The sequence below is a fragment of the Telopea speciosissima genome, chromosome 3 (assembly GCF_018873765.1).
Source record: "Telopea speciosissima isolate NSW1024214 ecotype Mountain lineage chromosome 3, Tspe_v1, whole genome shotgun sequence".
Classification (NCBI taxonomy): domain Eukaryota; kingdom Viridiplantae; phylum Streptophyta; class Magnoliopsida; order Proteales; family Proteaceae; genus Telopea; species Telopea speciosissima.
The window spans coordinates 58,131,808-58,203,896 of record NC_057918.1 but is presented as its reverse complement, the minus strand read 5'-3'; the positions used below and the strand labels follow the sequence as shown (position 1 = coordinate 58,203,896).

General features: G+C 40.3%; 1 protein-coding gene and 2 long non-coding RNA genes across 3 annotated transcripts; 2 read left to right on the top strand and 1 right to left on the bottom strand.

The window, feature by feature from the left end:
* Positions 1–15,478: 15,478 nt before the first annotated feature.
* LOC122656329 lies at positions 15,479–23,754 on the bottom strand. Its single transcript, XR_006332086.1, has 3 exons — positions 23,637–23,754; positions 16,596–16,600; positions 15,479–15,491 (listed from the first exon to the last, which is right to left on the bottom strand). It is a non-coding gene; the product is annotated as an uncharacterized LOC122656329 (long non-coding RNA).
* Positions 21,357–39,262, top strand: LOC122656330. The gene is made up of 3 exons (XR_006332087.1): positions 21,357–22,353; positions 29,717–29,719; positions 39,250–39,262. It is a non-coding gene; the product is annotated as an uncharacterized LOC122656330 (long non-coding RNA).
* A 6,966-nt stretch (positions 39,263–46,228) lies between these two features.
* On the top strand, positions 46,229–49,536 carry LOC122656197 (beta-amylase). Its single transcript, XM_043850667.1, has 8 exons — positions 46,229–46,456; positions 47,325–47,393; positions 47,495–47,893; positions 48,000–48,164; positions 48,246–48,509; positions 48,596–48,805; positions 48,909–49,148; positions 49,291–49,536. Exons 1-8 carry the CDS (start codon positions 46,241–46,243, stop codon positions 49,495–49,497), a joined length of 1,770 nt encoding a protein of 589 aa, XP_043706602.1. The 5' UTR covers positions 46,229–46,240; the 3' UTR covers positions 49,498–49,536.
* The last annotated feature ends 22,553 nt before the right edge of the window (positions 49,537–72,089 follow it).

Here is a 72,089-nt window from a genome sequence, read left to right as displayed (position 1 = left end):
CTTCTTCCTGATGGGCGATCGCCCTTCTCCTGTCGATGCTCGGTCCTTGACCTCTTATTATCTTTACAGTCCTCTGGTGCTGATCTCTTATTGTCCTGTGGCTTGGCTTCGATTGCCTTCTTCTGAGCTTATACTATCTCGGCCATGTTGGCGAACTCGTTGCATCGCTTCAGGAGCTCCTTCATAGTCTTGGTCTTATGACGCGCCTGATCCTTGATCAACTCCATGTCTCAGATGCCCCCAGCCAAGGCCGCATGCTAGGTCTGGTCATCTAGGTCTTTGACTTCTAAGGACTCCTTGGTGAACCTGCCGACATACTCCCTGAGGGACTCCCCAAGATTTTGTATCACGTTCAGTAGATTGACCGTGGTCTTCTTTTGCTTGACGATGCTCTGGAAGTGGGTCACGAACTGTTCGCATAGCTCTACAAATGACCCAATTGACCGTGGTCACAGTTTGGAAAACCATGAGGTCACCGCACCCTAGAGGGATGCAGGGAATGCTCAACAGGATACCACATCTGACCCTCCATATAGGGTCATCATCCCGTTGAAATAATTGATATGGTCATTAGGGTCAATGGTACCACTGTAGAGTTCAAAGGTGGGTAGCCTGAACCTGGATGGGAGTGAGGTTGACATGATCTCTTCTGAGAAGGGGTGTGTTGGGGTAAAATTCACATATCACCCATTATAGTTTTGATGATAACAAATAAGTTAGTTGTACTAACTCTTGTCTAAAAGATGCATAGATAAGAGCAAAGCATCAAGTGAGGGGAAGCACTCAATTCAAGAGATTGATGCTCAAAGCAAATTGAACTTGTCCAATCTTTTAAGACATCAAAGAATCATGAAGAATGGAAAACAAGTTTTGAAGTCAAAGATCAAGACAAGTGAGAGGAACTCTCTTTAAAGATACTTATGTAAAGAAGTAAAGTTCAAGACTTGAAGAAGTTTGAAGACTTAGAATTGTACTAAGTTGTAAATTCATTTGTTAAAGTCACAATTGATGTAATGCACACACACACGCATACATTCATTTAGAATGTCCTTAGGTGGCTATTTGACCCCTAAACACGTGACCATCCATGTACGGAACCCCCCCCCAAACAAAATCCTTTTGGAATCTCCCAAGTAAGTCCAATAAAGGACTTAAATTTGTAGCAGAAATTTGATGAATCTGCATGCCGGTTCAAAATCCAGCATACCGGATCAGTGTTGGTCTCAGGAAAATGGCCATAGTAGCCCTCTGGAGTATGCTGGATTATAATCCAGCATACCGGATCATGAACCGGCATATCGGATCACTTTATGACTGTTGTAATATGACCGTTGCATCTTGTTTCAATAAAGAAATTAGGTGATCCGACATACCAGATTGGGAAACGGTATACCGGATAATTGGTGTCTAAATCTATCCGATCTTAAGACAATTTCCATATTGATTAGAGCTACCTAACCTATAAATACACACTTATTTTAGGCTCTAACGACTACTAATAATTATCATTAAGAGACTTCATCACAAGCTCTAATTGCAAAAGCCAAAGTGAACCATTCATTGATCATAAGCATCAAAGCATCACAAACTCACACACTCAAGACTACTCTACCTCAATTAGCTCCAACCTTCAAAGTGAAAGGTAGCATACATATTTAAGGTTGAGGTAATCCTAATCTTAGTACTATTTTATTTTATATGGTTGTTTGAGTCCTCTTGCTCAGAAACAAGAGCAGTTTGAGTCCTCTTGCTCAGAATCAAGATTGGTTGAGTCCTCTTACTCGGAATCAAGAGTGGTAGTGAGTCATCTTGCTCTTAATCAAGATTTGTACGAGTTCTCTTGCTCATACTCAAGATTTATTTTTAGTAAAATTCTCTCTAAGGTGAGAGGAGTGGACGTAGGTAAGTTTTATCGAATCACTATAAATCTTGTGTGTTATCTTTATTGCTTATTTGCTTTACTTGCTTTACTTAGATAATTTTTTAATTCTGCATTATTTAGCATATTCCGCTATCTTCACCTATTCACCCCCCTCTAGTTGAATTCACATTTGGTATCAGAGCAGGAGCTCAAGACCTTGATTGTTTCAATCTAATTAAGAGTTAAAGACCATGGGATCCTTTATCAATCGTAAGATTGAAGGATATAATATTACCGGACCCCCTTTCTTTGAAGATGAAGGATTTTCCTATTAGAAGAATCGCTTTAAGAACTTCGTTTGTGCCAATAACATTGACGTATGGGATGTCATTGAGAATGGACCAAATAATATAGACAAACCCAGAGGACAATGGACTTCAGCTGACAAAGCAAAAGTCTAACTTAATTATGTAGCTATAAGTTACATTCAGTGTACTCTAGGAGAAAAGGAGTACAATAAAACTTGTATGTGTGACTCCGCCAAGGAGATGTTTGATAAGCTTGCTGTTACTTATGAAGGAACTTCAGAAGTTAAGCAATCTAAGATTGATATGCTAGTAAATGAATATGAATTATTTAAAATGAAAAATGATGAAGACATATATGCTATGTTCACTCGTTTTACTAACATTGTGAACAAGTTGAAAGGTTTAGGGAAGATCTACTCTAATGGTGAAAACGTTCGAAAAATTTTGAGATCCCTCTCAAAGGAATAGAGACCTAAGACTACAGCAATCAAAGAATCTAAGGACACCGACAAGCTAAGTTTAGATGAATTGTTGGGATCACTCCAAACCTATGAAATGGAACTCAAACTGGACATCAAAGAGGTTGAACCAAAAGAACCGAAGAAGAAGATTGTAGCGTTCAAATCATATGAAATCAGTGATGATAAAGAAGAACTATCCGATGACGAGATTGAATATCTCTCAAAGAAGTTCTCAAAGTTCCTGAAGAACAAAGGAAAAGCTACATTCAACAAGAAGACATTTTCAAGAGACCAAAAAGGCAAAAACACTATTTAAGAAAATAATGACTCTTCTTTAAAAGATATTGTGTGCTATGAATGTAGGAAACTAGGACACTACAGAGGAGATTGTCCGAAGAGAAAGAAATACAAGAAGGCCTACAAAGCTGAACATTCCTTTGACTCAAGTGATGAAGAAGAAGATGATGAATCATTTCAAGAAGAAGAAGAACAAATCAACCTTATTTTTGTGGCTATTGAATATGAAGAAAGTGAAAGTGAGGTAACCCCTACTTCTCCATCTTATATAGATAAGGATTTTCTAGAATTAGAAGAAACCTTTAAAGACCTATGCCAAAGTAGCATGAAATTATGTTACTACTAAAAAGAATCTCTTAAAAGAGATAAATACCCTCAAAGACCAAAACACAACTCTAACTTCTCAAGTTAACAACTTGGTAGAAGAAAAAGAGAAATTGTGTAAAGACTTAGAATCTTTTACCAATGGCAAAAAGACCCTCGACATCTTACTTGGAAATGCATCTAAAACACTTCTTAATAAAGAAGGATTAGGCTATGGTTTGGATAACAATTCAAAACAAAAGCCAAGTTCAAGTAAGATAGCAAGCAAAGGAGCAAAGAAAAATAAATTTTGTGATTACTGTAGGAAGAAAGGACACTCTCTTGAGGAATGTTATTCCAAGAAGAAAAGTCCTCAAGTTCATAAACACAATTCCAAAGGGAAGACTTCTTATACCCCTCAAACTAATGAATGCTATAATTGCAACAAGAAGGGACATACTATCTGGGAATGTTATCACATAAAGCAACCTTTCCACCATCCTAAAAGACCTTTCAATGGTCAAAATAGGAGAAGTCATCCCAAGGTGCAAAGACCACCCCAAAACCAAAGATCTTGGAACAAATAAGTTAGTTGTACTAACTCTTGTCTAAAAGATGCATAGATAAGAACAGAGCATCAAGTGAGGGGGAGCATTCAATTCAAAAGATTGATGCTCAAAGCAAATTGAACTTGTCCAATCTTTCAAGACATCAAAGAATCATGAAGAATGGAGAACAAGTTTTGAAGTCAAAGATCAAGACAAGTGAGAGGAACTCTCTTTGAAGATATTCGTATAAAGAAGTAAAGTGCAAGACTTGAAGAAGTTTGAAGACTTAGAATTGTAATAAGTTGTAAGTTCATTTATCAAAGTCACAATTGATGTAATGCACACACACACACGTATACATTCATTTAGAATGTCCTTAGGTGGTGACCCCTAAACATGTGACCATCCAAGTATGGAACCCCCCCCCCCCAACCCAAACCCTTTTGAAATCTCCCAAGTAAGTCCAATAAAGGACTTAAATTTGTAGCAGAAATTAGATGAACCAGCATGCAGGATCAAAATCCAACATGCCGGATCAGTGTTGGTCTCAGGGAAATGGCCATAGTAGCCCTCTGGAGTACGCTGGATTATAATCCAGCATACCGGATCATGAACCGGCATACCGGATCATAATCCAGCATACTGGATCACTTTATGACTGTTGTAATGTGACCATTGCAACTTGTTTCAATAAGAAAATTAGGTGATCCGGCATACCGAATTGGGAAACGGTATACCAGATTAGTGCTGTCTAAATCTATCCAATCTTAAGACAATTTCCATATTGATTAGAGCTACCTAACCTATAAATACACACTTGTTTAAGGCTCTAATGACTACTAATAATCATCATTAAGAGACTTTATCACAAGCTCTAATTGCAAAAGCCAAAGTGAGCCATTCATTGATCATAAGCATTAAAGCATCACAAGCTCACACACTCAAGACTACCTCAATTAGCTTCAAGCTTCAAAGTTAAAGGTAGCATACACATCTAAGGTTGAGGTAATCGTAATCTTAGTACCATTTTATTTTATATGGTTGTTTGAGTCCTCTTGCTCGGAATCAAGAGTGGTGGTGAGTCCTCTTGCTCTTAATCAAGATTTGTACGAGTTCTCTTGCTCATACTCAAGATTTGTTTTTAGTGGAATTCTCTCTAAGGTGAGAGGAGTGGACGTAGACAAGTTTAACCAAACCACTATAAATCTTGTGTGTTATCTTTGTTGCTTGTTTGCTTTATTTTATTTACTTAGATAATTTTTTAATTTCGCATTATTTAGCATATTCCGCTATCTTCACCTATTCACCCCCCTCTAGGTGAATTCACAGGGTGTTGTCCAGGGATTGAGTGTGTCTCACCCTTGGTCTGCTTCTTCAATCCTTCCAGCTTCTCGTCCAACTCTTGGAGTCTCTAGTCTAGCTCTTCATCCCATGTTTATCCTTCACGTCTGGCTGGTTGTTCATTACGAGCTCGTTAGTGTCCTCTCCTAGAAGTCCCCTCTCGTCTCGACTATTGGCAAGATGGTAAAGGGTCACGTCATGATGAATCTTGTCTTGACCACGAGGGGCTTGCTTCACGGTAAGTCCCACTTTGCTCTGGTACATAACTTCCTCCTAGTCGACCATCAAACACCAACCTTTGGATGGACCCTTCAGGGTTAGGTACTACGGATTAGTGTGATGGTGTTCTCCCCTAATTCGATCGTGCTGGAGGATCCACCGATCTCCCCCTAGGTTGGGAAGATTCTCCTCGCTTCCTAGTGTGCCTCTCTGATCTGTCACCCCTGGGAGGGGACCTCCTGGGGCTCTGTTCCCATCGAGGGTCCGTCCTACGATGGTGTGATGTTGCACGCTGCCTAAGGTAGTCGCGGAAGAGCCATTGATCCTCGAGGATCTGTCGCTATAGGTCATTGATCTGACCTATAGTTGCTGGGGCATTGGGGTCAGGTACCACCTCCACCACCACTTCGTTGTTGGGTTCGACTACCGCAACTTGATCATCGTCTGGGATCTCCCTCTCTAGAGAGACATGGTCATGGTCATTGGCTCTGCGGCGTGAGCTCTCTGGAGGAGGTGATCCATTCCCCTCCCTCGGGGTATTGTTGGTGGAGGGAGCAGTCTTCTTGCCTCGTGGTGCCATGGTTGAATAGATATGGAAACTGGCTAGTAAAGGTGATGGCTAGCGTCGTTCGCACAGACGACGCCAATCTGTTGTGTCAAGAAATTGCTTAGTGGTCCTTCGAGTGCTGTAACCTATAAAAGACCCTGGGTGACAAAGGAGAACCGGTGTGGTTCTGGCCTAGGACTCTCCGATGCCTAAGTTAGATCTCTCTGAGCAAACAGATGAGTGAATAGAATTCAAGATGGGTTGATGGGTAGATTACCTTCCCTTTTATAGTAGAGCATGGCGGTGTGGAGAGTCCCAGTTGATGTAGAGTGTCCTTCGTAGGTGATAGAGTCCCTGAGTAGCAGGGCTCATCCTTGACTGATTGTCTTCCCGTGAAACGTGGTGTCACGCTAGACTTGGTAGTCGTCTTCCTGTGAGACGTAGTGTTATGATAGACTTGGTATCCTTGGTGGATTGACCTATCTACATGGTAGATGAGGTTCCTGGTACATGAGTCCTTTCTGACTATGTGACTTGATAGGCGGTGGCCTAAAGTCCTTAGTGATGCGGTCTGTGTCTTGTTGATGGCGGTGGTTGCTGCCGTGTTCGAGGGAGACTGTGCCAGGGGATGATGTGTTCGGGGAATCCATGCCCGGGGTCTTCATCCATGTCTAATCCGTGCCCAGGGCAGTCCGCACCCAACGCTGATCCGCGCTCGGGGTGGTCGGCGCCCAGTGCTGATCCGTGCTCGGGGTCATACGGTCCGCGGCTGGGTCCGATTTGGGTCGGTTCTCTCCTGGGTTGGCTTGCTTGGTTCTGGTCCTGAGCTGACCCTCTTTCTTGGGTTAGGACACGTGGCAGTCCCTGATTGGTTAGGGTGATTTTGGGTTCATCAGGTGCAATGACCTCCTTACCCCTGCCCGACGCCTTGCCCAAGTGGGAGTAAGGCGGTCATTGCACCGCGCCTCATTAGTGCGTTGCTATGGCCACTACAGGCAGCAGACGATAGAGGATCAGGGTCCAGCATATATATATATATGTTGGGCTTTTCTCTCTCTCTCTCTCTCTCTCTCTCTCTCTCTCTCTCTCTCTCTCTCTCTCTCTCTCTCTCTCTCTAATATATATATATATATATATGTTATATGAAAACCCCAGCCTTCTACATTATAATTGTAGAGTTTAATGTTTGCAGGAAGAGTATAGAAAAAGAGTAGAGGAAAATGATGACAATGAAGAAGAAGAAGAGGACGAGGAAAAAAGATGACAATGATGAAGAAGAAAGAAGAAGAAAAACTTCATCTTGAGTGCTAGGACTAGGTATTACTCTTCATATCGTCCAATGATTGATATATATACACACACACCACACATACAATATATCTTTTTTTCCTTCAAATTTTTTGGTCAAAAGTTTCTCACACAGCCATGCAATCATGTATAGTCGCACACAAAATGTTGGATCAGGACAAATGCGGGGTGGGTCGATATTTTGATGAATATATGGTTCAGTTACGAACATGAACCTCTTCGATCCCCTAATATTTTATTGAAGGTTTCTTAATTTACTCATGAATACCCAATAATATAGGGGTCTGCATTTCTATACAGCCATTGAAGCTCTAATTTGAAGCATGAAGTAACAAGGTTTGTTTTGGGTAGAGGTGGCATCAGGTGGCCCAGCCTGCCTAAGCCCTTCTAGCACAGACCATGTGTTTGGGTGGGCCTGGGCTTTGGAACTTCGGTGTAGGCCAGAGCCCCAGAGTCTGACTTCGTATTTGATATATTTAGTATTATTTTCCTATATACCATATTATTAGTATGAATAATGTTTTGTTTGGTATACTTTTTTACTAGATAAATATACCTTTAATGAAAATAAATACAAATTCTAATTTATTGCTACTTGATTGTGTAGCCCATGCATCAGTGCGTCAGCCAATGAGAACGTACGTTGAGATATCAAAAAGGTAAAAATAGTAGAAAAGTAAATAGTTCACAGTTATGTGAGATATATATCCAAAATTTGATCTACGAAACTTAATGAACTATCTATCCCCTGGAGGGAAAAGAAACCCCAATGACTCTATTACTTTTATGTTGTTTACTAATCAACACTATATATCTTTCTTTGCAGTTTGTGATCCCAAGAGCCTCTTTTTCTTGTACAAGATGCAGCTAGGACTTCAGTAACACACTCATTGGAGAAAGATTTATTATCATTCTAAGAACCCCAATTAATGCAACACAAACTTGGGCTTGTGGTAAATCATTTGTTGCGGAGATGTAAAAGTCAAATTCTATTCTAGAATGACTACTTGGGTAAATTAGATTTGGTGACATTATATATGGCTTGCTTTTTAATTAAGGGGAATTTGGAATCAAAATGTATGGATTCCTATTGGGGATTTGGTTTGTATTGCTTCTCCTATTCTCTCTATATATGTGGCATCCCTAGAAAAATTGATTATTTTTCTTCAGTTTAAAGTATAGTTTGGATATAAAGTAAGAGTGAAAATGCTATCCTTCAGCAACTCTTAAAGCCTTCAAGCACCACCCAGATTTGTTGACGAGTCTACAAATTACCAAAACCAATTCATAGCAATGCAGAAAGACAAGCAACACATTTACATTAGGGATATGTAAATGAATATTCAAAAATTCAAATTTGATTTGCATCTGTATTCATTTTGGGGCATTCATATCTGTTCAATGGACCGATTTTGAATGATTTTGATCCAATCCAGGTTAGAGACAACAATTCTAAGTTTAAAATCCTTGTTAAATCAAAAGACAATGTTATCGTAGATGCTGAGTGGAAGCATTTTCTTTTACTGAACAAATAATATTACTTTTTTGCTTTTTTTAACATCAATGTCTCTTACTTTTAACATCGAGGGGTTATACAGCACAATCACCCTTCTACCTCAGTCAAGCCTCAACTAATGCTTGAGGAGTTGAAGAGCACATGATCACCTTAACCAAAAACCAGATCTCGATTTAGAATTTGTTTTAGTTACAATTTTGTTTAGTTTCTAATTCAACAAAGGCAAATTTTGTAGGATAAAGTTTTCCTCCACCCATAGAGGAGGGTTCACCCACCATCCTTGGATTCATAAACCCTTCCTAGGATTTTGTATGTTCCAAAATACCCTTCCGCCCTCTCCCAATTTTATATGACTTTTAAAAATTTCTCATGAACCATGGCCTAGGGGTTTTATATATACCCTCTATTTCTAGGCTTCTAGGGTTGCTTCCCATTCTCCATATCCTTTGGGTGGAGAACCCTAAGCGAAATTTTTATTCTTGAATAATTGATCTAGTCCCAACGAGTGATGAATGGGTGAATGAGGAAAATAGCTGAGAAAAGGATGTTAGAATTTTAATCCTATAGGGATTAATATTCTAATATTTTATGGACTACTATTAATTATCCTAAACCATGCTAATTAGAGTTTTGATCTAATTAGGGAGGTCATTAAGTTGTATTACAAGTCTAACGTGGACTGGCTTTAGTGTGAGCAGATAGATTTCTATTAGAACTGTGATAAGTCAGATCCTATAGGAATTACTATATAAGGAGAGCTAGGTCCCTAACAATTAATTATTCTCAATCTCTAATAAGGAGTGCATTCTGGACAGAGAGGGAGATATTCAGTATTCATCATCCCTGTGGATACGGTATTCTCATCAAGCCAGTTACTTTGGGAATGGAGGGCAAGCACCTAGATTTTTGGTCTTTATTTTTCACTATGATCATCGTCACGATGGATGCGAAACAAGGTTGGTGGTTTTATCCCTATTTTCTATTATTTATTTGGATGCGTTCTTGAACGCCCTATAGAGATCCTGGCTTTTGGGATTTTGTCCCTATTCGGATTGAATTAATCTAACATGTGGTATCAGAGCCTCCATAGATCCGTTCTTGAACCTATATGGATTCAAAATAATAGATTATACTAAGAAAATAAAAAAAATTTTGTTTCGAATCAAGGTTTTTAAGGTTTTTTAAATTTTTTGGAAAACCCGTACGGACATTGGCTCACTGCTAGAATTTTTCTCCAGCAAAAACATAATCTGATCACACAGGCATGTAGGGCTCGAAGAGCTGAACATCTAGGAGGGTGGATCATCATCGACGGCCGTCGGACATGCCCTCACACGCTGATGGCAGCCACGAGTGGATCTCACTAGCCGGAAGAGTTTTTTTTTTTTTTTTTTAAAGGAATTTTTGGGGTTTGCTATCGTGCGCCCCTTAACAGTGCTAGGATTCTGCTAACGTGCGTCATCGGGTCGGGTTGATCCAGACCACGACCACAACCCAACATGATAATCCGACCGAGATGGGGTTGACCCGAACCCAATTGGGCAGGATTGGACCGGACCATTTGGGCCGGTGTTGGTTCGGTCTAATTGGACTGGTTTGACCATACGGACTGGTCAAATCAGGGCCAGTCAACCATTTTTTAACCTAAACTTTGACTGGCTTTTCTAGGAGCTACGAGACTTCGTTTGGGGTCTCATTTTTTGTGTTGGCTCTGTTTTTCTGTGCTCTACACAGTGGTACCCTCTATTTTGATCAGATATGCATATTTTAAATACTTTTGGTATTCTTTTGATGCATGCCCTTTTCTAGAATTTATCGATTCGTTCCATTAGGAATCGAACTAATTTTTTGACTTACTGGAATACCTACCTTGATGAACAAAATTATTAGTTTTTTGTGTTAGTTTTAAGATATTTAAGCCCCATGCCATAAATCATAAAATAACACAAATTATTTAAGGATGTAAGTAATTTTGGAAAACCCTAAGAGAGGGTTCCATAGGTTCGACAGGATGCAGCCGTCAAAGCGACCTTCCTTGTTGGATTTGGGAAACACCGATCTCATACAGTTGTGGGATGTCCTTCAACTTTGATGTGTGGTCATACACCCAAAGGTGATGGTCTTGTATTGGTACTTGAAGGAGTAAATATACAATATGCATGTGAATAGGCTGACCCTAGCACACCCAAAGGTGGGGGATTTTGAAAGTTGAGTTGTATTCCCATGGCCACTGGTATGTAGGGATTTTTACAATTGGATGTTGGGATTCAGCCTAAAGGTGTTTTCACAACGATGTGTATAAAGTTCTCATTAGCTTATAAGGTTTCAAGCTATACTTGCATCATATTGATTATTGTACTGTTCATTGTTTAAATTTTCAGTCATTTTTTCTGTCAACAATAACATGGTTACTATTGAGATTTTTAATGGGTCAAATTTTAAGAAGTGAAAAGAGGACATTATGTTTGCCATAAAGATGACAGATGTGCATACGTCCCTTGTTATAGATAATCCAATAAACCTAACAGTTGATAGTATTGAGGATGAAAAATCTGTGCATTCTGCATGGAAAAAGAGTAATCGCTTAGCTGTATTGTCTATAAAGAGATTAATACTAGAACACCTAAAAAGTGATCTGCCTGATAAATGTACTACCAGGGAATTACTGGATGCAATTTCCAAGAGATACCAAGTTTCATTGAATGCTGAGATTGAGGGACTTCTGTAAGGGCTAATTAATATGGAATATCATGGTTCTGGGGGTGTTAGGGATTATATTGTTTGGATGGTTGACTATCAAACCACAATCAAAGCCTTGAATATTGTTCTTCCTAATGCCTTGATTGTTCATCAAGTCCTTAATACCCTACCTTCTGAATTTGACATCATCAAAACTAATTACTTTTTCCAGGATGGTGTCTGGAGTATTAATGACCTTATTTCTAGGGCTATATCTGAGGAAGAGAAACTAAAGAAAAATAAACCCCACACTACCCTTGTTACTTCCAAATCCCAAGAGAGTAAAAAGTCTAAAAATCATACTCATAAGTTTGCCAATAAAGAGTCCGATCGGACTAACAATTTAGGACCCAAGAAAGACTCTTTCAAGAAAAAGGGTGATCGCTACTTCTTTTACAAGAATAAGGGTCACATAAAAAAGGACTACAATAAATACAAGACTTGGTTATCAAAATCTAAGCCATTAGGTAATGATTCTTTAGCTTTTGTTTGTGAATCCAATCTATCAGAAGCCTCATCCAGTTCTTGGAGACTAGATAGCAGGGCAACTAACTATGTTACTTTTACCATACAAGGGTTCATAAACCGGAAGAGGCCAAATCAAGATGAATCAATGCTTGTCGTAGGGAATGATAGATCTGTTAATGTAAAGTTCATGGGAGATATCATTTTATTACTAGTTTCTAATTTTAATTTGACTTTAAAGAATATTTTCTATGTGTTGTCCTTCAGGCGAAATTTAATTTTGATTTCAGTGTTGGACATTGGTGATTACCATTTTGAAATAAAGAACAGTATGGTAAATTTGTTTTTTAATTCAAGTAAAGTTGGTTCCTGCATTATGTCCAATGGATTGTATAGACTGTGTTTATCTCCCAATGATATCTACACCTCCTATAATGTTGAAAACGTTATTTTCAAAAGACCCTTACCTAAAAACCGGTCTTTCACATTATGGCACAAGAGGCTAGGTCATATTTTTAAGACAAGAGTGGAAAGGCTGATAAAGTTTGACATCCTATCTACTCTCGAAAGTGATCTAGAAACTTGTGTAGACTGTTGTAAAGAAAAGATGACAAGATAAAGAAGAAAACTACAATCCATAGTTCTGACTTGTTGGAGGTCATTCATACTGACATTAGTGGTCCCTATTCAGCCACATTGCGTAGAAATTTTTATTTCATCACTTTTACAGATGACTATTCCTGATATGACTATCTGTTCTTAATTAAAGAAAAGTCTGAATCTTTTGACAAGTTCAAGATTTTTAGGACTGAAGTTGAGAAACAGCTGAAAAAAGTTATTAAAATTGTTACATCCGATAGTGGGGGTGAGTATTATGGCAGACATGGCGATGTTGGACAGCTTAAGGGCCCATTTGCCAAATACCTAGAGGACTCTGGGATAGTTGGTTAGTTTACTATGCCAGAAAGCCTTGAGCAAAATGGTATCGTCGAAAGGCATAACCGTACCAGTGAGGAGTATGGTTAGTAGGATAGATTTACCTAAGTTCTTATGGAAGAGGCTTTGAAAACTACTTCTTATATCCTTAACCATGTAGCAACTAAACCCAGTTTAAACCATCTTAGAGTTTGGGGATGCCCTGCAGAAGTAAAACTATATTATCCGACTTTGAATAAGTTGGATTCCAGGACTACTCATTACTATTTTGTTAGCTACCTAGATCATTCAAAGGGATATAAATTTTATAATATCTGCGGAGGCACTAGGATTGTGGACTCATAGACAGCAAAGTTTCTAGAATTTGATGTGGCCGAAAAGAATGATTGTTCTTAGACTGTTCAAGATAGTGACATGGTTGGTACATCAGTACCTGTTCTTCTACCTATTCAGACAGATGTGGGGCATACTATGTCATTGTTTACACCTACTAGAGTTCAGAAGCCTGATATTGATACAGTCATTGACATTCATGTAGCACCTGATGAGATTCCTCTTAATCAGGATGCGGTTGATGATCCTATCATTGATGCAGTTCCAGCTGAGATTCCTCAGATTTAAGGTGAGGTAGTGGTAGCACCATTACAAAAATCCATCAAGAAGAGAAATTCAATTATACTATCTATCTATGAGGTCTATCTAGGAGAACATGACTACGACATAGGTTATGTGGTTGATCCAGTTACTTATTCGGGCATTGTTTCTAGGCTTCAGTTAGATTTGTGGTTAGATGTGATAAGAGATGAGATGCAATCGATGAAACATAATGATGTTTGGGAGCTTGTTAAATTAAACCTGAGGGTTTTAAGGTGAATGATTCAGACCATCTTATGGAGACTGAAGAAGTCTATTTACGGTCTTAAACAAGCTTCCAGGCAGTGGTATTTGAAGTTTGACAGTGTCTTGACTTCATTCAAGTTTTGAAAAACAAAGTGGATCGGTGTATAAATCACAAGGTCATTGGGAGCAAGTTTTGTTTTCTCATATTTTATGTGGATGACATCCTGCTTGCTTCTGCTTGCTAGCAGTGACCTAGGAATGTTGCATAATACAATGCAACTATTATGTAGGGAATTTGATATGAAGGACCTAGGTGAGGTTTCTTTTGTCCTTGGCATTGAGATCCATAAGGATCGTTCTCACCGTTTACTAACTTTTTCTCAAAGAGCTTATGTTGATCGTATATAGGAGAGGTTTAGTATGCTGGATTGCAACCTGGGAATGTTCCTGTTCTCAAGGGTGACAAACTGAGCTCGACACAGTGCTTGAAAAATAAAGCTGAGAGGGATTAAATAATGAGGTGCCTTATGCTAGCACACTAGGTAGTATCATGTATGCTCAGGTCTGTACCAGACCGGATATTGCCTTTATGACGGGTCTTCTTGGTAGATATCAGCAAGATCCTGGTCTTAGCCACTGGGTTGCTGCCAATAAAGTATTGAGGCACTTAAAGGGGACAAAAGATTATATGAAACATACAGACACGTTCCTGAACTCAAGCTAGTAGGTTATACAGATTTCGACCTTGCTGGCTGTGAGGATGGTAGGAGGTCCACATCTGGTTATGTTTTCTTGATGGCAGGAAGGACAATTTCATGGAACAGTACAAAACAAACATTGGTAACCACTTCGACTATACAGGTAAAGTTTGTAGCATGCCATGGGGCTGCTACTTAGGTTATTTGACTCAGGAATCTCATAAAGTAGTTAACCATTTTAGATTTTGTGGATAGATCCATCCAGATATACTATGATAACAGCTCTACTGTGTTGTTTATAAACAACAATAAAAGATTTAGAGAGTCTAAGCATATGAATATCAAGTATTTGACCATAAAAGAGACAGTAAAGAAAGGTGACATTGCAGTGGCGCATATTGGTACACATGACATGGTTACAGATCCCCTAACCAAAGGTCTTCGCCCTTATGTTTTGTAAGATATGTCATAAGCATGGGCATCGGTGCATCATGAGATGCGGTTGGTTAATGGGAGTTGCTTTTATCATTGTAAAATGAAATTTCTTTCCATCTGTAATTTTTACCATATGATAAACTTTGACTTATATATATATCAGTTGTCTTTGTATGCAAATTTCTTTTGAACACATGGGTGTTTCATTTATTGACATGATATATATATATATATATATATATATATATATATATATATATATATATATATATATATATATATATGGTTTTAAAGACTTAAGGAATGTGTTAACCTTAAGCAAGGCTGGGGCATTAAGTTATTAGCCTAAAGGTATGTCTTGTAACACATAAAGTAAAACTCGAGTTATTCAAGATGAGACATACAGATTCGTTGAAATCATAAAGATTATTTCTCTAGTGAGCCTGTGCCACTTAAAGAAGAGAAATTTTGGACTGACAAATGGATAATACATAATGAATCACTATGTGAGTATTATCTCGTTGCCACACTACCACATTACATCTATGTTAGTAGAGTTGAGGGCTCTCGTGACCATGGAAGGCTCTGTGTCGCTTGATCATAGATGCAATTACCACCATGATTCGGTGTCTAAAATTCTACGGGACAGGATTGACTTTCTAATACGACCTTTAGACCAATTTGTTTTAAAATTGTGCACATAAAGTTTTCCTAAAAGGTTGTTAGCTTGTGATTTGTTTTGGTCAAAACTGTTTTTGAGCCTCTTTAAAAATAAGGAATTCAATATAAGTCCAAGTGGGAGACTATTAGAATTTTAATCCTATAGGGATTAATATTCTAATAATTTATGGACTAATATTAATTATCCTAAACCAGGCTAATTAGAGTTTTGATCTAATTAGGGAGGTCATTAAGTTGTATTAGAAGTCTAATGTGGACTGGCTTTAGTGTGGGCACATAGATTCCTATTGGGACTGTGATGAGTCAGACCCTATAGGAATTACTATATACGGAGAACTAGATCCCCTCTCTATCCATAACAACTAATTGTCCTCAATCTCTATTGAGGAGTGCATTCTGGACAGAGAGGGAGATATTCAGTGTTCATCATCCCTGTGCATACGGTATTCTCATCAAACCAGTTACTTTGGGAATAGAGGGGAAGTACCTAGATCTTTGGTCTTTATTTTTTGTTACGATCGTCATCATTATGGATGCGAAACAAGGTTGGTGGTTCTATCCCTGTTGTCTATTATTTATTTAGTTGTATTCTTAAATGTCCTATGGAGATCCTGACTTTTGGAATTTTATCCCTCTTCGGATCGAATTAATCTAACAAAGGATGGTGGCTCCCGCCACCCCTGCCATTCAAATAAAATACACTACTTTCCATCCCTGTCACATTCCCCAAGTCCTCACGCCTTACCCACAACCCTATCCTTAATTTTATTTTTATTTTTTTTTGATAGAGCCCTACCCTTAATTTCCAGTCAACGAAATCCAAGACCAATAAAAAATATGACGTCAAATATATATGTTGGAATTGAGTTAAAAATAGATTTACTGAGGGCTGACCTACTCGATAGGGAAAGCTGAGGAATATTTCAATTACCTTATCACCTGACTCCAAATGTTAATTCTACGACAAGGAAAAATAATAGGGGTACCTAAGGAAATTGCTTCTTCACTAATTGCTCTAACCCCTTGGCTCTTATAGGTATAGATTTGCTAAATATGACTCCAGGTTTAGCAAAGTTACCTTATTGACGAGACAAGTGCTAAAACAAAAAAAAAAAATAGCCTGCGAGGTAGAAATATCATTTTTGGAATGTGTATAAAATATAAAGGTATCATCTAAGGGTAGATACTTCTCTCCATTATAATACCTCTAAACATATTTAAATTCATATACATTTAGTAAATGAGACAAGGCTTTCATTACTATAATAATATAAGTACGGACTAAGAGGACAACTCTTGTCGTAAATGATTTAATAATGTCAAAATAACTACCTTCAAACTTAATTGAATATGTACATGAAGAATATAACGAATCACACCACATCATTTTCAGCTAAATTTTAAAAAAGTCAAAAATTAACTCGCAAATATCCTCATTCTAGATTATCATAAACTTAGATGTATCAAGCTTAAAAGCAGTGTACCGACCCCATGGTCTCTTTCTCACACCCCTGAAATGCATTTCCTTGCCGCTACCGCCACCTCCACCATTTCCTCCTTTAACCCAATTAGGCTTATCTCTTGGAGCCATCTTTTTACGACTGTTCTAAGCTTGCTTTCTTCCTTGTCAGTTCAAGCCCTTTTTTATCCTGGCCAGCCCTCGTTCGGTCAGGTATTCTTCACTATAGACGCCAACTTCTATTTCTATTGCAGAAGATAAAAGAGAAGACGATGAAGGATGGGGAGGGGAAGGTGTGAAGAGCCTTTTTTTCTTGCAAAATTGTTGGAATTCAGGCCCAAAACCTTAAAGAACCCAATGGTGTTCATACCTGCAACTTATCTTCCCCAAATCGTTTGGGAAAGATGAGTTGCAGGTGTTTTTTTTTCTTTTCTTGTAAGGGCATTTTTGTCAATTCATCCCTTGATTTTAATACTGTTAGACTTAGACTAACGGAATAGGGGTATCTGTTAACTGTTAAGAACCTCAAGGGGACACGCAGAATTTTTCAAAATTGAGGGATTTTTTCATAATTACGTCAAACCTCAGGGGGGTTACGTGAAAAAAATCCTTTTCTTTTTTTTGGATAATAATGGGAATATACTTTACAAATTGGGAGTTTTAAGCTCCCAAAATGCTTGAAGGATCTTTCCAGTTGTCAAGTGGATATCAAGTGACAGATTTTTCTTGGATCACAAGAGGGTGAGGCATGTCGGAGTTTTAGGCTCTATTAAATGGGCTTTATATGGGAATTGGCATAAAAAATGCAAGTTACTAGGCCCTTTATGAGCTATCAAAGGCCTGAAGTTTTTTTTTTTTTTTTTTGTGTGAAAAGGTCTGAAGATTAAGGTTTTAAGTAATCTGCATATCAAGTCTGTATCGTTCTCGACCAATATTTGATACAATATATACCAATATGGATCGATTAGAATTAAGCTGGTATTGGACATAATTTCAAAAATTAAATATTTTTCCCACGATTAATGCGCCGTAGGCAAGCTTCATTGTGATCTATCTAAATGGCACTTTTGTTGTCATAGAAGAGTGGAGTTGGCGTAGTCAAAGATACACCCATGTCATGAAGAAATCTTTATAGTCAAATAATTTCAGATATAATATCAATAAGGGCACGATACTTGGCTTCACAAATAGAGTGAGACACAACAGATTACTTTTTACTATGCCATGAGATGAGAGAGAATCTCCCAAAATATACAGAAGTCTGTAGTAGAACGACGATACATTCCCTTACAATTAATCTTCAACAACTCTTAAAGGCTTCAAGCACTACCCAGATTTGTTGACGAGCCTACAAATTACCAAAAACAATTCATAGCAATGTAGAAAGACAAACAACACATTTACATTAAGGATGTAAATGAATATTCGAAAATCTGAATTAGATTCACATCCGTATTCGTTTTGGGGAATCCGTATCCGTTTAATGGACCGATTTTGAACGATTTTGATCCAATCCAGATTAAAGACGGCAATTCTAAGTTCAAAATCCTTGTTAAATCAAAAGACAATGTCATCGTAGATGCTGAGTGGAAGCACTTTCTTTTACTAAGCGAATAATATTATTTTTTTGCTTTTTTAATGTCACTGTTTACTTTTGACTTCTTAGTGGAATCACTATTCACTTTTTGAATTTTGATTGGCTGAGTAGAAATCTTGTGTGTCTGTCTATCTTGAATCTCATTTCCCACCTAATATGCTCATAAGGGAAACCCCCCTATGACGAGACAAATGTAGAGGTAAAATGACTGTCTTGCCCCCCATGAAATTGCACAAATGATGTCCCGCTTGATACCCTGCATGCACGCAAGAGTCTTTTTCTGGACAGAGAGCATTTCCCTTACACTGTTTTATTTTCCTTTTAATCCGGGTGAAATAACACGGTTTTTGGAGATTATAACTTCTAATTACATAATAAAGCAATCATAATTGGTAATCATAATTAAACAGGGTAGATACATGTGTCACTATCCTACAGAGTACTAACTAATTGATACGTACGTGGAATATACTATCATAAAAGTCTTGTGCAATACATGCTATATACGTACTTTAGAATAGTAACATGGTGGATGAATACTTATAAAAGATTTATTTCATATAATATTAAAATTTCATTATATAGTATAGATAATTTGCTGCTTATTTTTATTAAGATTATTCTCTAATACTTATTTGATTGGAGTACTTTAAGCCAAAACTTAATTGCAACCTTCCAGCTAGCTTTGTTGCTTATTGATGTTGCAAATGATGTTTTCTACTGTTGATAAGCATTTTAAATATCCATATTATTGAAAATGGGTTTTCAGCTTCAAAAAAACCTAATGTAAATCGCACATCTTGACAAAATCTATTTAGTTTTCATCCAAGAACATAGTTGCATTTTCAGAATGGGAATGCACATTCTCAAAATGAGAATGCATATCAAACACAACCTAAAATTGCATAATTTTGATAATATTTTTGTGTTTAATGACGCGACCCCCCAATAGACCTTAATAATTCTTTTTAGTGGTGAGTGATGAGACAAGGTGTTATTTTTTTCGTCAAATTCCACTGAAATTATTTTATTTTATCATATAGATCAAGGTTTCTTTTGACTCCTCATGTAACTAATTTGATCTTATTAGACTTTATTTTTAGACTTGCATTAGTGGTAATTGGGTTTTTTTGTTTTTGTTTTTTTTGGGTGCAAAGATAATTGTTGTTAGAATTGAATGCCCTTTAGAAGTTAATATGAAATATAATTTAAATCAAAAGCTTTCATGAAGAATTCAAAAAAACTTTCAAATACATCCATATTTGTGCATTTCCAACCAAAAAAGGATGCTGGAGATTGAAGAAAAAAAATGGGCTGCAAGGTCTAGATTAGAGAATCCTTTTGGTTTGGTGATTGAGAGGGAGGACGCAAATGAGGCATCTATATCCCCTTTCTTTGATGTTAATCCTATTTCTTTTGAGATATGCCAGAAAAATTGTTCTCTCAAATTTAAGAGAAATGTTTCTCAAATTGCACATTGTTATTAATTAATTTATTTATTTATGATGGAAAGAAAAAATATATTAAACTATAAGATAACAAAAGATTTACAAAGTTATTCATGGAATACCCTTAGTCTTCCTATTTCTAATTTTGGTTGCTAACCTATGGGTTAGAGTAATAAACTGTCGATATCTTATGTCAACTATGTTCACTTTCCGACCCCTTTATTCTATCTTGTTTAATGAGTTTCCTTTATTCTCTTTTCCTCTTTTTCATAAAATCACTTTAAAATTTCTTTATTGATTCATGGGAATTTGCTTTTGCTATTTTACGACCCCTTTATTCGAATGAAATGAAATTTTACTGCCACAGTTATAACCAAGGAAATGAAACCTTAAAGGGTATTTTAGAAAATATTAAAATCTTCGAGTGTATTTATGAACCTAAAGAGAAAATGAATTATTCCATTTCCTTAGCTATTACTAGCTTAGCTCTGTAGGTGTAACGGCAAAATATTTTTTCCCCTTTAATTTTATCTTCTCTAATGTAATTTTTATCTTCTCCTATTTGCTGCCCGAACAGGACTGTCCTATCCCTTCATATGGGATGCGAAATGATGACTTAACCTCCCTTATGTTCGAACAGGAGATTAGGTCATCATTTCATGTCCCCATATGAGGGGACAGGACGATCCTATACGGGCAGTGAACAGGCGAACAGGCGAACAGGAGACGGACGATAACGATTCTTCTCTAATGGGTTTCCTTTATTCTTTTTATTCTTCCTCTTTTTCATAAAGTTCACTTTAAAATTTCTTTATTGGGTTCAAGATTCCTGAAAACCTATGCTTATCTAAGATCAACACGTGGTGTCATTCAATTGGTGCTTTTTTTTTTAGGGGTGCAAGCAAGAAACGAGCAATATGATTCCCTTCCCTCAGAATTGAAAAACTGCTGCTGTTGCCATGTGTAAATGTATTGCTAACACACTCTCAAGAAGTTTTTGTCTTGCCTGCTGCAAAATCTTCCTCTCTTGCTCTTTCTCTTTCTCTGGGTAAGTGTGAGTTATGGAGTTCTTAAGCTCCATACTAGAATTGATTCCCACATATGTAATCGAGCCTATCAGAGTTAGGTTTCGGGTCTTAAAAAACCTTAGGGAGAATATTGAAGAGTTAAGAAGGAGTAGAGAATTCCTGGCTGGGAGGGGAGGTAGCGTACGAGGAAGAATAGAAGAAGAAAAGAAACAAGAAGAGGTTGAAGAATCAGTAGAGGGAAAATCTGGTTGGGTGAAGTCGATAAAGATTTATCTGAAGCCAACGAGCTCCAAACTCAGTATGATGAGAAGCATAGGAGTAGTGGAGCTTGTCAAAAGTACTGCTTCTCCTGCTGGTCAGGCTATCAGCTGGGCAAAAGAGGGTCAAAGCTGAAGCAAGTTGTTGACAAGTTGTATGGAGATGAAGAACCAAGATCTGGTTGGACTGCGGCTTCTTCTACTTCGCAGAAAGGGAAGGAGCTGGACACCGTTACTATCGACGGCCAAGCAACAAGAGAGAAACTGAAGCAAGAGGTGATCGAAGCCGTGCTGGACAATAGGTATGTTGTTGTTGGGTTGCACGGCATGGGGGGTGTGGGCAAAACAACACTCCTACAACACGTCAATGAGCACTTTCGAATAACCGATCACTTTCAATCTGTGATTTTCATCACCTTGTCAGCCACACCAAATTTTGTAGAAATACGAAAACAAATTGCCAAAGGTTTAGGCTTGGATTTGAACAAATGCGAAGGTGACAACGACTTGAAAGAAAAATTGTCTCGTCTTTCAAGAACAACCAAGTATATGTTGATTTTAGATGACATGTGGGAGCCTGTTATTGATCTTGCTGAAATTTGCATTGATGCACCAAAGAAGGGGAATGGCTGCAAAATATTAATTGCTTCTAGATCATTATCAGTGGTTACAAGGTTTGTCACTCGCTTTGAAGCAAAACATTCTCTTCAGATCGATTCCAGTGAACAAATTGCCATCGGATGAAGCCTGGACTCTTTTTGTTGAAAAAGTTGGTGTAGATATTACATCTAAACCAGAAATAGAACCCCTAGCTAAAGAGGTTCTTAGAAGGTGTGATGGATTGCCGCTGGCCATTGTTGTTATTGGTCGTACAATGTCAACAGGACAAACAGAGGGAGAATGGAAACACGCTATTCACGAATTGGAGCAAGCTTCAAATCTTGAAAGTGTAGTAAAAGAAGAGGTATTTTCAAAACTCATTTTTAGTTTTGAAAAATTGGAACCTATCCAACAATCCCTCTTCCTGTTCTGCTGTCTATTTCCTGAGGATTGGATCTATAGTAAAGACGGGGAATTATTGGATTTTGGCATTGGTGAAGATACAGTGTGTTGTGATGAATTAATGCATAATAATATTAGAGACATGAAAAATAAAGTTGCTTTTTTGGTTGGAAAGCTTCGAGATTCATCTATGCTTGAAGATGCTGGAGATGGATATGTTAAAATGCACGATGTGATGCGTTCCTTTGGTATGTGGATGATCACATCTCTTACTACTGTATCAAATTATAAGTGCCAATACTCCAATAAGTCCGTTGCAAGAGCAGGTGCTAGAATAACTGAAGCACCGGATCCCTCAGAATGGTGCAAAGCAACTAATATTTCATTGATGAACAAGAAGGAGATGGATTCTTTACCCCAATTATTACCAAATCATCATCAATGTCCACAACTTCACAAATTGCTCCTTCAAAGATGTGAACGCATCAAAGACATCCCCCAATTGCACTTCTTGGAACGCATGCCTGCGCTTCGGATACTTGATTTGAGCGAATGTAGTAACTTAAAAACTTTGCCACCTTCAATATCCCATCTCGTCAACCTTCGTTCATTGCGGTTAAGACGCTGTTTTTCCCTACAAGAATTGCGGCCTGAAATCGGGATGCTACTTCAGCTCATAGTGTTAGACTTGTTCAATTGCATAAGCTTAAGAAAGCTACCGGTAGAGATGAAAAATTTGAAGAATTTTAGGCATCTGGACATCTCTCATATTGGCCAACTTAAGAGGATACCACCTGCAGGATTGAATAAGTTAGAGGAGCTGATGAGTGTGGATAGCGGGTTAAAATGGAAGAGCAATGAGATTATGGAATTGTCGGGATTGACTCACTTGACTTCTATTGGCATTGACTTAGAGGAAGTTAAGGTTTCATCACATTTGTTGAAGCCATTGGCTAAAGGGCCTAATTGAGTTAGGACTCTCCAATTGTGATATATATTGATCCTTTAGCTTTGCCGGAACTTCGACAAGACTCTCCAAAACTTGAAATATCTGTGGGTTTCATTTCATGTGAGGGTTTGACAAGTTTTCCAACTCGTGGCTGTCGTAATCTACGTGTAAGGGGTTGTCCAAATGTCAAGACAATATTTTTGGCCGTAGAGGAGGAAGCCGAAATCGAAGCCGAAGCCGAAGCCGAAGCCGAAGCCGCAGGGAATAAAAATAAAAATAATAATATTGATGATGATGATCTTGATAGGTTGAAATGGTTGGATGTTTATGGATTAGATGGATTGGAGACAATATGTAGTGGGGTTCCACAGCAGCCTGGATGCTTTACAAAACTGGAAGAAATATATATACAGGAATGCCCCAATCTGAAGGTGCTTTTCACTATTGGTGTAACACGGCTGTTAAAACAGTTGAAATATTTACATGTATATCAATGTGCTCAATTGGTGAACCTTATTGAAGAAGAAGAAGAAGAAGAATCCACCATCATCATCATCATCAATGCATTTCCAAGTTTGAAGAAAATAAAGCTATGTGAGTTACCGGAATTGAGAGGCATATGCAACAACCATGGTGTAATGGATTTGATGAAGTGGCCATCTCTCCCTACTGAGAAAGGAGCACATGTTTATGATTGTCCTAAGTTGAGGACACCCCCGTTTGGAGCCTTACGTCCAGATATATTATTACATGATCAAACTGACAGCAAGGAGACTAAATTCTATCTTGAATGCATAAAGGCTCAACCCCAGGTACTAATTATTAAGAGTATTTAAGGTTAATTAGTTTATTAAGCCTCTTAATTCACATGTAGTAAAGAACCCTCATCTTATTTATCTCTTCACAATAAGCCCCCCTTCTTTAATCTATTTGTTAATTAATCTATATATAGTTGTTTTAACCTCCACCCGTTTCTTTGCCAAATCCAGATCCTCTATGGCGTACTGCCCGTAGCGGCCTATGCGGCAGAGACTGAGCCGTGCGTGCAAAGATCGCCTTACCCTTGCCCAAACGCCTTACCCAAGTAGGGGTAAGGCGGTCATTGCACGAGCAGCCCAGTCTGTGCCACACAAGCCGCTACGGGCAACTGGACCGTAGACGATCTGAATTGTTCTTTGCCTCAAACTTCTTTAATGAATCATGCCTCTCTCCCCAACTAGGTTACTAGGTTTCAAAGTCTCTCTCTCTCTCTAATATATATATACTTTTTTTGTTATATGAATACCCCAGCCTTCTACATTATCATTGTAGAGTTCAATGTTTGCAGGAAAAGGATAGAAAAAGAGAAGAGGAGGAAAATTATGACAATGAAGAAGAGGACAAGGAACAAGATGACAATGACGAAGAAGAAAGAAGAAGAAAAACTTCATCTTGAGTGCTAGGACTAGGTATTACTCTTCATATCGTCCACTGATTGATATATATATATACACACACCACACATACAATATATCTTTCTTTCCTTCTAAGTTTTTGGTCAAAAGTTTTGCACACAGCCATGCTTATCATGTATAGTCACACACAAAATGTTGGATGAGGACAAATGCGGGGTGGGTCGATATTTTGATGAATATATGGTTTAACTACGAACATGATCCTCTTCGATCCCCTAATATTTTATTGAAGGTTTCTTAATTTACTCGTGCATACCCAACCTTGGGATAGATAGTATGAATAATGTTTTGTTTGGTATACTTTTTTACTAGATAAATATACCTTTAATGAAAATAAATACAAACTCTAATTTATTGCTGCTTGATTGTGTAGCCCATGCATCAGTGCATCAGCCAATGAGAATGTGCGTAGGGGTATCAAAAAGGTAAAAATAGTAGAAAAGTAAATAGTTCACTATTATGTGATATATCTGTAAAATTTGATCTATGAAACTCACTGAACTATCTATCTCCTCGAGGGAAAAGAAACCCCAATGACTCTATTACTTTTATGTTGTTTACTAATCAACACTATATATCTTTCTTTGCAGTTTCTGATCCCAAGAGCCTCTTTTTCTTAAACGAGGTGCAGCTGGACTTCAGTAACGCACTCATTGAAGAAGGATTTATTATCATTTTAAGAACCCCAATTAATGCAACACAAACTTATTGTAGTTGTGATAAATTATTTGTTGCGGAGATGTAAAAGTCAAATTCAATTCTGGAATGACTATATATACTTTGGGTAAATTAGATTTGGTGACATTATATATGGCTTGCTTTTTGATTATGTGGAATTTGGAATCAAAATGTATGGAATTCTGTTGGGGATTTGGTTGTATTATTTCTCCTTCTCTCTCTATATATTTGGCATCCCTAGAAAAATTGATTATTTTTCTTCAGTTTAAAGTATGGTTTGGATATAAAATAAGAGTGAAAATGCTATCCTTCAGCAACTCTTAAAGCCTTCAAGCACCACCCAGATTTGTTGACGAGCCTACAAATTATTACTGTTGCGTCAAGAAATCGCTCAGCAGTCCTTCGAGTGCCGTAACCTACAAAAGACCCTGGGGTGACAAAGGAGAACCGGTGTGGTTCCGGCCTAGGACTCTCCGATGCCTAAGTTAGATCTCTCTGAGCAAACAGATGAATAGTAGTATTCAATACGAGTTAAGATGTGTTAAGCTCCCTCTAATGGGGTGATGTACCTTCCCTTTTATAGTAGTGTATGGCGGTGTGGAGAGTCCCAGTTGATGTAGAGTGTTTGCCATAGGTGATAGAGTCCCTGAGTAGCAGGACTTATCCTTGATAGGTCGTCTTCCTGTGAGACGTGGTGTCATGGTAGACCTGGCAGGTGTCTTCTTGTAAGAAGTAGTGTCATGATGGACTTGGCATCCTTGGTGGATAGACCTCATCTACGTGGTAGATGGGGTTTCTGGTGCATGAATCCATTCAGACTACGTGACTCGATAGGCGGTGGCTTAGAGTCCTTGGTGATGCAATCTATGCCTTGTTGGTGGTGATGGTGACTGTTGTACTCAAGGGAGACTATGCCCGGGGATGACGTGTTCGGAGAAGCCGTGCCCGGGGTCTTCGTCCAAGGGGTTGGCGCTCAAGGAGGTTCGTGCCCCCAAGGGGTTGGCGCCTAGGGGGGTCCACGCCCCCAGGGGGTTGGCGCCCAAAGGTGGCCGCGCCCATGGGTGTCGGTGGATGGTGCTTGCGGTTGGTCCTCCACTAGCTCTGTTTTGGTTTCCTTTCTTGGTTCGGGACATGTGGCGACCTCTGATTGGTTGGAGTGAATTTGGGTTCATCATGTGCCCCCCACTCTCTTGGAACGGAGTGCTCAAGAGAGTATCCTTTGCATACTTGTATCGATCAAGGGGTTCCCTATAAATAATCTCTTCTCTGAGGATGTGCCTATGAATTACTTGGTGAGGGAGAGGTTGTGGGTTCAAACCTCTCCTCTCCCATCTTTTTTATCTCCTTCTTGTAGATATATATACTCTTGCCTCATTCTTCCTTTTTGCTTTTTGCTTTCTTCATCTTCTACTTTTGCTTGGGCTTTGAGTTTGATTACTATTCATCGTGCCCCCATGTGTTTGTTCCTGGGTTGCAATGAACAGTAGTATGTTTTACTTGCTTGCTTGATTCTTCTTGGACATTGGCATTGTCCTTGTTGGCTTGCTTGGCATAGTGCCTATGGCCTTGCTTGTTGTGCTCACGTATTGCCCGTGCTCGTGCATGTTCTAGCTTCCATCTGTGCCTTGGCATATAGGAGCTCAAGTGATCCGCGCCCAACTTGGTTCGTGGTCAAGCGATCCGCACCCAAGGTGGTCGATCCACGCCTAAGGTGATCCATGCCCAGGTGATTCGCGCCCAGGTAATTCGCACCCAAGTGATTCGGGCCCATGGTGTTTGGCTTCCAAGCGATCCACGCCCGTGGTTGGCTTCCAGGCGATCCGGGCCCAGGCGATCTGCTCCCATGGTTGGCTTCCTGGCGATCTGTGCCCGTGGTTGGCTTTTAGGCAATCAGTGTCTGTCTTGGGTTCGCGCCCCTGTGACTAGATCGATGCCCCTATGGCAGTCCTCACCTGGTATGCGCTCTTCCTTTTTTTTTTTTTTTTTTTTGATTGGTTCTGCATTGGTGGTTGCAGGTTATCTCCTTTCTCTTCTCCTCGGTTGCTTGGTTTTGGGAGTCCTTCGTTCTGAGTAAGTAACCAGTTTGATTCCTTGTCTATTCATGTCTTCATTTGACGACTCTATTCCGACTTCGCGGTCGTCTTCCCCAGCTGATACTTCTGCTTCTTTGCCTTCCCCCGTTGCTAGTGATGGGGAGGACATTCCTGGAGATTCCGCCCCTAGTAGGGGTCGTCAGGTCTCTAGAGCTTGCACTTCTGTAGGCGATCCGAGGAGTAAGTTGGCCCGTATTGCTAATGTCTTAATTTCTTCGGACTTGGCGGTTCACGTTCTGGAGAAGACCTCTGATTATGATTCCTCGGGGTTCCCGGAGGTCACTTCACTATTACCTGTGACTACTGCTGTGGCTCGTGTCTCTCCTAAGGATGGTGCTGTGGTGATAGAGGAGGGTGCAGTCTTGCCAGAGGAGAGTGTTGCTCGCCCCGCTAAGGCCGATATGATGTCCCTCGCTGGATCGGATGTCGCCCCTCCATCAGATGCTCCATAAGTTTACAGATGTTCTTTTTGGATGTTGAACTTTTGGATGAGAACTTTTTGGATGACAACTTTTGGATTGTGATGCTTGCTTTTTGTCTTCCTTGGATTATATGTACTTAACTTTTTCTTTTGGTGATGTTGATATGACGTGCATTTGATCCTTGTTGCCTTGATGGTTCTCGTACCTGTGCAACCCCATGTAGTTGGCGGTCCATAGAGATGTCTTGTTTTGATGGTCCATGAACCCTGGTGGCATAACGCCTTGGTGGCATAACGCCTTAGGCATAAAGCCTTGGTGGCATAACGCCTTAGGCATAAAGCCTCAGTGGCATAACACCTTAGGCATAAAGTCTTGGTGGCATAACACCTTGGTGTAGTGGCAGTGATTCGATTAAGTGGTAGAAGAAGCCGAGTATTCCAAAATTTTTTCAAATTATCCTTGAAACTATAATGCCATCTACTGCTACTATTGGTGGTGCTGCTACTCTGCTGTTGTTACTTCTACTGATAGTACTTCTTTAGGTGTAGTGAGTTCCAAGTACGGTCTACCTTCTTGCCCCCCGGAGTTTTCAAGCGGTATGTCCCTGGACGTATCTGCTTGGAAACTATGTAGGGTCCTTCCCAATTTGCTGATAGCTTCCCCTCCTTAGGACTAGGTCCCCCTGGTGGAATAACCTTTCTCGCACCCTGGCATTGTAGTACTTGGTTGTGCGCTGCTAGTATGCCACGTTTCTCAGGAGTGTCTTCTCTCGTATCTCATCCAGAAAGTCTAGGTTTGCCCGTAGTTCGTCGACATAGGTGCGCTCGTGTAGTACACTGTGGGACATGGCGAGGACTTCTACTGGTGCCAGTGCTTCCGTGCCATATGCCAGGCAAGATGGGCTTTCTCCTGTGGGTGTCCTTAGTGTGGTGCGGTATGCCCACAGAACGCTCAGTAGTTCCTCGACCCACTTCTCTTTGGCTCATTCTAGTCTTTTTTTTATTCCATCCAGTAGGGTTCGGTTTGTTACCTGAGCATTGGCCTGTGGGTAGACTAACGAAATAGGCCAATAGTCAATGCTGTAGCTTTGGCAGAAGGCTCTAAACTTGGGGTTGCTGAATTGCTTCCCGTTATCTGAAACTATGATCTTTGGCACACCGAACCTGTAGATCATGTCGTCATGGATGAACTTCTCCATTGCATTCTCTGTAATCTTGGCTAGTGGTTTGGCTTCCACCCACTTGGTGAAGTAGTCTATGGCGACCACCAAGTACTAGCGGTTGCCTGATGCTACTGTGAAGTCCCCCAGGATGTCAACCCCCCACATGGCAAAGGGAATGGGGTTGATGATCGATGTCAGCTTGGTGGTGGGTAGATTGGGTATTGGGACGAACAACTGACATTGCTCGCAGGCTTTGACATACTGGATGGCTTCCTCTTGTATTCTTGGCCAGTAGAGTCCCTGACGGAGGATTTTGTGGGCTAGGGCTCTTCCTCCCATGTGGTTTTTGCAGATCCCTTCGTGTACTTCTGCCAGGGAATATTGTGCTCCTTTGGGTCCTAGACATCGAAGCAGTGGTGTTGTGGCCCCCCTCTTATATAGTACTCTTCCAAGATAGTGTACTTTGCAGCTCTCATCCTTATCTTCCTTGCTTCGACCTTATCCTCTAGTAAGACGTCGTTCTGCAGGTAGTCGAGTACAGGGTCCATCCAGCTAGGGCCTTTCTCGATCTCATTGACTAGCTTCTCCTGATATGTTGGTTCATGCAATATTTCCACATACACTGCACTGGCTAGGTTCTTGAGTTCATCATTGGCTAGCCTAGACAGTGCATCTGCAGTAGCATTCTCGATCCTGGGTACTCGAACCATCTCGAACTTCACGAATTGCCCGATCAATTCCTGAGCATGCGTTAGGTATGATGCCATGCGCGCATCCTTCGCCTCATACACTCCATTCACCTAGTTCACTACAAGTTGGGAGTCACTCCGGATGGATAGATGTGTGACTTGGATGGCTTTGGCCACCCGGAATCTAGCCAACAGTACTTCGTACTCTGCTTCGTTGTTAGATGCTGGGAAGGCAAACCAGAGAGCATATTGTATTCGAAATCTCTTGGGGTTGGTAAGTATGAAACCAGCTCTGCTTCCTATGGCATTACTCGAACCATCCACGAACATCTCCCACGATCCTCGATCCTGCTCCTCTGGTTCCTATTCTTCTGTCTCGTTCTTAGGCAAGGTGCACTCAGCTACAAAGTCTGCCAAAGCTTGGCCTTTGATGGCCAACCTGGGCTGGAACCTGATGTCGTGCTCACTCAACTCAACCTCTTAGGTGATCAACCGTCTGGAGATGCCGGGCTTGTGCAACACCTTCTTCAGTGGTAGGTTGGTGAGGACTGTGATGGTATGGGCTTGGAAGTATTGTCTGAGCTTCCTTGCCACGATTACTAGGGCATATGCTACCTTCTCTATTCTTGCGTACCTGGTCTCTGCATCAATTAAGACATGACTCACATAGTAGATGGGCCTCTGTATTTTACCCTCTTCTTTTAGTAGCACTGCACTCACTGCAACGGGGGTCGCTGCCAAGTAGATCTGTAATTCTTCATTGGGCTCTGGGTGCCCAAGCAATGGTGGGTTCTCGAGGTATACCTTCAATTCTTCAAACGCTTTCTGGCACTCCTCCGTCCATACAAAGTCTTTAGGACTTCGGAGGTTCTTCAGCATCTTGAAGAATGGTAGGCACTTGTCTCCCGACTATGACACGAACCTTAAAAGGGCAGCGATCCTTCCATTTAATCTCTATACTTCCCTGACAGTCCTTTGGGGAGCCATCTCCTGGATGACCTTGATCTTAGAGGGGTTGGCTTCTATTCCTCGTACTGAGACCATGAACCCTAGGAATTTTCCGGACGTTACTTCGAAAGCACACTTCGCAAGGTTGAGTTTTATCTAGTTCCTTCTCAGTACGACAACTACTTCTTCCAGGTCGGCCAGGTGTTGATGAGCTTGGGCGCTTTTCACAAGCATGTCATCTACGTACACCTCAATGTTGCGCCCAATCTGTTCCTCGAACATCTTGTTGACCATCCTCTGGTAGGTGGCCCCTGCATTCTTCAATCCGAACAGCATGACACGGTAGTAGTAATTCTCCTTGTCCGTTTGGAAGGCGGTGTAAGGCTCATCATCCTCATGCATGAGGATCTGGTTGTAGCCGGAGTAGGCGTCCATAAAATTCAGCATCTCATGTCCTACAGTTGCATCGATCAACAGATCCATCCTGGGTAGTGGGTACTCATCCTTGGGACATGCCTTGTTCAAGTCAGTGTAGTCGACGCACATCCTCCACTTCCCGTTAGGCTTGGGTACCATGACCACGTTTGCGAGCCAGGTAGGGAACATTTCTTCTCTGATCAACTCTACTCGGCTCAACTGCTCGACCTCTTCTTTGATGGTTGCCTGTCAGTCGAGGGCAAAATTCCTTCTCTTCTGCTGGATCGGCTTCCTGGTTGGATCTACATGCAATATGTGCTCTGCTATGGATCTGGGTATACTGGCATGTCTGCAGTCGACCATGCGAAGACATCCATGTTTGTCTGCAGGAGGTGTCCCAATTCTTCTTTCTGCTCATTGCTCAACAGTGAGCCAGCCTGTATGACCTTGGAAGGGTCATCCTTGCTGAGTGGCCATGGAACTAAGTCCTCGATCGATCTTCCTCTCTTCTCTGTCAATTCATCTATCTGGTCACTGACCAGGTTCTCCATGCACAGTGCCATTCCTCGGGTGTTGCCATTGTTCTTCTTCACGAAGGTGGCATAGCACTCTCTGGCCTTCTTCTGATCACCTCGGATCTCACCCACTCCGTTGTCAGTGGGAAACTTCATCTTCAGGTGGATTGGAGACAAGATGCCTCTGAGGGCCATCAAAGATGGTCGCCCTGGGAGGCCATTAAATGACACCACGGACCTGACGACCATGAAGTTTACCATGATGGTCACCTATCGAGGGTGTTCCCCAAAGGTGATGGGTAGCTCTATAGTGCCTCTGATGGAGGCAGTGCCGCCCGAGAATCCATGGAGGTAGGTGGGCTCTGGCTTGAGTTGATCGTCTCCAAACCCGAATTGGCGGTAGGCTTCCAGTGATAGTACGTCTACGGACGCCCTTGTGTCAATCAACACCCTGTGTATTGGGCGGTTGGCTATCTCCACCTACACTACCAGGGCATCCTCATGTGGAAAGCTTACGCCTTCCAAGTCTGCATCCTAGAAGGAGATTACCGTCTCGATCTTTGTTATTTTGCTTGGCTTCTCTGTTACTCCCACGAACCTGGCATGGGTTTTGGCCTTTCTTATTGACTCTTGCCCCGGTCCTCCAAGTATGGTGAGGATGGGGGCTCCCTTGGTGCCACTTGGCTCTGCTGCATCTCTTCTTTCGTCAGTGCGGCCTCTTTCTCTATCTCGATCCGCTCTTCTTTCTTCCCTTCTTAGTTCTTCTCTTTCTCGATCTGGACCTTGATCTCCTTGGCCCGAACGGCCATTGCATCTTCCCTTCACGTATCTATCCAGGCTCCCTACTCTCACAAGGCTTTCTATCTCTCTCTTCAGTTGATAGCATTCCTCTGTGTCATACCCATAGTCCTTGTGGAAGAGGTAGCATCTATTAGGGTTGCACTTCTCAGGTCCTGCCAGCATGGGTCGTGGCCATTTGATTAGGTCACAGTCTTGGATCTGCATGAGAATTTGTGACCTGGTGGTGTTGAGGGGTGTGAACTTTGGGCTGCTTGTTCTCTCACCTCTCTCTAATCGACGATCACTTCTTCCCTATGGGCGATCGCCTTTCTCCTGTCGTCGCTCAGTCCTTGATCTTTTATTCTCCTTGCAGTCATCTGGTGCTGACCTTTTGTTGTCTTGGGTCTTACCTTCAATTGCCTTCGTCCGTGACTGTACTATCTCGGCCATGCTGGCGAACTCATTACATCGCTCCAGGAGCTCCTTCATGGTATTGGTCTCATGATGTGCCAAGTCCTTGATTAGTTCTATGTCTCTGATGCCCCCTACTAGGGCTGCATGCTGGGTCTGGTCATCCAAGTCTCTGACTTCTAAGGATTCCTTGGTGAACCTGCTGACATACTCCCTGAGGGACTCCCTAGGGTTTTGGATCACGTTCAGTAGGTTGACTGTGGTCTTCTTCTGCTTGACGTTGCTCTAGAAGTGGGTCATGAACTGTTCGCATAGCTCTGCAAATCATCCAATTGACCGTGGTCGTAGTCGAGAGAACCATGAAGTTGTTGCACCCTTGAGGGACGCAGGGAATGCTCGACAGGATACCACGTCCGATCCACCATATAGAGTCATCATGCCATTAAAGTAGTTGATATGGTCATTAGGGTCAGTGGTTCCACTGTAGAGTTCAAAGGCAGGCAACCTGAATTTGGACGGTAGTACAGCAGACATGATCGCCTCTGAGAAGGGGTGTTGTCCAGGTACCGAGTGTGTTTCGCCCTTGGTCTGCTTCTTCAACCTTTCCAGTTTCTCATCTAACTCACGGAGTCTCTGGTCTAGCTCTTCATCTCGCGTTTCACGTCTGGCGGGTTGTTCGTCATGACCCCATTCGCGCCCTCTCCTGGAAGTCTCTTCCCGTCTCGACTGTTGGTGAGATGGGGAGGAATCACGATGTCATGAATCCTGTCGTGAACGCAAGGGACTCTCTTCATTGTAAGTCCGGCTTTGCTCTGGTGCATGTCTTCTACCAAGTTGTCCATCGAACAACGACCTCCGGACGGACCCTTAAGGGTTGGGCACCCCGGATCGATGTCATGGTGTTCTCCCTCGGTCCAACTGTGCTGGAAGGTCCTCTGATCTCCTCTGATGCTGGGAGGGATCCCTTTGCTGCCTGGTGTGCCCTTCGGACCTATCACCCCTGGGAGGTGATCTCCTAGGGCTTTGCTCTCGCCTCTGCTTTTGCCTACGACTATGGGTGACCGCTTTCCGGCTTAGATATTCGCGGAAGAGTCATTGGTAGTCAAGGATCTGACGCTGTAGGTCATTAACCTGACCCACAATGGCCGGTGCATTGGGATCAGGTACTGGCTCAGCGGGGGCTGCTTCAATGGTTGCTTTAGGGTTGAGGTTGGTTGCCTCAACCTGTTGGTTCTCTGGGATCTCCTCCTCACGAGAGACATGGTCATTGACCCTGTGACGTGAACTCTCTGGAGGAGGTGATCTATTCCCCTCCCTCGGGGCATTGTTGGTGGAGGGAGCGATCTTCCTGCGTGCCATGGTTGATCAGATATGGAAACAAGCTAGTAAAGGTGATGGCTAGCGTCGTTCCCACAGACGGCGCCAATTTGTTGCGTCAAGAAATCGCTCAGCAGTCCTTCGAGTGTCGTAACCTGCAAAAGACCCTGGGGTAACAAAGGAGAACTGGTGTGGTTCCGGCCTAGGACTCTCCGATGCCTAAGTTAGATCTCTCAGCAAGTAAATGAATAGTAGTATTCAATACGAGTTAAGATGTGTTAAGCTCCCTTTGATGGGGTGATGTACCTTCCCTTTTATAGTAGTGTATGGCGGTGTGGAGAGTCCCAGTTGATGTAGAGTGTTTGCCATAGATGATAGAGTCCCTGAGTAGTAGGACTTATCCTTGATAGGTCGTCTTCCCGTGAGATGTGGTGTCATGGTAGACCTGGCAGTTGTCTTCCTGTAAGAAGTAGTGTCATGATAGACTTGGCGTCCTTGGTGGATAGACCTCATCTACTTGGTAGATGGGGTTTCTGGTGCATGAGTCCGTTCAGACTACGTGACTCGATAGGCGGTGGCCTAGAGTCCTTGGTGATGCGATCTATGCCTTGTTGGTGGCGATGGTGACTGCCGTGTTCAAGGGAGACTGTGCCCAGGGATGACGTGTTGGGGGAAACTGTGCCCGGGGATGACGTGTTCGGAGAAGCCATGCCCGGGGTCTTTGTCCAAGGGGTTGGCACCCAAAGAGGTCCACGCCCCCAAGGGGTTGGCGCCCAGGGGGGTTGGCCCCCAAGGGTGGCCGCGCCCATGGGTGTCGGTGGATGGTGCTTGCGGTTGGTCCTCTACTGGCCCTGTTTTGGTTTCCTTTCTTGGTCCGGGACACGTGGCGACCTCTGATTGGTTGGAGTGAATTTGGGTTCATCAATTACCAAAACCAATTCAAAGCAATGCAAAAAGACAAGCAACACATTTACATTAGGGATATTTAAATGAATATTCAAAAATTCGAATTCGATTCGCATCTATATTCATTTTGGGGCATTCGTATCCATTCAATGGACCTATTTGAATGATTTTGATCCAATCTAGGTTAGAGACAACAATTCTGAGTTAAATCAAAAGACAATGTTATTGTGGATGCTGAGTGGAAGCATTTTCTTTTACTGAGCGAATAATATATATTACTTTTTTGCTTTTTTAACGTCACTGTTTACTTTTAACATCGAGGGGTTATAGAGCACAATCACCCTTCTACCTTAGTCGAGCCTCAACTAATGCTTGAGGAGCTGAAGAGCACACGATCATCTTAACCAAAAACTAGGGCCTGCATGATAACACTTTTGTTTCTCTATTTCTTTGGTTTTTTTGACGCTAGAAATAAAAAAAATAAGAGATATCCATTTGTTAAGATCTGTTCATTTTTTTGTTTTTGGGAATGAATCGAAACAACAAAAGTTGCTAAGAAATAGACACAAAAAAGGCTCTAATTTGTAGCTTTTGTCTCATAAATAAAAGGAATAAACAAGGGGGAAATGAGCACAGAGTTAATTTCATGGGCAAAACATTAATTCTATGTTTAAAATAAAACAGCACATCCAATTCAACTTCTACCACCACCATTACCTCCACCACTGCCATTGCCAGCAGCACCCCACCACCATCACCTCCACCTCCACCACCACCTCCATCGCCACCGCCACTGCCTCCACCATTACCGTTGCCACTAGCACCCCACCGCCATCACCTCCACCTCCACCATCGTCGTCACCACCTCCTCCACCACTACTACCACCGCCATCTCCACCTCCACCACCACCTGCCCCACCTCCATAACCACCACCACCTCCACTATTGCCACCTCCACCCCTATGGCAAAGTTCTTTTTAAGTGTTTTTTCGCTTTTTGGAACGAAAACACGTTAAAAACTGTATGGTATATCTAGTTTGTTTTTTTGTGTTTTTTTTTCATAAACGAACCGAGCACTTGGCACAATTTTAGCACACATTTGCAAAACACCAAAATCTGTTTCTCACCTGAGAGAAACATTTTTTCAAATTTTTGGAGAAACACCAACTTCACTTAAGTGAGTGAGGGTATTTTGAGCTTTTCCACAAAAAAAACATAACATAAGGCAAGCAAAGCCCTAAACTCCACATTCTCTCTTCACTCGACCTATTGCAGCCCTAGTTGATGAAGAAGGCATTAGGTCTAAACTAAATAAAATAAAATAAAATAAGGGAAAAAGATCTCTGTCCGGGAGTGCGGCCTACACCAGCAATCCCATGAGTCTATCTCTCTCCTCCCCATGTGAAAAGACACCTCTGCCCCTTTGTTTTAAGGAGGAGAGAGATAGACACATGGGAATGATGGTGTAGGCCACACTCCCATACAGAAAACTGCATCCCATAAAATAAATAGAAGAACTTCCCTTGAATGTAATACGGAAAATGTAGAAGAAAGATGCATCAAAATTTGAACTTGTAAAGAAAAATTCCATTCTTCAATTGCTCCAACAATCCAATGGTTCTAGTATAATGCCAATGAAGAATCGAAATTCCAAAAGAATAATGGATACCTCTTAAAATTGCTCTTAGAAGAAGAATATATACCAAAAAAAAAAAATGAAAATTGAGAGAAAGGGGTTTGTTTTAGTGAGAGTCCCGTAGAAAGATAGATATCCCTATATGATGGGATCCGGAAAGGAAAAATAGTGTGGGTTGTACGTAGAAGAGAAAAAAGAGGAAGAATTGGAGAGATTGTAGGAGAGATAGAGAGAGAGAGCTCTCAACAAAGTTTTTAAAGAGAAAAGGGTTCTGAAAAAAAGGGAATTAATTGCCTGTCCTTTTTTCTAAAAATCGTGGAGCCCATCCTCCTATTCCAATTGAAATCCTAGAGCTAGAGTCCTCCCTTCTTCAGCTTTCCTACTTCTATTTGAAATCTTAATCTTCAAGCGGCAAATCTTCTCATTCTTCTAATCTTTGAAATTATCATAATACCCTTGATAAAATTGTAGACTTTAGTGGCTCTTTACACTTCACTACTCCAATCGAAATCATCAGGTTCATAGGCCTCAGTGGTCCAGCCCACTAATGTGCATAAAAAAAATTAAAACTTGGGCTTCTTGGATTGGATTTTTATTTCTCTCTTAATGCTCTTCACCTCAAATTCACTAGATCTTGCATTTTCAGCATCAAAAGGGCTTCTTTTCAACTCCTTAGCTTTAGTTGCTCCACTTCCACAAAAATGACCATAACACTTAAAAACACAAATAAACACCTAGCGTAGCACTGTCCTAATTATCAAAAGACAATAAATAAAAACAATAATTCGTACATAAATATGCTCATCAGTGACTGAGAGAGTAAGAGAGTTCGAAATTAGATGCTTTTACCTGGGCTCCTTGCTCCTTATTTATAGGGGGATCAAAGGATTCGTCTGACTTGGCGTACTGGGACCATTAGAGTCTTTCGGTCTCTACAGAATTGGCTCGAGCGTTCCAGCAATAAATGCTTGGCTAGTCCCGAAAATACAGACAATACATTAAATGTTGGGCTAGGCCCGTCAATGGGGTGCTCAAGCCCATTGACAGGTGCAAGATCAGCTCAGTCATGCTAGTATTAATTGTCATCGTATCATATCGTATCTCAATTGCAGAGATGGGATGTACCCGGGACATGAAAGGGACGAAATCTCGGTCTACCTACAAAATCTTCCAATAAGGTATCCTTAACAGATGGGGTAAAAGACAAAAAATAAGGCGTTGATTCGCCTATCCATTGCCATCCATTCTTGTAGAACAAACCATGGGATCAACCTTGATTGTTTGGCACCCGTAATTGCTGCAGAATCACATTCAATCCACAGCTTGGTAATACCTAGGGGTGTCAATGCTAGGCCCACACTGGCAGACCCAACCGTACCCGACTGTTTAAAACCCGAACCGACCCTACCAGATTAATAAACGTGTCGGGCTTTAGCCCCACCCATTTATAAACGGTCGGTCACGGTGCTGGAGGTGACACCGTCGGGTGCCCGACCGACCTGCCCATTTAAAACCCCAATCGAGCCCGACCCCTTTGCCCCGTTTAAGCCCGATATATATTATCTATTCTACCCCCCAAGCCCAAGGCGCAGCCATGTCCAAACGGCCAAAAGGCCCAAACATTCCAACTCCCTAACGGCCTAGCCCTCCTAAATGACTAAGTGAGTAACCATTAACCCTAATTAACCTTCCAAATTCCACCTTTTTTTTTTCTTTTTTCTATTCAGTCTCGTAAAGTCAAGATTGCAGTTTGAGTCTCACACGGCAATTAACCTTCCAAATTCCACCTTTTTTTTTTATTTTTTCTATTCAGTCTCGCAAAGTCAAGATTGCAGTCTGAGTCTCACACGGCAAAGGGAGAGAAGAAGAAGAAGAAGAAAGAAGAAAGAAGAAAGAAGAAAGAAGAGAAAGGTAATAATGAATCATTTTATAAGATAGTTTTGTCATCTATTTCTTTCATTTTTTGAAATTGAAAAATTCTACCCACACCGTTTAGTGTCCATTTGATGCCCGTTTAGAGTTAAATAGGCCATTAGCCCGACCGAGGCCCATTTAAGACCCGTTTACCTTGAAAAAGGCTGCCCCGATTAAGGACCGAACACCGACCGATCGAAATTAAACAATACCATGTCCGCCCAATGCAAACCCAAACACCTAAATGGTCGGACATGGTGCAGCCTATAAAATTGGTGAGGCCCATCGAGGCCCGACCGAAACCGACCAAACCTGACCGGTTGACACCCCTAGTAATACCCATAGCTCTAGCCTTCTTCAACCACTGGATAACAGCCTCAAACTCCACTACATAGTTAGTTTTAATACCCAAGAAGATGCTAAAGGCCGAAATAATTCAGCATAAATCATCCCCAAGGATACCACCCACCCCCGCTCTGCCTGGATTACCAATTGAGCAACCATCAACTTTAAGTTTAGTCTATCCCATAAAATGTTTGCACCAAAACGCTTCCCTAATAACTTGGGATTTTCTAGGAACAACAGGAATTTTTTATCTTCATGCATAGATCAAATCTTGGCGGTTACTAATTGGAGATTTGAACAGATGAGCTAATTCCCTTAGAAGAGAAATTAGCACATTGATTGAATAATGGAAATCAGACGACCTACCATCAAACTTTTTTTTTTATTTCTCTCTAACCAGAGGACATAAGGAATCAATACTTGACATCCAAGCTTCAGACAAGTGGACCACCTTATCTTTCTTCTTCCATCATAAAACAGATTTTCATATGATGCGGTAGATATAAAAAAAAAAGATAGACGGCCAATGAAGACCAAAAAGATCAAGGAATCAGTCCCACAAGCATCTAGCATTGACACATTCCAGAAAGATGTGGGCAATGGACTCTAAAGCTTAGAAACCTAACTCCCAACGAGAAGCACACTGAACTCCCTTCAACCTTAGTGTCTCTTCACATGGAATTTTACCATGAACTAATCTCCAAGCAAAGGAGGAATAGTGATGCATCAACACTTTATTCCAAATAACCGAGAATTAGGGCGACTTTGGGTTCCTTCTACGAATGTCCTCCCAAGCTGAAAAAATTGAAAACTTCCTAGAGGGAGTGAGTTTCCAAAAGCTTTGGTCTTCCAAGGTGGAAGAGGGCAGAACTATCAATTTGGCCAAGGAGAAAACTTCATTAAGAAAGCTTAATGAAACCCACGGGAAAATCAAACTTTTATTCACAATGAAATCCGCTACTCTGTCTTGTTTGTCAATAAATAATTCCATACCTAGTCTAGACGCTTCAGCGATCATTTCATTACCTAGCCATTGATCCTTCCAAAAGGTCACAGTCCTGTCATTATCTATGATCCATCTTTCATTTTGTTGAAACCACTGCCCATACCTTCTTAAATTCTGGTCAAATTGATTAAAACTTATGACACTTATTTAGAGATCCATTACCATTAACAAATCTGGCCCTGAAGAAGCAATTAACCAGAGATGAATCACGCTTGATAGACCATGTCAATTTGCATAGCAGCACCCTGTTAATAGTACGAAGTCTACGAATACTCAAACTACCCTTTGCCTTTGGTCTACAGACCAAATCCCAACTCACCGCCACTACTTTCCTCACCTTCACATCGCCAGACCAAATGAAATTGTGAATCCATTTTTCCATCAGCTTCATCAATGATGAAGGCTACCAATACATCGAAAAATTGCGAACTGGGATACTCAACACCACATATTGCACAAGCTCCACACGGCTAGCAAAGGACAACAACTTCCCTTTCTATCCTGAGAGGCGCATTTTGAACTTGTCTACAAGAAGAATCATAACATCCCTAGTAACTCTGCCCTTAAAAATTTCAACTCCTAGCCTCCTAGGTATCTTCTGGGCAATTTGCAGATGGGGATGTTGCTTGCTCTTCTCCAAGTTGATATTACCACAGAATAACATTTGACATTCATAAGAACTTGAATATTTTGGATAACTATAATCTGTATGGTGTGCGTATGGATTTAGTTAAGCCAGCAAACAATCTGGCTGGATAAGTAAGCAAAACTAATATCTGTTAACTCGGATCTTGACTGTAACATTATCTCGGATACCTATCTTATCTAATAGCCTAATAAAATATGTTCTTGACCAAAAAAATAATAATTAGGATTTTTAACAAATGCCCCTGAAGAGGCCCATTTGTCCAAATACCCCCTATAATTTTTCTAATTGCAAACTCCTCCTATTTTCAAAACAGTGTAGCATTTTAGTCCAGTCTTTTAGTTTGGGATGTTAGAGGTTAGTTTTAGGAAATTTAATGACCAAAATGCCCTTATGATTAAAACTCACCAAAATTAAAGAGTTAAGTGACCAAATCGCCCTCATCTTCCCCAAATCATTTAGGGTTTAAAACTGAAAATCTAACCCTAAACGATTGTCCAAACTGCTAGGGTTGATCTCTACTGAAATTCGAACCCTAAACAATATGTTTGATTTGGAAAATTAAAATTTTTTTTCTTTATATATGTAACCATTGAACGAGAGAGAGAGAGAGAGAGAGAGAGAGAGAGACTAGAATGGAAAATAGATTTTAAAGTTGAGTTTTACCTCGCGGCGTATGTACACTGCCTTCCTCCTCTCTCTCCTAGTTCTATCTTCTTCTTTTATTTCAGTTTCTTTAAACCTATATTGTTACTCCGTTTTCTGGGCGATACAAACAGCCCCACATAGTTGGTTCAACCTCCTTTCCTTCTCAGAATTTGGAAGTTATATTCCTACCCTAAGGGATTCTGGTTGCAATTTCTAGAGTTAAAAGACTATCTAAATTGGAAAATCCAACTCAAATTTCTGGTCTGGCTCTTTGTTCTTCCATTGGACCAAGTTCTATTTATTCCTTGACTTTTGGTTCTGCTATTGATCTCTTCTGAAAATCGAATCCTAAACTTTGTAGCTTTTATTGTTCTTCCTTTCCCTTATTTCACTGCAAACTCATTCTTTCCCTAAAATCCTGCAACAGACAAACCCACAAAGAAATTAAATCTTAAACCCAAAACAAATTTGACTAATGCACCACAGAAATAATGCTAACAGGCTCAAATTCTGAAATGGGTTTGCCATCAATGCAAAGGATTTGGGGAAGATGGTTTTTTGAATGATTTTAGGATTTTTTTTGTAGTTTCCTAAATTATTTGGGGAAGATGAGGGTAATTTGATCACTTTACTTTTTAATTCTGATTGGTTTTTATCATAAAAGCATTTTGGTCATTAGAATTCTTAAAACAAACATTTAACATTCCAGACTAACGGACTAGATTAAAGTGCTACATTGTTTTGAAAGTAAAGAGAAATTTGCTATTAAAAAAATTGTAAGAGGCATTTAGATAAATGGGTATTTTCAAGGGAGACAATTGTTAAAAACCCTAATAATAATAAAACAAAATTGGGCGTGTTTACAATATTTCTGAAATGAGTTTGTAATGCCATTATTCTTAACTGCTGGACATTGCTCCTCTCCCCCCCGTAGGCCCAAGATATTTTTGGACGTTTTTGGATGGTGGACTTTTGGATTGTACTGCGATTAAATGAAAACTGACCATGTGGGTTACTCAAGTCTCAATCAATTATGGCCCAAGACCTCAAGAAACGAAATCAAAGGATTGAACCAGTTGTCCATTATCTTTGTCTCAACCTCTTCAGCTCTCAGGCCCGCCCTTAATTTTTCTTTTTCATTTTTTTGAAGCCTATCATTGCTCAACTGCATGCAATTAATAGCTCAAATAAAGACAGTAGATCAACTACTCGCATTGAGTTCTTTTGTAGCGCGACATGATGTGTAGCGCATATTTAAAGGACCATAGTTCTTGAACATGCAGTCCAATACCCATCCTATATGTTGGGCTGCGTACCCAAACATTACAAATCACATCGTGTTACAAAAGACCCAAATCCCAACCATTCTCTCCATGTTGCTACTGTACAACTACATTAAAAGGGTCAATATCAATAAAAAGCAGATGGGCAAAAGATAAGGCTGGCAACTAACAAAGGGAACTGCAGCAAGCCCAATAACCAGAAGGATATGGATTGGCCATCAGGATAGAAAACCTTATCTCTGTTGCTACACCCATACTACTAAGCATGTGGCGCGCAAATAGAGGATTATGTAGACAAGACATCTCTTTAATGATTGGCCAATTGGTATTCATGGTGGTCCCATGATTTACACGGTGGAGGAGCTGTCACCTGGACATCCAAAGCTCACTTCAGTCATTATCAACCGAAGATCACCGATATTGACCGACAAATATTGTAGCCCAGGGTGTTAAATGATTCGATTCGATTTGAATCGTTTAATTAAATGATCTTAATTTTAAAATTATAATCGAACCATTTATTAAACAGTTTTATAATTTTGATTTTAAAAGGTTCGATTCGGTAAATGTTTCTGTTTGATTTTGGCACATTTATGTATATTTAAGAGTGTCAAACGGTTTATTCAGTTAAACGGTTCGATTCGGTTCGATTTAAACTATTTAATTAAACGACCTCAATTTTGAAACCATAAGTATGTGTTTGGCTGAAGGTTTCTCAGAAAAAACAAGAGAAGCCACCACAAACGACGAAACTTACTCTACGTACACATCTCCTGAGTTATAATGGAAAAGCTCCACACTTCCATTTTGTTCATCTTCAATCTAGGTAGATTCTTTCCTACTCTTTCATTTCATATATTTAAGTGATTTTTAGTTTTACTTCGTTTTGCATCTCATGAGAAGTATGATCTCATCTCTCTAGATGGTGATCACACGTATTCCTTGTGCCCTTCTTTTTTTTTTTTCTCTCATGTTGCATCTCACTCTCACGCATGCATATCTCTATGATCCCCATCCCCTATAGTCTAAGAGTCCCGCATTTTATCATTCATATTGTTGATTTATATGTTTCTCCTTGCACATGCATTAAAGCACTGTTGTCATTCCCATACACCTATCGTGTCACCATGCTTAAATTAGAGTCAATCATGCCTAGGTCATTTAGGTTTTGAGTCCTTTATTTTTACATTCCTATATACTAACCCCTGCTTTGCAACTGAACCTTCGGGTATGTGTCCATCTTCGTATTTTAATTTCTTATAATTTTTGAACTTTATATTCTCCCACAAAAGCATGTTATAATCCAACTTTGTCTAGCAATAGAAAGATCGGCAAGTCCGGGTGGACTGGGATGCCTAATACCTTCTCCAGACCGTAACTTAACTTATACCCAAACCAACAGACCATTTATCCCAAAAAAAAACATAGCATGTGAGTCATTACAGTACAATTTTCGGGTTCTAGACCCTCGTTTAGGTGGTGACACCCTACATTCATTTCACCTCTCTCTCACGTTGAGGTGGAGGACACGTGGTGATCCCCTGCCATGCGACCCCATTTTGTCCTCATACACCGGCTCACCCACTTTCTCACTGCCTCTGGTTTTCGATCCCCCCAAACCGGCCCTTCTTTATTCATATACAAGTAGGGGTCCATTACAACTTATGTCCTAGTGTATGTCAATGACATTCTAGTTACAAGCAACCAACCCTCCCATGTGCAACATTTCCTTAATCAATTGGTAGCAATGTTTTCCATCAAGGACTTGGGCTCTTTGAGTTTCTTTTTTGGAGTGGAGGTCCTTCCCCATTTAAATGGCATCATCCTCTTTCAATCCTACTATTTTTCAGATCTAATACAACACGCAGGTATGACGAGGTGGAAGCCAGTTCGCACCCCCATCTCTACCACTGTTAAAATCTCTGCACTGGGGGTGTTCCACTCAATGAACCCACTCAGTATTGTAGCATTGTGGGTGCACTCCAGTACATCACTCTAACTCACTCAGACGTGGCATTCTCTATGAACAAGGCCTGTCAGTACATGCACGACCAATCTGAGGATCATTAGTCACTTGTGAAGAGGATTCTATGCTACCTAAAACATACTCAGTCTCACAACTTTCTTATTGAGAAATCAACCGACGCTTGCCTGTAGGTGTTTTCTAATGCAGACTAGGAGGGTAATAGTGATGATCACAAATCAAGCAGCTATTACCATTTTTTATGGGTCCCAACCTCCTTTCTTGGGCCTCCAAAAATCGGAAAATGGTAGTGTGCTCCACCACCGAAACAAAGTATAAGGCGCTAGCTGATGCTTGTGCTGAATTCACATGGCTGGAATTACTCATCGGTGAACTTGGCGTCTCTCTCACTTAGGTGCCGATTCTTTGGTGTGAAAACATTGGCGCCACATACCTATCAGCCAATCCATCGTTTCATACATGCGCCAAACACATGGAAATCAATTTACACTTTGTTTGTGATATAGTCTCCAATCACGAACTTAATATGCAATTCATCTCTACAAAAGATCAACTAGCCGACATCTTCACCAAGGGACTCTCCACTACTTGTTTCCAATGGATATTTAACAAGTTGAAGCTCTACTACCGCGACACTCCAATTTGAGGGTGTGCATCAACCGAAGATCACCGAAGATCATAATCACAGATTGTGATATCGCTTTCCATATTTCTCAAGGATCAGTTACCATACCAGTGTTATTCTTTTTCTATTCAATGATATACTTGTTTCCATATTCGTCCTGTAATTGTTGGGTTACCATACCACAGCATATTGTGATATTGTGTAACCTCAACTAAATATTATCTAAACAAAGCGTCCGACTCATTGAAGGTTGGACTGGTTCCCTATCTAATAGTCAAAGATGTTAACGCAAACACCAATAAACACTAAGAAACAAAACAGATTCAAGAAAGGATGACCCAGAGATTTAACATGAATCACACACCAATTTAATGTGCTACATCCATGGGTGATGCTGAAATGATTCATTACATGATAGAAGAAAAATATAATGGAGATCTCTCAAGAACACCAAAAGTGGCAGCAAGAACTCTCCCCACAAAACCCTAACATGAAAAATGCCCAAATCACTCTTTTCTCTCTTGCTTACACAACAAGAAAATAAAACATGGTAAAACTCCTCCAAGTTGGGTCGATCCATCGATCTAAGCCTCCGCTGCCATCAGTGACTTCACAAAATTTCGCCTTTGGGTTGCCACCAAAAATGTTGGAGCAAGGCAAATTTCGAAACATTTACAAGAATTCAAGACCACAAATAACAAAAGAAAAAACCAGGTTCTAAAATACACCGAAGTAAGGAGATGCAGATGGCTCTCCACGGGAATGAGACAGATGAGAATGACTTGAAGGTAAACTGAAAACTAAAGCAGATACTGACCCAAAGGCCTTTCGTCATTTCATCTTTGTTAGTTCCTCAGAGAATTGGAGGAATCCATTTTACCGCCCCAACATACACCACTCGTTTTTCTTCCATTCTGCAATCAAGTTTGGATATTTTTTCTGGTCACAGAACAACATGCACCACTCGCTTCTTCCATTCTTTTTCCATTTTCCTTTCTTCTTTCCCCTCCATTATCAATTTATAAAGCCACAAACATTCTTCAATCTAACAGATGTGAGAACAGCAGTTTCCATTCTTTTTCTGTTGAAAAATAAATTAACAAGAAGTGTGTGTTACCATGTCAAGTCTTGTAAACTCAAGTCTGATCGGTTGGGAGAAGAAAATCAAGCTTCAGGAACCACCGTTTCGCAGAAAAATGATTACAGAAGGATCCAAACAAGCCAACAAGCAAAGCCTGGGGTATAGTCTCTCTTTCGGTTCCTCTGGCATTGTAAGGAAGCCTCAGGCTGTGGCATCAGACGTCTCCACCCAAGACCCTCCATCCCAATCCAAGGTAACCTTTTTTTTTTGACTTATTCCACGGTCCCTCTTTTGTAAGCATCTGTTTGTCATTTGTGGCAGTTTGTAAGCCACTCCTATCAAGATTACCATGACAATGATTCTACTGTACTTTTAACATAGTCAAAATGTGAATGTGAATGAGGCTAACCTTTGGTTACTTGGATGTGTTCCACCCCAGTAAGTACATGATTTTGTAACCGGTTAAATTTTAGATAACTAAGGGCCCTACAAGGGTAAGTATTAAACGGAACTAACTCGGGTCTATAATTACCTTGATGTTGATTTTCATGCAGCAGAAAAGATTTAGTTGCCTTACGTGTTGATCTGCACGAACTCTGATGTCACAAGCTTCACAATGATCCACAAATTCGTTAGGTTTCTCTAATGGAGGATTCACGCTCCAAATCCAAGGAAACAAGATGAAATCCCTAAGCGATACACAAGCGCACAAACGCACAAACGTGAGATAGGGGAAAGGGAGGGTTGCTGCAATCTGTTGTGCGTAGCCTCTCTCTCTCACTCATTATATACAAGTGGTGGGGGGGGGGGGAGTGGAGACCACCATCTGGCCCTCCTCCTCTAACCCTAGTGGGTCTGTGGGTCCCATGGCTGCTCCAAGTGAGCGCCCATGGGCCGGACCCATATTGTTTAACAATAAGGATGCGTAAAGATAAGGATGCATGGAAGAGTATGGAGATGCCCGACTCTTCTTTTTTAAAGAAGTTGTCAATCTCTTAAAAGTTCTCAGTGTTAAGAATCTTGAGACTATAAAAGGGTAGTGAAGTGATCCTCATTTCCATTCTCTCAAGCAAAGAACTAAAGCACTTGCTGCCTTCTCCTTCTACCCTGAAAAAATGCAGGCCCCAATGCTGCTCACTGACAAAGAGAAGATGCTGGCCAACTATGTACCTGTTTATGTAATGCTCCCTGTAAGTACATTCTCAAACCAATTTGGTAATATAGAATTAGTCTTATATATACTTATTGAGATTTTGATATTATCTTGTGTTGATTTTGGGAATGGAAATAGTTGGGTGTTATTACAGCAGAAAATGAATTGGAAGACAAAGCTGGATTAGAGAAACAGCTGAAAGAGCTAAAATCAGCTGATGTTGATGGAGTGATGGTGGATGTGTGGTGGGGGATTATTGAATCAAAATGTCCCAAGCAATACAATTGGAGTGCTTACAGGAGCTTATTCCAACTTGTTCAACAATGTGGATTGAAACTACAAGCTATAATGTCATTCCACCAATGTGGAGGAAATGTTGGTGATGTTATGAACATCCCTCTTCCCCAATGGGTGCTCGAGATTGGCGAATCAGACCCTGATATCTTTTATACAAACCGAGCCGGTACCAGGAACAAGGAATATCTAACAATTGGTGTGGATAACCAGCCTCTCTTTGGTGGGAGGACAGCAATACAGGTTAACCTAACCTTACCTTAATCTATGTTATTTGGGTTTTTTGTTTATAACTTTGTTATGAAATTTTCAAGCTAAAGAATGGGTATCAATCAATTTCTATATATAGGTTTATAGTGATTACATGAAGAGCTTTAGAGAGAACATGTGGGATTTCTTAGAGGAAGGACTTATTATAGACATTGAAGTGGGGCTTGGTCCAGCAGGAGAACTCAGATATCCCTCTTATCCACAAAACCAAGGTTGGGTCTTTCCTGGCATTGGAGAATTTCAGGTGATATTGATTGATCTGTACATATTTCTAAATTTGGTAAATACTGTGACTTATAACAATCTCTTATGAACAATATTGTAGTGTTATGACAAGTATCTCAAATCAGAATTCAAAAAGGCGGTGGAGAGTGTCGGTCACCCTGAATGGGAATTGCCAGATGATGCAGGGGAATATAATGACAAGCCAGGATCTACTGAATTCTTTGGACCAAATGGAACATATCTTACAGAGAAAGGGAAGTTCTTCCTCACATGGTATTCTAACAAGTTGCTAATTCATGGTGATCAAATCCTCGACGAAACCAATAAGGTCTTCTTATCGTGTAAATTAAAGTTAGCAGCGAAGGTAATTAAGTAGACTAACACAAATCATCTCATAAGTTTATACCTCATTTACTAATTGGGATATCTAATTGATACTTGAAAAGGCAGGTTTCTGGGATCCATTGGTGGTATAAAGCTGAAAGCCATGCTGCTGAGCTGACTTCAGGGTATTATAACTTGAATGATCGAGATGGATACCGGTGTATCGCAAGGATGTTGTCTAGGCATTTTGCCATTTTTAACTTCACTTGCATGGAGATGAGAGACTCTGAGCAAACTGCAGAAGCTAAAAGTGGTCCAGAGGAACTAGTTCAGCAAGTAAAGAAAAACTCTCAATTAGTTCCTATTCCTATAGTCTTTCAATTAAGATCACTATTATTATTTGTGAGGTTTTGAGCATTGTGTGTTGGTGGAAGTCTAGGTTCTCAGTGGAGGTTGGAGAGAAGAAATTGAAGTTGCAGGAGAGAATGCACTTTCGAGGTATGATCGGACGGCGTATAATCAGATACTTAGGAATGTAAGACCAAATGGTGTTAACAGGGATGGACCTCCAAAATTAAGAATGGCTGCTATGACATATCTTCGTCTATCAGATGAATTACTGGAAGGGAAAATTTTCAGGATATGCAAGAGATTTGTGAGGAAAATGCATGCTGATCAGGTTAATTTGGCATTCATCATTTACTTGAACTTAATTTGAACAACATAAACTTATTAGATTATGGGAAAAATTAATGAGATTTATTAAAAAAACAGAACCAATTTTACTAAATTGAGTGTCTTATCTTTTATTTTCTTTTCAGGACTATTGTCCAGAGCCAGACAAGTACTACAACCCAATAGTTCCATTACAGAGGTCAAAACCAGAGATTCCAATTGAGGAGCTACTGGAAGCAACTAAACCAATGGAACCATTCCCATTTGATCCAGAAACAGATATGAGTGTCGATGGTGCTTTTGCTGATTGGTTAGACTATGTGAAGGAGAAGATCTCTTCAATATTCAAATAAGATGTAATAATAAAAATGAGGAATGTGAAAGAACTCAGCAATGTCTTTGAGGGGTAAAATCTCTTTAAGGCTTATTAGGCCTTAAGTGAGAAATTTAATAATATGCATGATGTGTGTTTTTCCTCTTACGAGCTTGTCCTTGGTTAGCATTAGAGGTTTTTTCCCATTATCCTAAGAAAATGGTATGCATGAGGTATCTCCGGTTTTATTACAATTTCTATACTTGAAATAAGAAGTTGAAGCTTGGTCTTTGTTTTGTATTCTCCTTTTAGGATTTATCATCCTTTCTTTTTCACTTGGTTTGGGATGGTGCTCTACCATCATGGCCAAGGCCCTCTTTGTTTTGGGGGTCTTTATGTGGGGTTCCCAAAGTGTGTCCAAGGTCTTTTGACCTTTTATGAATGTGTGTAAGGCAAAAGTTAATTTTACATTTTCTTTTTTCTAACTTGTGTGTGTAAGAGGTCAATCCTTTGATTTTATCATTTAAATCAATAATCTCTTTTTCTAGAACCATTTTAGAGGCTTCTAGTATGCAACTTGCATCATAAAGGCTTCAAACCCTTTTTCAATATCATTTCCGTCTACATCATCAATATCAATATCATTTAATTCATCTAATTTAGAATTTTAACTGTGATAACTATAGATTACCTTAATGTTTTCTTCGTCATGTACCATGAAGGCCAAGTTGATTGATGATTTCTTCCTCAGAATCATCCTTGTCTTCCTCATCGTCACTTGAGTCCCAAATGGTTTCAACATCGTAAGCTTGTTTCTTTTCAAGTTTTGAAATGTCCAGGTTTCTTACATTCATAGTAAACAAAACCCTAACATGTGCAACATAGCCGAATTTTGGCCTCTCCCTATGGAAATATCAAGTTTAAAGAGTGGTAATTAGGGTTTTGAGAAAAAACTATTGATCATGGAGGAGCTTGCATTCAGGGAATGCAAAACTGTATGTGTGAAAAAAAGAAGAAAAAAAAACCTATTGAACTGCCGCCCTAAGTCTCCATATCTATGAAATTCTAGGTAACGATCAAAATCCTAATTTGAAGTTTTACAATGAACAATTTCTTCCACTGATAGGATTGTTTCGCTTTCGTATTCGTTTTTGTGGGATCCCTTTAGTTCTCCTTTGTTGTAATTATTGAATACTTCATATTTTTAAACGTTTTTTTGTTCTTAAAATTTCATACTTATGGTTCAATCAGTTTATTCTTTTTTCTGTTTCTTGCAAATTTTGTGCTATTTGTCCTAATGATATCTATTTCATGAACAATAATGAACTATAAGCAGAATATTATTTATTTGTCTTTTCTTATCTAATTACTTTGTGTTCTTATCAAAATATATAGGTGAGGAAAGTCAATGGGTAGAATCAAACACATACTCACAGAAACAGACCGGGATGCTGATTGTATACGGCACAGCTGTTCGTCTTGTCTGTGCTGTGCAGATATTGGGTCACGTGCAAAGACTGTCTTAACCCCACTCAGGCAAGACGCTCGGACAAAGACAACCCTATGTCTACGCAGCACAGATGAGCAGTTGCATCGTAGACGATTCAAATTCCAGAAACAGTCCAAGTCTTTGATAAGTGCTTTATTCGCTTTGTGTGTGTAGGAAGATGCCGCCAGCCTAATGCTCAGATAAGGACCGCCACCCATTGTCTCAATGTTCCAAATTCCAGAAACAGTCCAAGTCTTTGATAAGTGCTTTCTTCGCTTTGTGTGTGTTGGAAGATGCCGCCAGCCTAATGGGCTCAGATAAGGACTGCCGCCCAAAGTCTCAATGTCTTCATTTTCAGTTAGCGGCTGGACGGTGAGAAAGAACTAAAAAACAAGAAAGAAAAATTTCCTGTGGCCCAGAAGGCCCTAATGCTCTGATAAGGCCAAGAGACCCAAGACCCCCATGACTGCTTCATTTGGTGGTCCAGATCCATTTCTTCCCCTCGAATGAAAAGATCCCCAGCTTTGTCCCCACCCATACTGTGACACCGTGGCCGTGTGTGTAATTTTCTTGTTGCTGTTAATCGTATTCGTCGGAATAGAATGATTTCATTTCTTTATGGATAAGGTTATTTTTGTATTTTTAAAAGGTCAAAGATTTCATACACAGTTGGACAAGGGCACGCTCCCTCTACAAGAATGCTTCCCCTTTTAAAATACTTCTTTAATCGGAGTGGAATTTTAATTCTATGACTGCAATTTTGGGAAATATTAGGAATTTACAAGATAATGTTGTACTTAATTACTCACGGGTTCCCCAGTCCCACTTGCAAGAAATTGCATGGTCCTTATCTCTAAGTACTATCCTCATCGCGTGAACATGTAAAACTGATACTTTAACAGTAGCAATTTCGCAAGTGTCATCTTAAGGTAGACCCTATTCCGTGGGAGGCTGGAGGTTCGAGTTCAGCTTGGGTTCACGTATAAAACCCATCTCGTACGCCTTAAACCCACGGGATGGAATCCACTTTGTGGACCCCACTTTGTGGATTCCATCTCATCGGCTCAGGGGCATACGAGATGGATCTGATACATGAATCTAAGCCGAACTCTTCATTTTCTTGTACAAGAACCATACGTACGGGTTTGAGCCACCTAGATGGCATCCAAGGGTGGGTCCCACCTATCTTGGATGTCATCTGTCCAGATCAGGCCTTACGAGAATCAGAACCTGAGCTGCACTCCACAGATGGAATCCAAGATAGGTGGGTCCCACACATGGATTTTGTTGGATTTATGTCTATCAAGCCTAGTTTATTTTTATTGAACCATTTATACATTTTGGTTTAATATTATCACATGCGATATAAATTTTTTGAGCATTATTTGTCTTCAAGTTTACACTTAAAATGGTAGTCACGATTAGGTTTTGTGTTGGGCACCTTATCATATTGTGATCGCATTGGGTGTACCGAAGCAAGTTGATGTCAGGGTGGTGTACCTAAGCAGGTTGATGTTAGGGTACGAATGCGAGTACACTTACTGATGTGTATTGACGAAGAATCTATTTACGTATTCCCTCATGTGTTACTGCCAAATATAAGTTAGGGATAGACATGTGTCACAAAGACCCAGCACCTAAGATGTCACACCCCACTCCTTAAAACCCGGGAATGTGACTAGGATGCTTACTACCATCCTATTCGACCTCCAAGATCTCAAATGCAGTATCTTAATAGCGCAATCAACCATTGAGAATCATAAATAAATCAAAGCAACGCAAGACAATTATATATACAATATTGACTCTCATAACTGGGTAATCAAAGTGATAAAATATTACATATATAAAGTTTATCTTTGTTCCACAATTAACCAAAACATAATAGTAGTTAATACAAAATTGTATCAATAATAGTCAACATGGTAAACGCCTCGTCCCCGAATCATAGTACATCATACGCACAATCATTACAAGCACAGTCTGGACCATGCTCCTCGGATTCGGGCATCCTCCACTCTTCACCTACATCAGCGATGGAGAGAGAAATGTCAGTACTCATAGACATAACAACACCTGCATCATCATCTAAAAGAAAGGCACACACATGGTGTGAGCTTCACTAAGCTCAATGAGGGGATGGGAGCATTCAAGCATACACAAATAATCCATAATATGGTGCATGAGATCATTTATTTATTATCCACCTAACAACAAAACTAAGTAAGGTTAACAATGCTACTGCAACACATTAGGATGTACCCTGGTCCCCGAATGCGTTATAGGGCACTCAGCGTTACATGCCCTAGTTGCGAAAGGGAGCTTGCCGGTCCCCAAATGAGTCATGGGTCCCAGCAAACCCCGATAACCCCGCCAGTCCCAAAATTACCATCGATCACCCAACTTAGTCCATCTCCTGCAATAATCACATTGGCCCATTTCCTCAAGCATACACATACACGTACTATTGAGTATTGCGAATACAGTACCGGAATCCACCGCAACCCATTTCCAAGCCTAATGCAACATACAATTCTAATGCAATAGTTAGTATGGCGAATACAGTACCAAAATCATACATCGGCCACACCGCCTAGGTCTAATGTAACATGAATGCATAACTTAAGTATGGCGATCATGGTACTGGAATCCACCTCAGCCACGCCATATCCCATTTCTACACATAGCATACATTTCAATCATATAAGAGTTAAAGCATACATAGTTCAATAGACAGCAGTAATATAATTGAAATGCATGGAAATGCAACATTCAAAAATTATAAAATAAGAAACACTCCTTAAATTAATTCAAAACCACACTCACTCACCTAGTCAATAGAGTTGGCAAATATAACCCGAAGTTTTCACCTGTCGTGACCCCGAGATCTCACCGAGATATTTCCCTCTGACCTAGTTCACATGTAGTAGTGTGTTAGATTAGGTCACTAAGGCTCCCCTAGAATTTTTCCCAAAAAGGCCTGGGAATAACCTAGTCTGGGCCCACCGGCCGATCCCATCAATTGTTCAATGATCAACCTATGGATCACCGATTAATTAGGCATGATCAAGGGTTTTTGGCAACTATCAACCGGATGATCTCACCGGTGGATGGTGATTGACCGATCATGGAGTTAGTAGACTCCTAAAACTTGGGTTTTCTCACCAGTGGATCCCACCGGTTGATGATGATCAACCGGTTAGATCGACCAATCAGAGCTCTATGAACTGTTCTTCAGTTCAGGTTCTGATAAACCTGAACCTATGTTCAATTTTGTTCCATAGAAATTGTAGAAGACGAGTCCACCTACCTTTTGAGCCTAGCGGCATTAAGATTCACCAGGTGAAACTAGAGATACGATCAAATCTTCGATCGAAACCCTAAAAGGTAGGGTTTGAGCAATTTTCACCCAAATTACTTGGGATTCAATCTGTAATAGGTTTGGGAGTATGCAAGAGAGTGTGGTACCCTTACACAAACACACTCTAGCTGGCCTCAATGCTCAACACTGGGTTTCAACTAAAACCCAGTAAAAAATCCTAAACCCTAGGTATAGAAACTACATAAATGGAGAAGAGGAGATGGGTAACAAATGTTCCTACCTGTAACTGAGTGAGGGAAGCAAGTCAGCTAAAAATTCGAGCTCCTCTCCTTCCTTTTTATGCTTCTTCTCCTTTCTTTCCTTTCTTTACTCCCTTTCACAGTTTTGGTGGTGACGTTTATGAGCTTTAGAAGCTCATACGTATACATAGGCAAGGGCCACTGAGGCATGTTTGCCTGTGCACCTAAACCCAGTCAAACCCATTATTTACCCAGTTGGACTGCGTGGGCCCACCACCTTGACTCCACACTGGGTGTGTAGTTGTATAATGTTAGCACAACATAATGGGACACGCGAAAGAAGGTTTGACCCAAAGTACTAGGTCCCACAGACAACAACTCCATACTAGGGAGTTCAGCATTCCATCGGCTAATGTAACATGCAGATCATTGATCAGGCTATGATAATCGACCAGTGGGTCATACTATACTGTTCAAACCAGATTTTCTCCAGTGTTTCTCACCTACTCACAAGGGTTCTTTAGTAAGGTTTTGTATACAATGTGATGGGATTATTATACCATGCATTAAAAGGTTACAGCAACATAGTTAGGATACTTATGACCACACATTCGGAAGTAGATTCGGATATCTCTTTCTACTTTCTTCACACCATGAGCACATGCATAGAGGATAGTCCACCACTCTACTACAGTCCAAAAATCTGACTGCTATAGACCACAAGTCACTGATGTCGATAGTCACCAAAGTAGTACCTACATACCAAGTTCAAATTATACCTGGTTTGGGCACGGGTGTAACATGAGAAGATCTTGTCATTGCAAAATGTGAACGCATTCTTGGTTTATAATTGAATGAGGTTCTAAGAACCTAAGCCAATGTTCTTGGAATGTGCAAACATTTTGTGAGTGAAAGAGTTACTCAACATGATCTCCACTACCGGATTGGGGGACATCAAGTGAAAGATTGTCTATGGATGGTCAGATGAGAATCAGGAATACGTACCATTTTGAAAATGGTTTTGTAGAACTTATTTTCACATAAAATTATAGATTATATGTATGTTTTGATTGAAAATATTTGATCGTGTTTTACGGATTCCAATCATGTATACAAACACTCTGATATGGACATGTACTATGGAATGGGGTTTGACAGTATTTGTATACATGCCTTAGATTCCATAACGACGATGTTGATTAGTGGTGGTTTGGTACATAATAAGATGTTATTATGTAAGGGTATTTTTTGAATTTGCTAATTAATTAATTTAATGGATGTGGTACTATTATTTTATTATCCATTAAATAAAAACAAATAATTGATTATTTTTTCTTTAAGATTTTGCTTCTTCACCAATTAGAAATACATTGGAATTAGACAGGTTCAAGTCAAGAAGGACAGAGAGAGTCAGACTCGCACTAGGAAATCAATATGGGGCTAGAGCCCCAACTATATAAATCTAAGGAGGGGGAGTCAGCCAAGCACTCTTAGCCAAATTTTTTCTCTCCTGCCCTTGGCTGAATTCTTCTCTCTCTCTCTCTCTAGTTATTGAGAGTGTGGGTTTATTCAAACCCTGGTTTATCTGAAGCTTTGAGGAGACATCGTATTGGCTTGGAGAACTTTGGCTGCACCAAGAAAGTTTGAGATTGTTTAATCTAGTGTACTCATTAGAGGAAGAACCACTACCTAGAGGAGGGGCAACACTTGAGGCTCTTTAAGTTAGAAAATCTAATTAACTCTTTTTGTGGTTATTGTTGTATAAATTGATATTCATGGGATACGAAAGAAATCCGAATCGATCTCTTTCCGCTGCGCATTCGGGTGTGGGATGGATTCATTTTCCAATGGAATGATGGGAATCGATGTTTTTTTCTTTTTCTTGTTTTTCCCAAATTCTTATAGGATGAGAAAGAGATTGTTTTTGATAATTTCAAGAATCAAAATTTCCTATGATTGATTTCCCATGGATTCACTTGAGATGATCCCATGACTACCATGTATAGTATCAGAGCCACTTTTTCCCACCCATGGATAACAATTTATGGTTTGCAAGAATTTGATTCTCTTGTATGGTTATGTTTCTTGAATCTTTTGGAAAGATAAAAGAAAAGGAAAAAAAATATTTTTTAGCTTCCCATAAGGATTCTTGTTTTTCTTGAGAAGAAAAAGGAAAGATTTGGGTTTTTAGTTTTCATGGAACTAAAAAGAGAAAAATCTGTTTTTCAATTTCTCATTAAATTATGGAGAAGAACCCAAGCAACCATGGCTGCCTGCAGCCATACCACCAATCGCCCAAGTCCAAGTACCCTAGCTCCCAATGCCTAAGCGCCTAGCACCCTAGCCCCCTTATACCCCATGGACTATGTCCACTCACACTTGTTGCATCATGGCTGTGCAAGCATACGGAGCGAAGACGCACGAGCTTGCATAACCACGAGGTTCGCCACCCCGTTGTGTCGCCCACCTAGCTGCCTTGCTGCTCTGCTATGCTCCCTCCTTTTATGCTGATTTCCTGCAACAACAAAAAAAAAAAAAAAAAAAGGTAAAATGAAATATATGTTGTTTGGATGAAGAAGATGGCTGAAGCAAGACTCTCTTCATCCACCTTTTATTAAAAAGTGGTTTAATGATGTGGGGTCTAGGTTTTTATGGTCACATATGATGTTGATCTGTTTTTTATTTTAGTTGGGGGCTTGATCACATGAGATGTGATGTTAATGGGTTAATTTAAAAATTATATCACATGAACCCTAATGACTCAATTAATAGTTAATTGATTTTTGTGACCATACATGGTGAAACTTATTCTTGCAAACGTTGATGATAATGGGATTGGCTTTCTGATAAAATGGATTGCTTGATTGATATGAGTTATTTTTTATGATTTATGGGGGTTGATGTAATGCTTCTCTCTATTTTTCTCTGCCCCTTTCTTTTTTATAAATATGTACTCCCCCCATGGGCAGCCCAAATGGTGGGTTGATTTCTCCATCCAGATTCCTTCATTGGAAAGGAAAATGTATAGATTATATTTTTAGGTTTCAAATATAATTTTAGCGGAGATAAGATTTCTGAGAGCATGTTGATGATGATCCACATGTGGTGTTTAAAGTAAATGGAGATGTTGATCACCAACTTTGATGATTTGATAGGACAGTGGAGATGATCAAGGCGAAGCATGTGCATAGATTTGTAATATCTATGGCATGAAGATGCACCCATGATTCATAGAAAGTTTATTAGAATTTTTATTTTTAATGGGAGGGGAATTATCACTTCTATTAATTGTTGTCATCCCATAATCATGCTAATTAAAGGTTTTTAATTGTTTTTGCCATCCATATTTTATAATATTGTGAGAGTTATTCATTATCCCTCTTCGATTACAATACATGTATGATATGGATTGGTCTAGGTTCGTAGACAAATCCATGGTCTCCTATTGAAGGTAAGTATAGAAGTTTTGTGATATGGCCCCACATACGCCGACAGGACAATGTTAGGTTTTTTATCACTTAACTATCAATATTTATCTCTATCTAGATAAGTTTAGAATACAGATAGTGAGGGGTCACTGCGACAGTAGGCCATTCTTCATGATTTTGTGATTCTAACCAATGCAAGAGGTATATACATGAATTGAGTGTATGTCAGTTGATAGGATTTGGACATGACACTTGAGTGGTCGAAACTATTAGAAGCCCAAGAGGCAAACAGAATAGTCCACAAAAACAAAGTATGTATAATGACTCCTGACAAAGTAACTTATCCATGCAAGGGTTGTAGGTATCCAATTCACTTTTCAAGGCATGAGAGAGACTTGAATTGATCACTATTGTTTGCTTGTTAACTTATCGATGGTTATTAATGCATGTGATTTTATTTGTGTACGTATAGATTCTGTTTCAATGGCTACCGTTAATGCCAACCTGTTAGCCCTAATTAGCAATTCAAAATTGACTGGTCCAAATTATCTCGATTGGTACCAGAGCATTAAATTGCTCTTCACCGTAGAAAGTCTCATCTCTGTTCTTAATGAACAAGTTCCTCCAGAACCCCACCATGATGATCTAATGGAACAAGAGTACTTTCAAGATTTCTTTATCAAGTATTTCAAAGCTTCCCTCTATATCCTAGGATCATGGGATAAATTAGTAGTATATTCGGTAAAGGATATACGTACAGCTAAGGGTAAAATGGATAAGCTTGCTGAATTGTTCAATAAGCAGCTGACATATACCCACTATGAGGTAGTGAGTCAGATCCATAACTCCAGGATGTCTCAGGGGACTCCAGTGATGGATCATGTCATAAAAATAATTAATCTGTTTGAAAAACTGGAATCCATGGGGACAAGATTTAACTTGAAATACAAAACTAATGTGATCTTGAATTCTCTGTCATTTGTCTATGGTCCTTTTCACCTGTCATATAATATCAATGACAAGGAATTGGAACTCACTAAGCTGGCCAATGTGTTGGTCAAGGCAGAGAAAGCCTTAAAAAGGACAAACCCGAGGTTAATGCTACTGAAGCAAAGCCTTCTTCCAAGGGGAAGAAGAAAAAGAAGGAAAATGAGGGCAAGGCCTTGAAACCCATGGGTGGGGATACAGAAAAAAAAGAAAGCAAAAAGTAAATGCTTCTATTGCAAGAAGGAGGGTCATTGGAAGAGAAACTGTCATGCATTCCTAGCAACTGTGAAGAACAAGAAGCCGAATGAATCAGAGAGTCCTAAAGAAGGTACATGTGATGTAAATATTTTTTATGAGTCAAATTTGTCTTTTGAATCTTTCAATTCTTGGTTGGTGGATATTGGATCCACTGTTCATATTTACAATATGTTGCAAAGGTATAAGGAGACAAAGAAACTGGAAAGAAATGAAGTGTTTCTACGGATGGGCACTGGAGCTGAGGCGATGGAGATGTCTATAGGAACATTTTAGTTATGATTTGATTTCGTTAATTTAGTTTTAAAGGATTGTTATGATGTATCCACTTTTAAGAGGAAGATACTATATGTTTCTAAATTTATTATAGATGGGTATATTTTTTTTTTAAATTCTAAATTGATTATTCATTTAAATAACTCTTTTGTGGCATTTGGATGCTTATAAAATGGTTTGTATTTTCTAGATTGCCCTGTTAAAATAAATACTATTTCAAATGTTGATCTGAAACGTAAATCAACTCCAGTGAACTCAACATATCTATGGCATCTAAAAATTAGGTCATATTAACATGGATCAAATCAATTGGCTAGTGAAGGATAGACCATTAGAAAGTCTAAAGGTCGAATCCTTCCCTACTTGTGACTCATGTGTTTAGGGAAAAATTACCAAGAAACCCTTTAGCAATAAAGGTACTAGAGCCACGGATCTGTTAGAGTTGATGCATACTGATGTGTGTGGACCCATTATATACAAGTTAGATATGGATTTGAGTATTTCATAACTTTTATTGATGATTACTCTATATATGGCTATCTACTTAATGCATAGAAAATCAGAAGACTTTGAAAAATTCAAAGAATTTCAAGTCGATGTCGAAAGACAGTTGGATAAACACATTTAGTCCTTGCGATCAGATCGTGAAGGAGAGTATATGTCAAATGAGTTTAGGGAATATCTCACTTCACAAGGGATTGTTAATAAATTAATGAATACAGGAATACCACAACAAAATGGTGACTTTAAGTAATGGAATCAGACATTATTGGATATGGTTCGAACAATGCTTACTTATAGTGAGCTACCTCTTTCATTTTGGGGGTTTACCCTAAAAACGGCAATTTATTTCTTGAATAGGGTTCCAACAAAGTTTGTAAGCCTAGTATACAACATATTAGGGATGGGGTTGCATTGTTCACGTGCGAAAGCAACAAACAAACAAGCTAGAATCCATGACATCAAGTTGTTGTTTCTTGGGTAACCTTAAAGGCACGATAGGTTACTATTTCTATGATCCTGTTGACCAAAAGGTCATTATAAGTAAACATGTTTCTTTTCTGGAAGAAGAAATATTGACCAAGAAAACTAAACCTATAGTCATTGAGGAGTTATCAGATAACTCAAAAACTTCACTTCCTGAAGTTAGACCAATCAACACACCCACTAAAAGAGAAACACCTCAAGAACCTCAAGTAGTGGGTGGACTATCAAACCACCCACTAGATTCCCTCTTCTCATAGAATAAGAGAAGACAGTAGAAGAGTTCCACATGGTTTTGGTTGAATCGGATGATGATCCGATAACATACTCAGAGGCTCTTAAGGATATTGATGTCACTAAGTGGATGGAAGCAATGCACTCTGAAATCGACTCAATGCATTCCAATAAGGTCTGGACTCTAGTCGATCCACCACTAGGCCTAAAGCACATTAGATGTGAGTAAATCTTCAAGAGGAAGAAGGGCCCTTATGGAAAGATTAAAAGATTCAAGGTGAGGCTGGTGGCAAAAGGATATACTAAGCAAGAGGGTATAGATTATGAAGAAACCTTTTCCCCAATGGAGATGATGAAGTCCATCGGGATTTTATTGTCCATTGCAACAAATTATGCCTATGAAATTTGGCAGATGAATGTGCACACTGCATTTCTGAGTAGGTTTCTTGATGAAGAAATCTACATACAACAGTTAGAGGGGTTCTCTTCCTTGGAGGAAGAAGGAAAAATATGTAAGTTGTAGAGGTCTATTTATGGACTAAACCAAGCTTCCAAAAGCTGGAACATCAGATTTGATCAATCAATCAAATCATTTGGTTTTGATCAAAATATGGATGAACTATGCATTTACAAGAAGATCAATGGGAGCGCAGTGTGTTTTCTTATTATATACGTAAATGACATATTACTCATCCGTAATGATGCGGGGTTTCTTTTATTAGTTAAGCAGTAGTTATCCACTACTTTTTCTTTGAAAGATCTCGGTGAAGTCAGTTATATCCTAAGGATTAAATTCATTAGAGATCGTCAGAAATGGATGTTAGGCTTATCACAATTAACCTATATAGATAAGGTCTTGGCCAGATTTAATATAGAGAACTCTAAAAGAGGAATTGTTTCTTTTCGGCATGGAGTCAGCCTTTCCAAATTTCAATGTCCTTAGAGTTAGATGGAAATTGAAGAGATGAAGAGGATTCCCTATGCCTCGACAGTAGGGAGTCTTATGTATGCAATGTTGTGTACGAGGCCATACATTTGCTATGCAGTAGGTATTGTGAGCCATTACCAGTCGAATCTTGGACAAGAACATTGGACTGCTATTAAAAAAAAAATCATTAAGTACTTGAGAAGGACTAAGGATTATTTCTTGGTTTACGGATTTGATCAATTATAACTTTTGGAATACACATTCAGATTTCCAAAATGTCAAAGATGACAAAAAATCCAAGTCTGGGATGGTTTATCTAATGGAAGGTGGTGTCATTGTTTGGAGGAGTGCAAAATAAAAATCTACAGCCAATTCCACTATCGAAACAGAATACTTTGCAGCCTGTGATGCAACAAAGGAAGGTGTTTTAAGATAATTCTTATCTAACCTAGAGATTGTACCTCAACCTGTCAAATGCTTTATTCCACTGTTATGTGACAACAGAGGGGCAAGTGCGCAACCAAGGAGGGCTCATCAGAGGAACAATCACGTGCAATAGCAATATCACCTCATCAGAGATATTATCAAGCAGGGCGCGTGTCTGTCTCCAAGGTTGACACTACTGAAAATGTGTCAAATGCCATATCGAAGGGTGTGTCTCCAGTTGTGTTTGAAAGACATTTGGAGGGCATGGGTTTAAGTACATGGGAGAATGGCTTTGATGTACAAGTGGGAGATTGTTTGATTTATGTGTCCATCAAACCCGATTTATTTTTATTAAACCGTTTATACATTATCACATGTGATATAAACTTTTTGATCATTATATGTCCTTAAGTTTACAATTAAAATGATAGTCACGACTAGGGCTTGGGCTGGGCACCCTTATCATATGATCGTCACATTGGGTACACCTAGGCATATTGATGTTAGGGTATGAATGCGAGTACACATACTGATGTGTATTGGAGAAAAATCTATTTATGTCGATTTCCTCGTGTGTTACTACTAGATGTAAGTTAGGGATAGACATGTGTAACCAAGTCCCAGTACCTGAGAGGATCTTGGCACTGCAAAATGTGAACGCATTCTTTGGTTTATCAATGACTAAGGTTCTAAGAATCAAAGTCGATGTTCTGGGAATCTGAAAAAATTTTGTGAATGAAAGAGTCACTCAACACGGTCTCCACTGCTGGATTGGGGAACATTAAGTGAGAGGTTGTCTTTGGATGGTCAGACGAGAATCAGGATCCTATACCATTGTAGAAAATGTGTGATCATGTTTTACATATTCGGATCACGTACACAATCACTCTAATATGGACTTGTACTATGGAATGACGTTTGGTAGTATTTGTATGCATGCACTAGATTCTATAACGACGATGTTGATTAATGGAAGATTGGTACATAATAAGATGGTATCATGTAAGGGTATTTTTGGGATTTTCTAATTAATTAATTAATTTAATTTAATGGATGTGGTACTATTATTTTATTATCCATTATATATAAATAAATAATTGATTTTTTTCCTTTAAGATTTTGCTTCACCAATTAGAAATACACTGGAATTTGACAGGTTCAGGTCAAGAAGGACAGTGAAAGTCAGACTCTCACTAGGAAATCAAGAGGGGGATCTTTAGAGCCTCAACTAAACCTAAGAGTAAGTACCGTGGTCCCTGGAGACGGGGTTTCCTCAGCCTTATTGGTGGCAGATTAATGGTCTGTTATTGTGGGGGTATCATTTTGACACATCATCATGGGGTTGGGATCATGCTTCATAAAAATATTAAAACAAATAAGGAGTCGCCATCTAGGGTTAAGGCCTAGGACCTAATGGGTGTAGCCCTATCCATTATGAACGGAAAAGGGCTACAAGATTTCATATTGTCTGGTCAGAGATTCGGGTAAGGGGTCAGATTACAAGCATGGGAAGGTGTTAGATACCCATCTTGCCCGGCAAAAACCAGTCTTTTCGTTATAAATGCTAGAATGACGAATATTCTCTCTCTATGAAAATGGGGCTATATAATGTACATTATACTCATATTTACACTATATACATCGAAACGAGAAAACACTAGAGACTACATTGTAACAATGGAAATGTAGTAATTATAACTCTATATGAGTATTCCTCGGATCTTGGTGATCCCCTGGCTCAGGGGGTGACGGACGAGTGGATCAACATCGGCTCTTTGAACGTAGTAATGGCTCTTTGGATGTGTCTTTCGTTATCTGTAAGCAGACAAAATAACGACTATAAAAGGAATGTTCATTATCCATGTACAGATGGAATAATGGATTGACGGGGGCGAGATCGCTCTTTTCTTAAGTGAGCAACCGATGGATCTACCCACACCTCTGAGCCTGGCTTAGGCAGATGCTCACAAGAGAGGGAATGGGGATGAAAAGGGGTTGAAACAGGCTAGGAGGGTTTCCCTACCCTAAAAAATCATGAAAATGGGGGGAGGGGGACCCTCCTATTTACAGGGGGTGCCTCATCCTCACGGCCCCGGATAGGTCCTCCACGGCGCCGTGGTGGACCACCACGACGTCGTGGATAACGTCAGCAAGTTGACGTCGTAGCCCCCCACGGCGGCATTGTTTTTTGCCATACCGCCGTGGGAGGCCTCCACGGGGCCTTGGGGGACTGACCACGGCGCCGTGGACAGTGTGGGCCCTTTCTCCTACTTTTTGAGCCTCAAATGGGCTTTCTTGGTGTTTTGGGTGCGTCTAGGCCTATAGGCCTTGTTTTCTTGGTCTTTTAAAGGGAGAATGGTGTGATGTCCATTGTCCATGTCCCGTTGTCATCATCGCCAGAGGTGGTGGCAAAATTTCAGTGTCGATAGTTTGCCCCTCTTTGGCCAAGACCTGTGCCAGCAGCCGAAGACTAAAGACAAAAGACTAGCTGATTTTGTCACCAAGATCTGTTGACGCTTTGCTCAAGAGCGGCAGAGTTGCGAAAAACCACGTGATGTAATCTTTCGATAAACCTCAAAAGAAAAGGAATCCAACAGGCAGCTAAAATCCTTCGTTAAACCACAAAGGAAAAAATCATGTGATTAATCACGGTGAAATCTTTCGATAATCCTCGAAAGGGAAATCACGCTTGTGGGTATCTGCCCAGAAATTTGTGGTGTTGGAAATCAGAGTCCCTATGCACGCGGGTATACACCTGTGATTGTATCTTTTTTTATTTTATTTTATTCTTTTTTATTTTATTTTACATGCGTTATTACTATCATTATTATCATTATTGTATATATACATATATATATATATATATATATATATATATATTTTTTTTTTTTTTTTTATTTATTTATTTATTTATTTTTCTGGGTCCACGGCGCCAAGTGGGGGTCACCACAGCACTGTGGTCTGGGCGGCACCGTGGCCAGGACCATGGCTCCATGGGATTTTCCATGGTGTCGTGGTCACGGTTGTGTCAGGCTATAAATAAAAGGGGTCTCCCCTTGAATTTCTCACCCTATTTTGTTGCTAAACCTTGCCAGTTTTTTGTCTATTTCCTACTTTCGAGTGAGATGGCTTTCCGTAGACGTCCTCGCCAGTCTTCACATGGTTCTTTACTGGGTACGACAGATGCGGATGATCGGGCGGGCTGGTACCCATCTGGGGCGACCTTGAGGGACACTTCTCGACACATCTGTTACGCCATCTGGAGGTAGTCACAGGAGGTAAGCACACTTATCCTATCTTTTATTATTTGTAAAAATGTAGTATCAATTGTCGTCATGAGCCCCTAAGGCCCGCAAATCGATGCAGGACCCTAAGACACCAACTTTGGCATTTCTAGGCATACAACTCGAGGCAAGGCCATCAGATACCATCCTTGGTATCTTTTGTTACGCAAACCGAAGCAAAACCACAAAATACCAAATTAGGCATTTTTTAGGCATGTAACTAGAGGCAAGGCCATCGAATACCACCCCGGGTATCTTTTGGCATGCAAATCGAGAGAAATCCATCGGATACCACCCTAGGTATCTTTGGCACGTAAATCGGGGCAAAATCTTAAAATACCAACTTAAGCATTTTTAGGCACGTGAATTGAGGCAAGGCCATCAAATACCACCCTGGGTATCTTTTGGCACACAAATTGAGATGAAACCCTAAAATATCGACTCAGCCATTTTTTTTTTTGGTGCACAAATTGAGGTAAGGCCATCGGATACCACCCCGAGTATCTTTTGGCATGCAAATTGAGGAGAAACCCTAAAATACCGACTCCGGCATTTTTAGGCACATAAATCGAGGTGAGGCCATCGGATACCAACCCGGGTATCTGTTGGCACATAAACTGAGGTAAAACCCTAAAATACCAACTTAAGCATTTTTAGACACGCGAATCGAGGTAAGACCATCGAATACCACCCCGAGCATCTTTTGGCACATAAATCGAGGTGAAACCCTAAAATACCAACTTAGACATTTTTAGGCATATGAAACGAGGCAAGACCATTGGATACCACCCCGAACATCCTTTGGCATGTAAATCGAGGTGAACCCCTAAAATACCAACTTAGACATTTTTAGGCACGTGAATCGAGGCAAGGCAATCGGATACCACCCCCGTTATCTTTTAGCACACAAATCGAGGTGAAACCCTAAAATACCAACTTAGGCATTTGAATCAAGGCAAGGCCATTAGATACCACCTCGAGTAATTTTTGGCACATAAATTGAGGCAAAACCATAAAATACCGACTTAAGCATTTTTAGGCACATAAATTTAGACGAAACCCTAAAATACTGACTCAGGCATTTTTAGGCACATAAATCGAAGTAAGGCCATTAGATACCACCCCGGGTATCTTTTGGCATGTAAATCGAGGTAAAACCATAAAATACCGGCTTAGGCATTTTAGGCATGCAAATTTAGGCAAAACTCTAAAATTTCGATTCAGGGATTTTTAGGCACGTAAATTTAGGCGAAAACCCTAAAATACCAACTTAGGCATTTTTTTAGGCACGTGAATTGAGGCAAGGCCATCGGATACCACCTCAAGTATCTTTTGGCACATAAATCGAGGTGAACCCCTAAAATACTAGCTTAGACATTTTTAGGCACATGAATCGAGGCAAGGCTATCGGATACCACCTCGGATATCTTTTGGCACACAAATCAAGGCAAAACCATAGAATACCAACTTAGGCATTTTTAGGCATGCAAATTTAGGCAAAACCCTAAAATACTGACTCAGGCATTTTTAAGCATGCAAATTGAGGCAAGGCCATCAGATACCACCCCAGGTATCTTTTGGCACGCAAATTAAGGTGAAACCATAAAATACCAACTTAGGCATTTTTAGGCATGTAAATTTAGGCAAAACCCTAAAATACCAATTCAGTCATTTTAGGCACCCAAATCTAGGCAAAAATCCTAAAACACTGCCTCAGGCATTTCTAGGCACGCAAATTTAGGCAAAACCCTAAAATACCAATTCAGACATTTTTAGATACGCAAATCTAGGTAAAAATCCTAAAATATCGACTCAGGCATTTTTAGGCACGTAAATTGAAATAAAACCCTAAAACACCATTCTAGGCATTTTTAGACTTATCTTCTACTTTTCTTTTTTTATTTATATTTTTGCTTTCTGTTTATTTATTTGAATCTAATCATCTCCTCCTTTTCTTATGTTTTTGCAGGGTAAGAACCCCCCGATGCCAAAGAAATATTACGGCGCGGAGAAGGCGCACGAGTGGTACAGAGAGCTTTGCCCGGAGGTACAGTCTAGGGTGAGGCGGACCGGATTGGGGCATATCGCCACATGCCCCGTTCGAGAGCTAGACAACCTAACAGTTCGGGCATTGGTGGAGAGGTGACCATCATACCTCTCGATTTTCATATGATCACGGGGCTTCCCTTCCGAGGGATGCCCGTGGTGCTGACTGTTGTGGACCAGGAGGAGTCCTTGGACCGCTACAAATACTTTGGGCGTATGATGGGAATTCTCATCACGAGCAAGGGCCTCTTTACCGCCACTATGAGGAAGTTCTAGGGGGAGAAGTGGGTGACGGATCAGTCACCCTCCATGGAGGACGACCAGATGGCCCTGTGCTTCCTCCTCTTCCTATTGGTCGAGGTCGTGTTTAGCGACATGATCAGGTCAGTAATTGCTGACCTCACCTTTTGCCGATTCTTTGAGGACTTCGACCTCGCTGCAGGGTACGATTGGGGAGATTCGGCTTACGCCCACCTCCTTTATATGATGGACTTCCTAGTCCTGGGTCCCTCGGACCTTATCAAGTGCTCCTATGCCACCTGGGTGAGTCTTATTTCCCTCTCTTTTTTATGTTTATTCTTGTGTTATTTATTCCTTTTCCTTATTACTGTCTGACTTTACTTATTGATTTCTTTTGCTCTCTACAGACATGGAGTTATGAGATCCTGCGCTTTTGGATTCCTTCCTTCAAGGAGGGAGAGGACTAGGGCATGACTTTCCCTAGGGTCGAGCGATGGTCCAAGGGAAACCTTTTGAAGAGCAGCTGCTACAAGGACCTTCCCTCCATTCGGGGTCTCCTGAACGAGCTGGGGCTCGACGATGTAAGTTTAAAACTTCTCTCTTTTACTCTTAGTCCTGATTTTGCAATTATTTCAATTATCATTTTTTTTTTTGTGTTTGGCAGGTCTCCCTTCGCCCCTATCTTCTGGAGTACCTCCCCGAGTTGGACTTGTTTGCTCGGGCTTCCGCTCTCAGCTTCGGGGGTCCTTACAATGGTCCGAGGAGAGACTCATCCCTTGTCTCCCTCTAGCTCGCATGCATACTCCCTCTCTCTTGGAGCAGGAGGAGATCTAGTGTTGGAGGGTTGGCGAGCCAGCGATGCAGTTGGCCTCTACTATCGGGGACTATCCTGCCTTCCTCTTCCGGGAGACTGTCTACGTCCCTCTCACCTCTGAGGGCCCTCGGGTATGGTTTCATCATTCATTGTCATTTAAAAAAAAGAATTGTTGAATCATCTTAACTTGATTTTGGTTCTTTTGTAGTACCCTGATCACTCTCTTTTCCCTAGGAGCTTCGGCCGAGGGCAGTCCTCTCATGCCCCCTGGATGGTAGGGGCAGACTCAGAGGCAGTGACTTCTAGTAGAGTCCCTCCTTTGAGACTGGCTGACATGGATGATCACATCCCTTCCTATCGTCCGTGGTTTGTCAGGCATACTGAGCTGGGTCGGCCCGAGATTGAGTTGGGACTTCCCAACTCTCCAGACTGTGACCTAAGCCTCCCTCTTCCATATGATGGGGTAAGCAGATCTCATGATCTCTTTCTCTTTTTTTTTTCTATATAAGTTTGAAAAGTGAAAATCCTCACTCTTTCTCTCTTTCTCTCTCTTTTTTTTTTAGGTGACCGCTGCTCAGTATGCTGACATGCGGCGTATGATGGCCAGCATGGATGAGGCCATCATTTCCAGGGTAGACATGATGCAATATTGGGTGAGTTTCTTTTTATTATATTTTTATTTTTTTTATTTATTTATGCTCATTGTTTATTTTCTTTCTTTTTCAGAGGACCCAGGCTGCATTCCAACAGGGGGAATCCGAGAGGCATCGGCTCAATTCTGAGAGATATCAGACAAAGTTAGCACATGCTCGGGCTGAGATTGAGGCTCTCCGATTGGATAGGTACGGTGCCGAGGATATTGGGGGTGCGAGTCTCTCAGTGGATGACTACTTCTCACGATGACATGTTTTTTTTTTTTTTTTTGTTTTGTATGTGTATGTTTTTTTTTTTTTTTATTACTTCCTGGAACGGATTATTGTGATTACTTGTACCATTTTGTACACATTTTCCTTTTTGATGTATATACATTTCTATTAATACAAAAATGATTTCTCTTTTCTTTAGAGGCATAGGATTTCATTGATAACTGATTCAATTACATGGAAAATGAAAGGATAATCCAAACATCAACTTGATATCACTTGTTTACAACATTTTTCCACCACATTTCTGATAACAGAATCACCACTTCTTGAGTCAAAGCCTCTGGGGCTCTAAAATTCTTCAACTTAAATTGTTCTTGTTTTGGAGACACTAAAGAGGCGACACAAAAATTGGTGTGAGTCAAACCCATGAATCTCACATAGTTGCACCCTGTCATCTCCGGTACTTCCATCTTGGTCTTCATCCAATGGCAGTCTCACTGGATTTCTTGAGCCTTCCTTTTATCCAAGTATTCTTTTCAATCTTGGATTTTGTGAAATTCCTGTGTTTCCCTTCTTGCTTGGTAGTGCATAGGCCGGAGCTGAGGACACAGGATTGGTTCCACCAGCCTTAACTTTTCTATCAACCACATCTGGAAAACTGCTGGAGACCCATAAAAGAAATCTGTTCCATATTTCTGAGAATGGCACATGATATCAAATCCTTTGAAAGTCTCTGCCAATACTATAGGAATGATGTCGCATCCTTTTTCCAGTTGCTTAACAACTTCCGTAATCATTGAAGACATGCCTTTTCCTGGAGTTGTCAGGAGGTATTTCCCAATCATACAAAAAAGGTATGCTCATCTTCTGCATTGAATCCGACCTCCTTCTTCAGCTCTATTGTTGCTGAAGATTCTTACCGCCTTCAATGCATCCAATTTGTCATAATTGAGAATCTGTTTTATCTCTTTGTCCATGATGAAGAAATCTTCCCGAGTTTTGAAAAGTTGCTCCTTCTACATGATCGGGAGAAACAGCTTTCCTTGAGGAGATGTTAACATGCAAGCCCGAAATTCTCCAATAGTTGGGGTTATCCTGACTTTTCCAAAATGGAAGACATGTAATTGAGGATCCCAACATTTAGATGCTTCTTGGAGTAGATCATAATGGAGCTTGAAACATCTGATTCTCCCAAGTATTGACAAATTGAGGTCGTCCAGCAACGTAGGACCATCCACATGCATATGGAGGGTCCATTGACATAACTATTCATCTAGCCCCTCTTTCTTTGGTCCTCGCAAAATACCTGCGTCAAGGATCTTGTTAGTAAGTCTTTAGCTAATAGCCAGTCCCTCACAACCCTAGGTACACTATAAGTCAAAGAGCAGATTTTGAAGGCCAAATGGCGGGATCTACCATATTTACAGGGGATGCTGGTTGGCAGGGTTACGGAATGGACTAACACAATCCCCTCTTTTTTTTTGTTTTTCTCTCTTTTTTTTTTGTAGGACCGCACTCGATCATGCTGAGTTGCCTACGTATCCCTCGAGAGGAATCAGGTCGAATATAGTTCAAGTTGATCAAAGAATTTAAACGAAGTATCTCTTCAGTTGATCCATGTTGACCAATCCCCGAAGAACTTCTCCATCAAGGTCGGTGAGGTGCACCGTTTTGCCTGGCAATATTGCTTTCACCCTGTAAGGACCACTCCAATTGGGTCAGAATTTTCCTCTTGGGTAATGAATCGGGGCCCTTTGCTCCCTCAGAACCAAATCTCCTTCTTCAATATTTTGAGGGCGTACCCTTTTGTTGAATGCCCTAGCCATCCTTTGCTGATATTTCTTAAGGTTATCCATGGCTTTCATTCTCTTTTCATCCAAGAGATTGAGTTCTTTATATCTAGACCTCATCCATTCTCCTTCTGGTAGCTGACTGCCAAATAGCACTTGAAGGGAAGGAACTTGGATTTTCACAGGCAAAATGGCCTCTACCCCATATACTAGAGAATACGAAGTTGCCCCAGTTGAAGTCCGAATTGATGTCCGATAAGCCCATAAAGCTAATGGGAGCATCTCAGCCCAATCATTGTGTGCATCTGTCATCTTCTGCAATATGACTTTTACATTTTTGTTAGCTGCTTCCACTGTTCCATTGGTTTGAGGGCTATAGGTGGTGGACTTATGCCTTTTTATGCCAAACTTAGCATAAAGCTCTTCCACCTTCCCGTGGAAATGCAAGTCTTGATCCGAGATCAATTGTTGAGGTACACCATATCTACAAATGATATTTTCTTTTATGAACTTTGCTACCTTAGCAGCGGTTAGGACCGCATAAGATTGAGCCTCCACCCTCTTTGTGAAGTAGTCGATGGCGACTAACACGAATTTATGACCATTGGAAGCCTTTGGAGTTATCTTCCCAATCACGTCGATTTCCCAAGTAGAAAATGGCCATGGGGCATTTAACGAATGCAACTCTGTAGGAGGAATGTGTATGATATTGGCAAATATCTGACATTGGTGGCATCTTTCGACAAAGGTGGCACGGTCAGCTACCATTGTTACTCAATAATACCCCATCTTGAGGATTTTCTTGGTGAGCATTTTCGCATTCATATGTGGTCCGTAGATCCCTTGGTGAATTTCTTCCATAATGGTCTGAGCTTGTTCCTCATTTACGCATAGCAGTTAAATGCCATCATAAGACCTTTTATACAGCAGGCTTCCTTGGAGAATGAATTGAGTGGCATGTTTTCGCAGATGCCTTTTCTTCCCTTCTATAAAGTATTCAGGGTATTTCCTTTCTTTGATATAA

Excerpts from the sequence above, each read along its gene's own strand:
- LOC122656197 (XM_043850667.1), top strand. The coding sequence starts at position 46,241 with ATGTCAAGTCTTGTAAACTCAAGTCTGATCGGTTGGGAGAAGAAAATC. Across the intron at positions 46,457-47,324 it reads ACCCTCCATCCCAATCCAAG|GCCCCAATGCTGCTCACTGA; the intron begins GTAACCTTTTTT and ends GAAAAAATGCAG. Across the intron at positions 48,165-48,245 it reads CTGGCATTGGAGAATTTCAG|TGTTATGACAAGTATCTCAA; the intron begins GTGATATTGATT and ends ACAATATTGTAG.